Genomic DNA, 71,167 nt, shown 5'->3' with positions numbered 1-71,167 from the left:
CGTACGGCGCCCGCGTGCGCCTGCCCCCGTGCGTGCCGCGCCGCTCGCTGCTGCCGCGTCCTGCCCGCGCGCGCGCCGCCGCTTCCTGCCCTGTGCTGCACAGCGCCGCCCCGAGCCACGCCACGTCGCGACGGCCGCGTGCGGCCGGAGCGCCATTAATGGCGCCCGCACCGCCCGCCGGCCACCCCGTCCCAACCCCCTCCGCCCCGCCGTTCCCCGCCTATAAATAGGCCCTCGCGCAGCCCCTCACTCCCCCACAACTCCCACCGCCGCCGCCTGCCTCCTCCCCTGTCCCTAGCGCCGCCGCCGCCTGTGGCCTTGCCGCCGCCCGCCCCCCACCGTGGGCCCACTCCCTCACCGCGCCCCAAGCCGAGGTGAGGCCGGGAACCGGTTCCCCGCGCCCCCCTCCCTCTTTCCCTCCTCCACCCCGAGCCGCCCGGGCCCTAGGCCGCCGGATTGGCCGGACGCCGGCGCCCCACCTCCCCTCCTCTGCTCTATGCGGGAGGAAGGAGGAAGAAAAGGGCATTTTGCCCGTAACCCCTGCGCTTTCCTGTTTTCTCCAAGAAAACCCCCCCCTCTCTCTAAGAGTACCCTTATCCATTCCCTTTTTACAAAAGAAACCTCGCCTGTTTTGTATTTCAATTTAAACCCTCCAATGCATACATCTAGATATACTTGACAACCTTTTAGCATGCCTAGAATATTTCTAAGATTCGCAAATAAATCCCTACTCTTTTCTGATAGTTACGAATAAGCCCCTGGACCCCCGTTTGAGCCCTGAAACCACCTTCAGCGCGTCATTTTATGTGCGAAACGACCTCCGATCGACCCGAAACTTTACCACGCTCTTTCTAGTATGGTTCTAGCCATGCCATTAAGAAACCACCCAGAGATATTGCCCCGACCTCCGTAACCAAATTATTTCCGATTCAAGCTCGACGATAAAAGCTTTTACTTCTTGTGCTTGATTGTGTGCCTGTTTGAATGCGTCGTAGGACACGGAGTGAACGAGGAAGGACCCGAGCGTGACCAAGCAAATGAGGATCAGTACTGCGACCCCGAACCCGAGGGACAGTGCTTCGACCAGGACTTCTCGCAAGAGTTTGACGATGGCAAGTTCAATTCCGCCCTTTGATGCATATTTTTGTCCTAATTTTTATAAACACAACCCAGTGGCCTGTTTTATAAAAATTGCATGGTTTTGCGTGCTGAAAACATGGTAGGATAGTCACCGGACTTGTGATAACCATAACTTGACTATCGGGCTTTGCAAAGAAAGTGTGTGTGCGGGTAAAATGTGGTTTTGAAAAGTGAGTCAGACGGGATGGATGGCATTTCTGTGTGAATTGCCGTCGGTGTGCTCGTACCTGTGTGGTAGGGCAAGGGAGGGAGATGTCCGTCCTGTCACCCCTAAGGACCGAGTTGTTGTGACATCTCACCTAGCTTCCTGTCGTGCAAACCACTTGACCGTTGTATGGGCAACGGCTTGGCCTAACCCCACTAGTTAGTCTGATAGCCATCAGGAGAGCTGGGAGCAACGGGTGATCAAGGAGACGGGATAAGCTCTGTGTGACTTATGCCCCGGTTAAACCTCGGTGTTAGGTCGAATGACCCCTTGATAGATCCCGTGGTGGCTAGTCAGGTCTAGCTAAGGTGGGTAAGGGCTTCGATGGGATCTGCACCGGCACTAAGGTGTTCGTACTGTGGTACCCCACCTGTGGGTAAAGTTGCACACCTCTGCAGAGTTAAAACCTATTCGAATAGCCGTGCCCACGGTATTGGGCAAGTTATGGTGTGGTCACATAACTAGTGATTCTCTCTGGGAATGAATGGGCTGGCGTGAGTTGTTTGGAAAGTGTCCGGCAGTTGTGCCGTGTGCTACGGCGGACGGGGAGTCCGGTAGCAGTTTAAAACTTGGATCCTGTATGGATCAAAATCGTGTGCTCCTTGGTATTAGAAAACTCGTTTTGGAAATCGTTTTTAAACGAACCCTTGCATACAGTTGAGTTTTTCACAAATGAACCATAACCTATCCTTGGATTATCCTGTGCATATGATTACTGTTATACCCCCTCCGTGGGTGTGATTGGACTTGCTGAGTACGTTTGTACTCACCCCTCTCTTACTTTTACAGTGGAAGACCCAGACTACATCCCCGAAGACAACGAGTAGGGTTTCGTCCTGCACCCAGTCTTGCCTGTGGTTGAGGCCACCGTTGGATTCCGCATGGCGCAAGACTCTGATGACCCTTTGTTCGTAGCTAGTGTAGTTGTGTGGGTTCTGGTTGTAATCCTCGCGATAGTGGCGCTTCACTGCCCATTACCGCGTAGAGTTGTACGGTGATGTACCATCTGATGTAATAAAAGTGTTATCAGCCTCCTGGGACTGATAAATCAACACTTTTAAGTCTTCCCTGATGGGGGACGCTTCATAGATTCTGCCTTATATATACGAATTAAACAACTTAAACATCACATAATCGTAACCCTAGTTTACCCAATCAACAGGTGACCCCCCGGAACGTCGCAAGGGCCTCCCGTGGCCGGAATCCCGTAGCCGCTAGTGTCGGAGCCCATCCCGTTGAACAAGATCTTCCCCAAGGAGAACAAGAAGTAAGCCAGAACCGAGGGGGAAGTCAAGAAGGAGAACAACTACCACCACCTCCACCCCTCGGAGACCTGGCGCAGATCATCCATAACCAGACCCTCATACTGGAGACTCTGGCGAATGCCCTCATTAACCGGCAGCCACGAGGGCAGAATATGAACGACAAGCTGACGGCCTTTCTAAGGACCAAGCCACCTACCTTCGCCGGATCCTGCAACCCGTTGGATGCTGACGACTGGTTGCGAGTAATTCAGAGGAAGCTCGAACCATTCGAATGCCAGGACCGGGATAAAGTCCTTCAATCAGCCCACCAGCTCACCGGAACAGCATTATCCTGGTGGGAAAACTATTGTGCTGCAGCCGAAGATGCCTCTACCATCACCTGGGGAGAATTCGTATGGGAGTTCCGCCGCTACCACATCCCTTCAGCCACTATGAAGCGCAAGGCGGATGAATTCCGCGCACTACAACAGGGAAGCATGACGATGGAAGAATACACCCACCGGTTCATAGAATTGGCCCGGTACGCGCCGGAAGAAGTAAACGACGACGATAAGAAGCAAGACATGTTCAAGAAAGGGTTAAGCCCAGAACTCCGGACCTTGCTTACTCCCCAGATCTATCCGGACTTTAACACCCTGATGAACAAGGCTATCCTCACAGAAAGGGCCAAAGCTGAAGAGAGAAAGGATAATAAACGCAAATTCCTGGAAAGTAAGGCCCGCCAACAGGACCGCTTCCAAAAGCCGAGGAACTCCAGCTATACTGCACCGAGATCTCAGGCCCCGATGCAGTATAGAACTCAGTCTCAAGTGACAGGATCACAGGCCCCGCCTAGAAGCCAGAATACCACGAGGGCCCCGCTGAGCAATGCAAGCCAGGCCGCCCCTGACAACAACAATGTTAGGGCCTGTTTCAACTGCCGTGAAATAGGGCATTACATTGCCAATTGCCCTTATGCCAAGAATAAGCCGGCCACATCAGCCTTCTCCAACACAGTGAATGGACCCAGACCAGCCCTGACTGGTGCCAACCGTGTGCCCGTCCGCAACAATGACAATAGTCAGCAGACGAAGCAGCCCCAGCAGTCGTTTGGATGAGCCCGCGTCAATCACATCGATGCGCAGGAGGCTCAAGAAGCTCAGGGTGTAGTGCTCGGTGAGTACCTAGTCAACTCAGCTCTGGCAACAGTACTATTTGATTCTGGGGCATCGCACTCGTTTATATCCTCAAGTTTTGTGGAAAAACACAAAATACCTACAGTACTACTAGCTACACCCCTATTAACCCGGACGCCTGGAGGCGACATCAATTGTCAATTAGGTTGTCCACGGGTAAGGATCAATTTAAGTGGGGTAGAATTTCTAGCAGATTTGGTAGTGCTTAAGTCTGGGGGAATAGACGTGATTCTTGGGATGGACTGGTTAAGCCGACACAATGGTCTCATAGGCTGTAATGACAAGGTAGTACACCTAACAAACCCTGAAGGAGTACAAGTGATCTGCCATACCCGGGATAGTAAGTTTGACCCAATGATGTTTAGCATGGAAGCCAAGCCCTTAGAAGGAGTCCCGGTAGTAAATGAATACCCAGATGTTTTTCCCGAGGAACTTCCCGGTATGCCACCAGACAGGGATATAGAATTCGTCATCGACCTTATTCCTGGAACCTCCCCCATAGCTAAGAGACCCTATAGGATGGCAGCCTCTGAGTTAACAGAATTAAAGAAGCAACTAGAAGAACTGCAACGAATTGGCTTCATTAGACCAAGCTCATCGCCATGGGGAGCCCCAGTCCTATTTGTCAAGAAGAAAGATGGGAGTATGAGGTTGTGTGTAGATTACCGGGCACTTAACGAGGTCACCATTAAGAACAAGTACCCCCTCCCCAGGATTGATGACCTGTTCGACCAGCTAAAAGGAGCCAAGTACTTTTCCAAGATCGATCTAAGGTCAGGATATTTTCAGCTCAAGATTAGAGAAAGTGACATCCCTAAGACAGCTTTTGTCACCCGCTACGGGCAGTTCGAGTTCACCGTAATGTCCTTCGGACTAACCAATGCCCCTGCCTATTTTATGAACCTCATGAACAAAGTATTTATGGACGAGCTAGATAAGTTTGTCGTAGTCTTTATTGACGACATACTTATCTACTCCAAGAGTATTCAGGAACATGAGCAACATCTGCGGGTAGTATTGGAAAAGCTGAGGACACATAGATTATATGCCAAGTTCAGCAAGTGTGAATTCTGGCTGGAGAGAGTAGCTTTCCTTGGTCACATCCTGACCGCGGAAGGCGTAGCTGTGGACCCAGAGAAGGTCGAAGCAGTTTGCAACTGGCGGCGGCCGACCAACGTTAGTGAAATCAGAAGTTTTCTTGGATTAGCCGGGTACTACCGGAGATTTATTGAGGGATTCTCCAAGATAGCCCGACCCATGACGGAACTTCTTAAGAAGGAGAAGAAGTTCGCCTGGACAGAATCCTGTGAGAGAAGTTTTCAAGAATTGAAGCAAAGACTGACAACCGCCCCAGTGCTGACCCTACCAGACATTCATCGGGACTTTGTCATTTATTGTGACGCATCCCGACAAGGATTAGGGTGTGTACTGATGCAAGACGGGAAAGTCGTCGCATATGCTTCCCGCCAACTCAGGACTCATGAGCAGAATTATCCGACCCATGATTTGGAATTAGCAGCCGTAGTGCATGCCCTCAAGATTTGGAGGCATTACTTGATTGGGAATAAGTGTGAGATTTACACTGACCATAAGAGCCTGAAGTATATCTTCACCCAGCCAGATTTGAACTTAAGACAAAGGAGATGGTTAGAGTTAGTCAAGGACTATAATTTGGAAATCCATTATCACCCCGGAAAAGCGAATGTGGTAGCCGACGCCTTAAGCCGGAAATCCTATGGACCCAAGGATGACAATCTGCGCGAGGAAATGGCCCGATTAAACGTGCACATTGTTCCTCGAGGTTCCAGCCAAGTGCTAAATGTTCAAACGACACTAGAGGATAGGATTAGAGAAGCCCAAAGCTCGGATCAGGAGTTAATGAAGATCCGCAAACAAACTGGAGAAAACAAAGCACCGGGCTTCAGAGTGGACGGTAAGGGACGTTGTGGTACGAGGATAGGATTTGTGTACCCCAGGATGGAGATTTCCGGCAATTAATCATGGACGAAGCCCATAACTCGGCTTACTCCATCCACCCAGGATCCACCAAAATGTATATGGACATAAGGCAAAAATACTGGTGGAATGGAATGAAAGCGGATATTGCACGATTTGTGGCACATTGTGATACCTGCCAAAGGATCAAGGCCGAACATCAAAAGCCGGCAGGATTATTGCAACCCTTGCCCATTCCGGTCTGGAAATGGGATGAGGTAGGAATGGACTTTGTAGTGGGTCTACCCCGAACACAGAAGGGACATGATTCCATATGGGTAATAGTGGATCGACTCACTAAGTCGGCTCACTTTATACCCGTACGAACCACTTACGGTGGAGAAAAGCTGGCAAAGCTTTATGTGGAAAACATAGTAAGGTTACATGGAGTGCCTAGCAGAATTGTCTCAGACAGAGGAACCCAATTCACCTCTAGATTTTGGAAAAGCCTGCATAAAGCCATGGGCACTAAGTTGGATTTTAGCTCCGCATACCACCCGCAGACGGATGGTCAGACTGAAAGGGTAAATCAGGTCATGGAGGACATGCTGAGAGCATGCGTCCTAACCTATGGAAATGATTGGGAGCAGAGCCTACCCTATGCAGAATTCTCGTATAACAATAGTTACCAAGCCAGCTTGGGCATGTCGCCATTCGAAGCTCTCTATGGAAGGAAGTGCAAAACTCCCCTGATGTGGTCAGAAGTTGGAGAACGTGCCCTAGTAGGACCCGCACTTATAAAAGAGGCAGAAGAAAAAGTAGCGGAGATCCGCGAGAAACTGAAAGCAGCTCAGTCCCGACAAAAGAGCCATGCAGACAAGAAGAGGCGGGAAATAAGTTTTGACACAGGCGATTTTGTTTATCTCAAGGTCTCACCCATTCGAGGAACACGAAGGTTTCAAGTCCAAGGAAAATTGGCCCCTCGATACATTGGACCGTATCGAGTTTTGAAGAGAGTCGGAGCCGTGGCATACCGACTAGAGTTACCAGAAGAAATGTCAGATATACACCCATTGTTCCATGTTTCGCAATTGAGAAGGTGTTTAAGAGTACCCGAGGGAGAATATGTGCCAGTGGAAATAGTAGACCTACAGCCGGATTTGCGATACCAGGAAGTGCCGGTCAGGATTCTAGACACTATCACCAGAAGGACAAGGAACTCCGAAGTGCGGATTTGCAGAGTTCAGTGGAGCAGGCATGGAGTGGAGGAAGCGACATGGGAACGCGAAGATGCTCTGAAGAAGGAGTTTCCCCATTTGTTTAGGAGCTAGCCGAATCTCGGGGACGAGATTCGTTTTAAGTGGGGTAGGTTTGTAACATCCTGAAAATTTTACCCAGAAATCACGCGCTAAGATTTTCGTTTTCGAGAACCGTCCACCAAAACCCTAAATTTCCCGGCACCCGAATCCAATCGCAGTCACGCCATCTTTTCCCCCTCATGCAGCGTGCGAACGCCGCGCGCGCGTAACCGACCAGCCGCGGTCACCGCCGTGAAATTCGCCGCGCGGCCGCCGCCGCGAATCCCGCCGGCGCGCGTCACTTCTCCCCTTTTTCCATTATTTCTTTCCCCTTTTTCCTTTTCTCTCTTTTCCCTTTTTCCTTTTTCCCATTTTCCTTTTCCCTTTTTCCTTTTTCTTCCCTCCCTTTTTCCTTTCTCCTTCTTGTTTCTTCCTCCCTGCTCCTCTGCTCCCGAGCGCCACCCCGCACACCGCTCCGGCCCCTGGCGCCCCTGCCCTGGCGCGCACGCCACCCCGCCCTCGCGCGCACGCCGCCGTACGCGCGCGCGCCGCCGACCCTCGCGCGCACGCGCTTCACGCGCACGCACACGGCCGAGCCGCGACGCGCTCGCGCACGCGCCGCCCGCACAGCCGCCGCGCCGCCCGCCGCTGCCGCGTTCCGCCCCGCCGCGCGCGCCGTCGTTCCCTTGCTCCTGTGACGGCACAGTCCCGCGTACGGCACCTCGGCACCCCCGCTGCACGCCGCGTCGCGACGAAAGCCCGCGGCCGAGCGTCATTAGTGCCGCCCCGCGCCGCTCGCCGGCTTCCACCTACCCCCGGCCTCTCCGTTGCTTTCCCCGGCCTATAAATCGGCCCCGCGCCACCCCTCGTCCCCCCCCCACAGCTCCCACCGCCGCCTCCTGCCTCTCCCCGCGCCCCCATCGCCGGCCGCCCGAGCCGCACCACCCGCCGCCGCAGGCCACCGTCGCCCGGCCCCCTCGCTCCACCTCGGCTCAAGGTGAGGCCGGGGATGGGTTCCCCGTGCCCTCCTCCTTCTTTTCCCCCACCCCCGGACCGCCGCCGTGCCCTGGCCGGCCGGGATTTGGCCGCCGGCGCCCCCCCCCCCCCAACCCCTCCTCTGTTTCAGTCACGGGGGAGGAGAGGAGGAAGAAAGCGTTTTTGCCCAAAACCCCCTCCCCCTTCCTGTATTCCTCCAAAGGGAACCCCTCCCCTTAATTACTTCTTTTCGCTAAAGAGACCTTGCCCTTTTTAATATTTCAAACCAAGTCCCCCCCCCACCACGTAAACTTAATTACACTCGACACCCGTTAGCATGCCCTAAATACCCCTAGCATTCGCAAATAAGTCCCTACCCTTTTTAGATAATTGTGAATAGGCCCCTGGACCCCCGTTTAAGCCCTGAAACCACCTTTGGCGCGTCATTTTATGTGCGAAACGACCTCCAATCAACCCGAAACTTTACCACACCCTTTATAGTATAGTTTTAGCCATGCCATTAAGAAACCACCCAGAGATACCACCCCTAACTCCGTAACTAAATTATTTCCGATTCAAGCTTAACGATGAAAGCTTTTAGTTCTTTCGCTTGATGGTATGTCTGTTTGTTTGCGTCGTAGGACACGGAGTGAACGAAGGAGTTCCCGACTGCGACCAAGCACCCGAGGACCAGTTTTGCAAACCCGAGGGACAGTGCTTCGATCAGGACCTCCCGCAAGGGTTTGACGATGGCAAGTTCAATTCCGCCCTTTGATGCATGTTTTTGTCCTAGTTTTTATAAACACAACCCGATGGCCTGTTTTATAAAATTGCATGGTTTTGTGTGCCGTAACCATGGTAGGATAGCCACCCTTGTTGTGACAACCATACCTTGACCACCTGATTTTATAAAGAAAATGCGTGTGTGTGGGAAAGGGTAAAATGTGGATTTGAGAAACGAGTCGGACGGGATGGATGGCATTTCTGTGTGAATTGCCGTTGGTGTGCTCGTACCTGTGTGGTTGAGCGTGGAGGGGAGATATCCATCTTGTCACCCCTAAGGACCGAGTTGATGTGTCGTCTCACCTAGCTTCCTGTCGTGCAAACCACTTGACCGTTGTATGGGCAACGGCTTGGCCTAACCCCACTAGTTAGTCTGATAGCCATCAGGAGAGCTGGGAGCAACGGGTGATCAAGGAGACGGGATAAGCTCTGTGTGACTTATGCCCCGGTTAAACCTCGGTGGTAGGTCGAATGACCCCTTGATAAATCCCGTGGTGGCTAGTCAGGTCTAGCTAAGGTGGGTAAGGGCTTTGATGGGATCTGCACCGGCACTAAGGTGTTCGTGCTGTGGTACCCCGCCTGTGGGTAAAGTTGCACACCTCTGCAGAGTTGAAAATCTATTCGAATAGCCGTGCCCACGGTATTGGGCAAGTTATGGTGTGGTCACATAACTAGTGTTTCTCTTTGGGAATGGCTGAGCTGGTGTGAGTTGTTTGGAAAGTATCCGGCGGTTGTGCCGCGTGCTACGGCGGACGGGGAGTCCGGTAGCGATTTAAAACGTGAATCCTGTGTGGATCCACATCGTGTGTTCTTTGATACTTGAAAACTCATTTTGAAAATGTTTTCCAAAACGAACCCTTGCATATAACCGAGCTTTCCGTAAATAAACCCTAACTACTATCTTGAATATTTCCTGTGCATTTGATTCTGTTGTATTCCCCCCCCCCCCCCCGTGGGTGTGATTGGACTTGCTGAGTACGTTTGTACTCACCCCGTTCTTACTTTACAGTGGAGGATCCCGACTACATTCCCGAGAACGACGAGTAGGGTCCCGTCCTGCACCCAGTCTTGCCTGTGGGTGAGGTCACCGTTGGAGCTCCGCATGGCGCAAGACTCTGATGATCCCCTGTTCGTAGTTAGTGTAGTAGTATGGGCTTTTGTTGTAATCCTCGCGATAGTGGCGCTTCACTACCCATTACCGCGAAGAGTTGTACGGTGATGTACCATCTGATGTAATAAAAGTGTTATCAGCCTCCTGGGACTGATAAAGTAACACTTTTAAGTCTTCCCTGATGGGGGGGACGCTTCAGAAGTGCTAGGGTTTGGAGAAGACAAAAGGTAATGAAAAGTAGTAGATTGATATATTTTTGATCGATTGGATACCCTCAACTAGCCGTGTGTAACGCCCTAAGAATTTCAAGCCTAAGCTACGCGTTAAAGGTTCCGATTAAAAACGGATTCACCGTAACACCCTGACCCCCTTTGCCACACGTGCGCGTTACGTCCCCCGCCCTGTGCCACACAACGCACGGCTTCCCCCACGCGCACCGCCTCGACCCTCGCCATCGTGTCACGACGACCACGCGCAACCGCTTCCCACAATTTGCGCCGGCATAAGACCTTTCTCGCGCGGCGCGCGAATCCCGCACGCGTGGCCGACCGGCCGCGACCGCTGCCGCAATTAGCGCCGGCGCTCCTCGTACAGCACGCGAAATCCGCGTGCGCGTGGCCGACCGGCCGCGGTCGCCGCCACGACCGGCGCCGACGCCCCCTCCTCCCTCCCTCTCTCCTTTTCTTTCCCTCTCTCCTTTCCCTTCCTCTCTCACATTTTTTTTCTTTTCCCAATCTCTTTTCTCTTCTCCTTTTTCCTTTCTTCCTTTTTCCTTCTTTCTTTTCCCCTCCTCTCTTCTCCTTCTTTCCCTGTTTTCTCCTGCCGTGCGCCCGCATGCCGGCCGGCCGCACGCCCGCGCTACCCCGGCCGTGCCGCGTGCACGCGCCCGCCCGCGTGCCCGCGTAGACGAACGCCGTGCCGCGCCGTCCGCGCGACGCGCCGCGCCCCTGACCCGCGCCACACCGCCCCGCACGTGCACGCAGCCGCGCCGCCCGACGTTCACCGCGCCGCCCGTCGCTGCGCTGCCCCGGCCCCGTACCCGCGCGTGCACCACGTGCCGCGCCGCCCGCCGTGCCGCCCGTCGCTGGCGCACGCGCGTGGCCGCACGGCCGCCGTGGCGCACACGCCGCCGCCCCGCCCCGCCGCTGTGCCGCCTCGCCCACCGTACCTCCCCTGTGCCCGCACACCGCCGCCCGGCCCCCCCCCACGTGCACGGCTGTGCACGGCCGCGCCCCGCCGCAAGCCACGGGCGCCATTAATGGCCGCCCGTGGAGCAGCTCCGCCGGCCACCCCTTCCCCCACCGCCGGCCGCCTATAAATAGGCCCGGCCGCAGCCCCTCGCTCCCCGCAAGCTGTGCCGCCCCTGCCTACCTCCTCTCCCGCGCCCAGACCGCCGCCACCCGAGCCGCACGGCCGCCGCCGCCTGCCCCACGCCGGCCCGCCGCCTCGCGCAGCCCCCGCCCGAGGTGAGCCCCAGAATGGAGCCTCCTCTTCCCCTCTCCCTTTCCCCCACACGCCCGAGTCGATTAGGCCCTAGGGCCGCCGGATTTGAGGCCGGCCCGAGCTCCCCCTCCCTCCTCTGTTTCACGGGTGAGGGGAGGAAGAAGAAGGGGCAATTTTGCCCTTAGCCCCCCCCTTCCTTTCCATTTAGTTAAGAGCCCCTTCACCCTTGTATGCATTGCAGAAAAGCCCCTGTTATTTTATTTCTTTCAAACTAAGTCCCCCCACTATGTAATTTTATTTCCAAATAGGCCCCTCACACTTTTCACTGCCCCCTAACATTTCTAGGATTTACGAATAAGCCCTTCCCTTTTTAGGGAAACTTACGAATAAGCCCCGGTAACCCTGTTTAACCCATAGACCTTCCTTTACCTCGTCATTTTATGTGCGAAGCGATCTCCGATCGACCCGAAACTTTACCACGCCCTTTCTAGTATAGTTTTAGTCATGCCATTAAGAAACCACCCAAAGATATCACCCCTAACTCTGTAACTAAATTATTTCCGATTCAAGCTCGACGATAAAAGCTTTTAGTTCTTGTGCTTGATTGTGTGCCTGTTTGTTTGCGTCGTAGGACACGGAGTGAACGAGGAAGGTCCCGACTGTGACCAAGCGAACGAGGACCAGTTCCGCGACCCCGAGCCCGAGGGACAGTGCTTCGATCAGGACCTCTCGCAAGAGTTTGACGATGGCAAGTTCAATTCCGCCCTTTGATGCATGTTCTTGTCCTAGTTTTTATAAACACAACCCGATGGCCTGTTTTATAAAATTGCATGGTTTTGCGTGCCGTAACCATGGTAGGATAGCCACCCTTGTTGTGACAACCATACCTTGACCACCTGATTTTATAAAGAAAATGTGTGTGTGAGGGAAGGGATAAAATGTGGTTTTGAAAAGTGAGTTAGACGGGATGGATGGCAATTCGGTGTGAATTGCCGTTGGTGTGCTCGTACCTGTGTGGTTGAGCTAGGAAGGGAGATATCCATCTTGTCACCTCTAAGGACCGAGTTGATGTGACATCTCACCTAGCTTCTTGTCGTGCGAACCACTTGACCGTTGTATGGGCAACGGCTTAGCATAAATCCCACTAGTTAGTCTGATAGCCACCAGGAGAGCTGAGAGCAACGGGTGATCAAGGAGAAGGGATAAGATCTGTGTGACTTATGCCCCGTTTAAACCTCGGAGATAGGTCGAATGACCCCTTGATGGATCCCGTGGTGGCTAGTCAGGTCTAGCTAAGGTGGGTAATGGCTTTGTTGGGATCTGCACCGGCACTAAGGTGTTCGTGCTGTGGTACCCCACCTGTGGGTAAAGTTGCACACCTCTGCAGAGTTAAAATCTATTCGAATAGCCGTGCCCACGGTATTGGGCAAGTTATGGTGTGGTCACATAACTAGTGTTTATCTCTGGGAATGGATGGGCTGGTGTGAGTTGTTTGGAAAGTGTCCGGCAGTTGTGCCGTGTGCTACGGCGGACGGGGAGTCCGGTAGCATTTTCAAACCTGGATCCTGTGTGGATTAACACTGTGTGCTTCTTGGTATAAGAACACCTGTTTTGAAAAGTGTTTTTAAACGAACCCTTGCATACAGTTGAGTTTTTCACAAATGAACCATAACCTATCCTTGGATTGTCCTGTGCATATGATTACTGTTATACCCCCCTCCGTGGGTGTGATTGGACTTGCTGAGTACGTTTGTACTCACCCCTCTCTTACTTTTACAGTGGAAGACCCAGACTACATCCCCGAAGACAACGAGTAGGGTTTCGTCCTGCACCCAGTCTTGCCTGTGGTTGAGGCCACCGTTGGATTCCGCATGGCGCAAGACTCTGATGACCCTTTGTTCGTAGCTAGTGTAGTTGTGTGGGTTCTGGTTGTGATCCTCGCGATAGTGGCGCTTCACTGCCCATTACCGCGTAGAGTTGTACGGTGATGTACCATCTGATGTAATAAAAGTGTTATCAGCCTCCTGGGACTGATAAATCAACACTTTTAAGTCTTCCCTGATGGGGGAGACGCTTCAGGTGGTATCAGAGCCATAGGCTGGCCGTAGGACGTGACCCTATGAGCGAGACCCCTTTTCAGGCCCTAGGAATTGTCCCGATTTAAAAATTTTCTGCACAAACACTCACCACTGGTTTTTGCCTTGTTCCAGATGGCTGGCAATGGATGGGTTAGCGGAATCTGCCACGCAGAGCCCGGCCTCCCCAAGTTGCTATTGCTCAGCCTGGAACGCGTTGGGATTATGGAACCACCGGAGTATGCCTACCGTGAGTACATCGCAGGAGGCACCCTTCGGTGCGACATAATGGTTTTTGTGGAGAGAAGCACCCGCTACCCTGATGTGGACCCTTGGTTCATCTCCACCACTGGTTTCCGCTTCCCCGACACCTATCGAAAGGCCTCCCGTAAAGCCCTGCGCTGGCTGCGTGTGCTCTTTAGGCACCACCTCCAGCGGACTCCTATGGGATTTTTCCCACCCGCTGGGGGAAGAGGACGCACTTGGATTGCCCGAATGAGGGGACTTGGACGAGAAGAAGAAGACCTAGAAGATACGGTCTCCCACCTATCCATCTACCTTACTGGCTTGGATGCACTCTGCCGCGAACAGTCGGCGCAACTGAAGCAGCTAATCCATGGGATTGAAAAGATAACCCAGGAGCTGGAGGAGCAACGAACAAGAGCTGCAAACGCTGAGTATTCCGTAGCCGCCCTCCAAGTCCAGATACAAGAATACGAGAACCGCAACGGAATAGGTGGATGGATAGAGGAAGAAGAAGAAGAACCCATGGAAACCCATTGGGATAAGGGTACACAGACCGAAAACGAGATGGATCGGTTCCTTCCAATAAAGAAGCGCTCTATCAGAACCGAGGAAGAATCCCCATGATAGGATTAGCACCCCGAGCTGGAACCCTACCCTAATGATCACGTATCCATGAAAACTGTACCACCCTTGTTGTAATAACAAATATCATCTACTCGCTTTTGCACCTGTACCAGGTTGTTTACCCTACTTCTGTTTCAGATGGCTGAGGAAGGATGGACCCAGGGCGATTGCCAAGCTGCACCTGGATTCCCCAGCCTTTTGATCAACACCCTGGAAGACCTTGGCGTTACGGAGCGCCCAAGGTACTACAGCCGAGAGTACGAGCACCATGGTACCCTCCGCTGCAGGGTGATCCTGGTCATCGCCAGGAGCAACCGCTACCCCGACATCCAACCTTGGCGAGTGACCGCCACAGGGTTTAGACACCAAGACACCTACCCCTTGGCCATCAGAAAGACACTCCGTTATTTGTGCCGGATCTTTGAAGAACACCTCGCCCCACACCAGCAAAGTTCTTCCCGCCGGCCATCAGAACCCCAGTTTGGGAAGCACGCATGAGAAACCTGGAACGACGCCGCCACGAAGAAAGCCCCCTGTACCAAGTGGCTACTTACCTAGCCGCCCTGGACCAACTCTTTGATGAGCAAGCCAACCTTCTGAGGGAGCAGACCCATCGAGCCGAGCAAGCAGAGCTCGCAGTGAGACTGCAGCAGATCCGAGCCGCCCATGCTGAGGCAAGAGCCGCAGCCGCGGTTAGCAGCGAAGCAGTAGCCCAAGAGAGCCTCAGGCAAGCACGAGACCGGCGTATGCAAGATTGGACCCGAAGTGGAACCCCAGTCCCGGCGATTGGGGAAGACCATGTTTTACTCGGGACACCCGTCATAGGGTGGGGATCACTCTTTGGGAGCACACGAGCCCCACCCGAGAATCCTGAAAGTTCTGCTGCCGCCGACGAAGGGGATGCTGCAATGCAGCCCCTGACCGATGGGAACCCAGCGGACGGCGAGCAAGGATCACTCGCGCTCTCCGCCCCAGAAGAAGGCCTGCCCTGCGAGTAAAATGACCGGCGCCACCCTAGTGATGTGTCCCCAGCCACTTTTGTTGTTGTGCCTGATCTCAGACGAGTAGTACGAGACCTAGCCTTACCCTAAGTTGTACCTCCCTTGCAGTAATAAAATGGTTTGTGCTTGTTGTTTGTGATGTTGTGTGCTGGTTTGTTGTGTGCTGATTATTTGAGTACCGGCAGGAGGTAGATTCTGCCTTATATATATACGAATTAAACAACTTAAACATCACATAATCGTAACCCTAGTTTACCCAATCAACAGGTGACCCCCCGGAACGTCGCGAGGGCCTCTCGTGGCCGGAACCCCGTAGCCGCTAGTGTCGGAGCACATCCCGTTGAACAAGATCTTCCCCAAGGAGAACAAGAAGTAAGCCAGAACCGAGGGGGAAGTCAAGAAGGAGAACAACTACCACCACCCCCACCCCTCGGAGACCTGGCGCAGATCATCCATAACCAGACCCTCATACTGGAGACTCTGGCGAATGCCCTCATTAACCGGCAGCCACGAGGGCAGAATATGAACGACAAGCTGACGGCCTTTCTAAGGACCAAGCCACCTACCTTCGCCGGATCCTGCAACCCGTTGGATGCTGACGACTGGTTGCGAGTAATTCAGAGGAAGCTCGAACCATTCGAATGCCAAGACCGGGATAAAGTCCTTCTGGCAGCCCACCAGCTCACCGGAACGGCATTATCATGGTGGGAAAACTATTGTGCCGCAGCCGAAGATGCCTCTACCATCACCTGGGGAGAATTTGTAAGGGAGTTCCGCCGCTACCACATCCCTTCGGCCACTATGAAGCGCAAGGCGGATGAGTTCCGCGCACTACAACAAGGAAGCATGACGGTGGAAGAATACACCCACCGGTTCATAGAATTGGCCCGGTACGCGCCGGAAGAAGTGAACGACGACGATAAAAAGCAAGACATGTTCAAGAAAGGGTTAAGCCCAGAACTCCGGACCTTGCTTACCCCACAAATCTATCCAGACTTCAACACCCTGATGAACAAAGCTATCCTCACGGAAAGGGCCAAAGCCGAAGAGCGGAAGGACAACAAGCGGAAATTCCTGGAGAGCAAGGCCCGCCAGCAGGACCGCTTCCAAAAGCCGAGGAACTCCAACTACACAGCACCAAGATCTCAGGCTCCGATGCAGTATAGGACTCAGTCGCAAGTGACAGGACCACAGGCCCCGCCCAGGAGCCAGAATACCACGAGGGCCCCACAGAGCAATACAAGCCAGGTCACTCCCGACAACAACAATGTTAGGGCCTGCTTCAACTGCCGTGAGATAGGGCATTATATTGCCAATTGCCCTTATGCCAAGAACAAGCCGGCCACATCAGCCTTCTCCAACTCGGTGAATGGACCCAGACCAGCCCTGACCGGTGCCAACAGAGTGCCTGTCCGCAACAACGACAACAGCCAGCAGACAAAGCAGCCCCAGCAATCCTTTGGACGAGCCCGCGTCAATCACATCGATGCGCAGGAGGCTCAAGAAGCTCAGGGCGTAGTGCTCGGTGAGTACTTAGTCAACTCAGCTCTGGCGACAGTATTATTTGATTCTGGAGCATCACACTCGTTTATATCCTCGAGCTATGTGGAGAAACACAAAATACCTACAGTACTACTAAAAACGCCCCTATTAACCCGGACGCCTGGAGGCGACATCAATTGTCAATTAGGTTGTCCACGGGTAAGGATCAATTTAAGTGGGGTAGACTTTCTAGCAGATTTGGTAGTACTTAAGCCTGGGGGAATAGACGTAATCCTTGGAATGGACTGGTTAAGCCGACACAATGGTCTCATAGGATGTACCGACAAGGTGGTACACCTAACAAACCCCGAAGGAATACAAGTGATCTGTCATACCCGAGATAGTAAGTTTGACCTAATGGTGTTTAGCATGGAAGCCAAGCCCTTAGAAGAAGTCCCGGTAGTAAACGAATACCCAGACGTATTCCCCGAAGAGCTTCCCGGTATGCCACCGGATAGGGATATAGAATTCGTCATTGACCTCATCCCTGGAACCTCCCCTATAGCCAAAAGACCCTACAGGATGGCAGCCTCGGAATTGACAGAATTAAAGAAGCAACTAGAAGAACTACAACGGATCGGCTTCATCAGACCAAGCTCGTCGCCGTGGGGAGCCCCGATTCTGTTTGTCAGAAAGAAAGATGGATCTATGAGGTTGTGTGTAGATTACCGGGCACTGAATGAGGTTACCATTAAGAATAAGTACCCTCTTCCCAGGATTGATGACCTGTTCGATCAGCTAAAGGGAGCCAAGTACTTTTCCAAGATCGATCTAAGGTCAGGGTATTTCCAGCTCAAGATTAGAGAAAGTGACATCCCCAAAACGGCTTTTGTCACCCGCTACGGGCAGTTTGAGTTCACTGTAATGTCCTTCGGACTAACCAATGCCCCTGCCTATTTTATGAACCTCATGAACAAAGTATTTATGGACGAGCTGGATAAGTTTGTCGTAGTCTTTATCGACGACATACTTATCTACTCTAAGAGTATTCAGGAACATGAGCAACATCTGCGGGTAGTATTGGAAAAGCTGAGGGCACATAGGTTATATGCCAAGTTCAGCAAGTGTGAATTTTGGCTGGAGAGAGTAGCTTTCCTTGGTCACATTTTAACCGCGGAAGGTGTAGCAGTGGACCCAGAAAAGGTCGAAGCAGTCTCCAACTGGCAGCGACCGACTAACGTTAGTGAAATTAGAAGCTTTCTGGGATTAGCTGGGTACTATCGGAGATTTATTGAGGGATTCTCTAAGATAGCCCGACCCATGACGGAACTTCTTAAGAAGGAGAAAAGGTTCGCTTGGACAGAGTCCTGTGAGAGAAGTTTTCAAGAATTGAAGCAAAGGTTGACAACCGCCCCAGTGCTGACCCTACCGGACATCCATCGGGACTTTGTCATTTATTGTGACGCATCCCGGCAAGGATTAGGGTGTGTACTGATGCAAGACGGGAAAGTCGTTGCATATGCCTCTCGCCAACTCAGGACTCATGAGCAAAATTATCCGACTCATGACTTGGAATTAGCAGCCGTAGTGCATGCCCTTAAGATCTGGAGACACTATTTAATTGGAAATAAGTGTGAAATTTACACTGACCATAAGAGTTTGAAATATATCTTCACCCAGCCAGACTTGAACTTAAGACAGAGGAGATGGTTAGAGTTAGTCAAGGACTATAATTTGGAAATCCATTATCACCCCGGAAAAGCGAATGTCGTGGCCGATGCCCTAAGCCGGAAGACTTACGGACCCAAGGATGACAACCTGTGCGAGGAAATGGCACGATTAAATGTGCACATTGTTCCTCGAGGCTCCAGTCATGTGCTGAGCGTCCAATCAACACTAGAGGATAGAATTAAAGAGGCTCAAAGCTCGGATCAGGAGCTAGTAAAGATCTGCAAGCAAACTGGAGAAAACAAAGCACCAGGCTTCAGAGTAGATGAAAAAGGAACGTTATGGTATGAGGATAGAATTTGTGTACCCCAGGAAGGAGACTTCCGGCAGATGATCATGGACGAAGCCCATAACTCGGCCTACTCCATCCACCCAGGATCCACCAAAATGTATATAGACATAAGGCAAAAGTATTGGTGGAATGGGATGAAAGCGGATATTGCACGATTTGTGGCACATTGTGATACCTGCCAAAGGATCAAGGCCGAACATCAAAAGCCGGCAGGATTATTGCAACCCTTGCCTATCCCGGTTTGGAAATGGGATGAGATAGGAATGGACTTTGTAGTGGGTCTACCCCGAACCCAGAAAGGACACGATTCCATATGGGTAATAGTAGATCGACTCACTAAATCGGCCCATTTCATACCCGTACGAACCACTTATGGTGGAGAAAAGCTGGCAAAGCTTTACGTGGAGAACATAGTAAAGTTACATGGAGTGCCTAGCAGAATTGTCTCTGATAGAGGAACTCAATTCACCTCTAGGTTTTGGAAAAGCCTGCATAAAGCCATGGGCACTAAGTTGGATTTCAGCTCCGCATACCACCCACAGACGGATGGTCAGACCGAAAGGGTAAACCAGGTCATGGAAGATATGCTGAGAGCATGTGTTCTGACCTATGGAAATGATTGGGAGCAGAGTCTGCCTTATGCAGAATTTTCGTACAACAATAGTTACCAAGCCAGCTTGGGCATGTCGCCATTCGAAGCCCTCTATGGGAGGAAGTGCAAAACTCCCTTAATGTGGTCGGAAGTTGGAGAACGTACCCTAGTTGGACCCGCGCTCATAAAAGAAGCAGAAGAAAAAGTAGCGGAAATCCGCGAGAAATTGAGAGCGGCTCAGTCCCGACAAAAGAGCTACGCAGATAAGAAGAGGCGGGAAATAAGTTTCGACCCAGGTGATTTTGTCTATCTCAAGGTCTCACCCATTCGAGGAACGCGAAGGTTTCAAGTACAAGGAAAATTGGCCCCTCGATACATCGGACCATATCGAGTTCTGAAGAGAGTAGGAGCCGTGGCATATCAACTGGAGTTACCGGAAGAAATGTCAGATATACACCCAGTGTTCCATGTTTCGCAATTACGAAGGTGTTTGAGAGTACCCGAGGGAGAACACGTGCCGGTGGAAACGATAGACCTGCAGCCGGATTTGCGATACCAAGAAGTGCCGGTCAAGATTCTAGACACTGTCACTAAGAGGACAAGAAATTCTGAAGTTCGGATATGCAGGGTTCAATGGAGCAGACACGGAGTAGAGGAAGCAACCTGGGAGCGCGAGGAGGCCCTAAAGAAAGAATTTCCCCATCTGTTTAGAAGCCAGCCGAATCTCGAGGACGAGATTCATTTAAGTGGGGTAGGTTTGTAACGCCCTAAGAATTTCAAGCCTAAGCTACGCGTTAAAGGTTCCGATTAAAAACGGATTCACCGTAACACCCTGACCCCCTTTGCCACACGTGCGCGTTACATCCCCCGCCCTGTGCCACACAACGCACGGCTTCCCCCACGCGCACCGCCTCGACCCTCGCCATCGTGTCACGACGACCACGCGCAACCGCTTCCCACAATTTGCGCCGGCATAAGACCTTTCTCGCGCGGCGCGCGAATCCCGCACGCGTGGCCGACCGGCCGCGACCGCTGCCGCAATTAGCGCCGGCGCTCCTCGTACAGCACGCGAAATCCGCGTGCGCGTGGCCGACCGGCCGCGGTCGCCGCCACGACCGGCGCCGACGCCCCCTCCTCCCTCCCTCTCTCCTTTTCTTTCCCTCTCTCCTTTCCCTTCCTCTCTCACATTTTTTTTCTTTTCCCAATCTCTTTTCTCTTCTCCTTTTTCCTTTCTTCCTTTTTCCTTCTTTCTTTTCCCCTCCTCTCTTCTCCTTCTTTCCCTGTTTTCTCCTGCCGTGCGCCCGCATGCCGGCCGGCCGCACGCCCGCGCTACCCCGGCCGTGCCGCGTGCACGCGCCCGCCCGCGTGCCCGCGTAGACGAACGCCGTGCCGCGCCGTCCGCGCGACGCGCCGCGCCCCTGACCCGCGCCACACCGCCCCGCACGTGCACGCCGCCGCGCCGCCCGACGTTCACCGCGCCGCCCGTCGCTGCGCTGCCCCGGCCCCGTACCCGCGCGTGCACCACGTGCCGCGCCGCCCGCCGTGCCGCCCGTCGCTGGCGCACGCGCGTGGCCGCACGGCCGCCGTGGCGCACACGCCGCCGCCCCGCCCCGCCGCTGTGCCGCCTCGCCCACCGTACCTCCCCTGTGCCCGCACACCGCCGCCCGGCCCCCCCCCCACGTGCACGGCTGTGCACGGCCGCGCCCCGCCGCAAGCCACGGGCGCCATTAATGGCCGCCCGTGGAGCAGCTCCGCCGGCCACCCCTTCCCCCACCGCCGGCCGCCTATAAATAGGCCCGGCCGCAGCCCCTCGCTCCCCGCAAGCTATGCCGCCCCTGCCTACCTCCTCTCCCGCGCCCAGACCGCCGCCACCCGAGCCGCACGGCCGCCGCCGCCTGCCCCACGCCGGCCCGCCGCCTCGCGCAGCCCCCGCCCGAGGTGAGCCCCAGAATGGAGCCTCCTCTTCCCCCTCTCCCTTTCCCCCCACACGCCCGAGTCGATTAGGCCCTAGGGCCGCCGGATTTGAGGCCGGCCCGAGCTCCCCCTCCCTCCTCTGTTTCACGGGTGAGGGGAGGAAGAAGAAGGGGCAATTTTGCCCTTAGCCCCCCCCTTCCTTTCCATTTAGTTAAGAGCCCCTTCACCCTTGTATGCATTGCAGAAAAGCCCCTGTTATTTTATTTCTTTCAAACTAAGTCCCCCCACTATGTAATTTTATTTCCAAATAGGCCCCTCACACTTTTCACTGCCCCCTAACATTTCTAGGATTTACGAATAAGCCCTTCCCTTTTTAGGGAAACTTACGAATAAGCCCCGGTAACCCTGTTTAACCCATAGACCTTCCTTTACCTCGTCATTTTATGTGCGAAGCGACCTCCGATCGACCCGAAACTTTACCACGCCCTTTCTAGTATAGTTTTAGTCATGCCATTAAGAAACCACCCAAAGATATCACCCCTAACTCCGTAACTAAATTATTTCCGATTCAAGCTCGACGATAAAAGCTTTTAGTTCTTGTGCTTGATTGTGTGCCTGTTTGTTTGCGTCGTAGGACACGGAGTGAACGAGGAAGGTCCCGACTGTGACCAAGCGAACGAGGACCAAATCCGCGACCCCGAGCCCGAGGGACAGTGCTTCGATCAGGACCTCTCGCAAGAGTTTGACGATGGCAAGTTCAATTCCGCCCTTTGATGCATGTTCTTGTCCTAGTTTTTATAAACACAACCCGATGGCCTGTTTTATAAAATTGTATGGTTTTGCGTGCCGTAACCATGGTAGGATAGCCACCCTTGTTGTGACAACCATACCTTGACCACCTGATTTTATAAAGAAAATGTGTGTGTGAGGGAAGGGATAAAATGTGGTTTTGAAAAGTGAGTTAGACGGGATGGATGGCAATTCGGTGTGAATTGCCGTTGGTGTGCTCGTACCTGTGTGATTGAGCTAGGAAGGGAGATATCCATCTTGTCACCTCTAAGGACCGAGTTGATGTGACATCTCACCTAGCTTCTTGTCGTGCGAACCACTTGACCGTTGTATGGGCAACGGCTTAGCATAAATCCCACTAGTTAGTCTGATAGCCACCAGGAGAGCTGAGAGCAACGGGTGATCAAGGAGAAGGGATAAGATCTGTGTGACTTATGCCCCGGTTAAACCTCGGAGATAGGTCGAATGACCCCTTGATGGATCCCGTGGTGGCTAGTCAGGTCTAGCTAAGGTGGGTAATGGCTTTGTTGGGATCTGCACCGGCACTAAGGTGTTCGTGCTGTGGTACCCCACCTGTGGGTAAAGTTGCACACCTCTGCAGAGTTAAAATCTATTCGAATAGCCGTGCCCACGGTATTGGGCAAGTTATGGTGTGGTCACATAACTAGTGTTTATCTCTGGGAATGGATGGGCTGGTGTGAGTTGTTTGGAAAGTGTCCGGCAGTTGTGCCGTGTGCTACGGCGGACGGGGAGTCCGGTAGCATTTTCAAACCTGGATCCTGTGTGGATTAACACTGTGTGCTTCTTGGTATAAGAACACCTGTTTTGAAAAGTGTTTTTAAACGAACCCTTGCATACAGTTGAGTTTTTCACAAATGAACCATAACCTATCCTTGGATTGTCCTGTGCATATGATTACTGTTATACCCCCCTCCGTGGGTGTGATTGGACTTGCTGAGTACGTTTGTACTCACCCCTCTCTTACTTTTACAGTGGAAGACCCAGACTACATCCCCGAAGACAACGAGTAGGGTTTCGTCCTGCACCCAGTCTTGCCTGTGGTTGAGGCCACCGTTGGATTCCGCATGGCGCAAGACTCTGATGACCCTTTGTTCGTAGCTAGTGTAGTTGTGTGGGTTCTGGTTGTGATCCTCGCGATAGTGGCGCTTCACTGCCCATTACCGCGTAGAGTTGTACGGTGATGTACCATCTGATGTAATAAAAGTGTTATCAGCCTCCTGGGACTGATAAATCAACACTTTTAAGTCTTCCCTGATGGGGGGGACGCTTCACCGTGGCCCTTTATATTTATAGGGATGGGAGGTCTTACCCCATTAGAATTCAAAACCCTAGTACATCTAGTGTCAAAATACAATTTCTAACTCGGATTGTACAGCAAAAACTGGTCTGACCACCCTACTCAACCGGTCTGACCGGTCCGATCTGGGTCAAGTCCCGAAGTCATAACTCCCTCATCTAAACTTCAAATCGGATGTTCTATATATGAATTTTGATCGTCTCGTCGAGAGCTACACAATGGTGAAGTCAAATCTGCATTTTGACAAAGTCACCCAAATCAGTCTGACCGATTTATGCACACCAGTCTGACCGGTTTGTACAGCCATGCCAATTTTGGTCGTCAACGCATGCCCCCCTATTTTTGGCAAAGCTTGCATGCCAAAAAATAAGCTTCAGGACCAAAATTGCCTAAGGACGATGATGAACAATACAATCGGCCATATATTACTTCTAAGGGCGATAGATATTATCGGCCATGACTTGCTCTAATTCAAGGTGATGATGAAACAACCCGCTTCGGCTTCCATACCTGCTTGGTAGTTGCTGACCTTGCTGGTACTACCTCCACTGTTGCTCCATTGATTCTTGCTTGCGCATCCGTTGTAACCTCCTCTTTTGAGTGTGAGATAAGCCTGAGGGGCACCACCTCATCTGTAAACACTTGTTATCTTGCTTCCTGTTTTTCTCACATGCTTCATCATTAATGAGTACACTTCTGACCAGATTATTATTAGCTATAATCGGTCTTTGTGATGAGCCACCATTTGAATACGTAGAAGGATATTGTATGATATATGATTGCATATGCATTCTACTGTAATCCAAAGGTGTATAATAGCAAGGATACGACTAAACCATGGAGCAATCAGCCCATCAAATGAATATGGTGCAGCAGCATGATTATCTTGACGTGGACAAGAATCCAGTCGCTCTTGATATCCCGGCGATAGCTTTGTATCCTTAGCTTTACTTAACCGCCTCTTCTGCTCCTAAGCGGCTCCTTTCTTTTTGTACTTGGCCAAGAGTTCTTCAAAACTCGGCCTTGTTTTATTCTTGGACTTGGTCCTATGCTCAGAACGCCCAGTATGACCGGTCAGATCGGTCAGTGCAGAACCGACACATTTGCCTTGTTGTTGCCCCCCCAAACGAAACTTTAGGGGTCTTCTTCAGTGAAGCTATCTCACCTTTCTATAGAGACTCAGATCTCTCTTCACCAACAATTACATTTTTCCCCTTTTTTTGTTTCGGCTTGATTTGGCCGAACTAACACGTTGGGATTCTCAATTCAAGAGTGTGTACGGGAAAAGGTTTATGATCAACCTGCATTGCCTGAAGAGCCAATCGTCCTTCATTTATGGCCGATTAAATTTGCCTATAGAAAACAGTGCAATCGTTAGTAGCATGAGAGAACGAGTTATGCCACTTGCAAAAGGCTCGCCGCTTTATCTCCTCAAGCGGCGGTAAAGTATGTGACATCTTAATGCATCCATTCTTATATGGTTCATCAAATATCCTATCACACTTGGATGCATCGAAAGTGAACTTCTCTTCTTGCTGATTTTTGTGATTTGGCTTAAGAGTAGAACAAGCATATGATTTATATTTGGATGGCCACGCATACTCAGCAGTATAAACTTCTTCAGATTCATCATCCGGACTATCTGAATTGCACTTAAGAGCATGCATATTAGGACGATGATGCTTATGTCTTTCTTGAGACTCTTTACTTCGGCTTTCTGCAGCCAAAGCTCTTTGATGCACTTGAGTAATGGTAAAGAAGTCATAGCCCTCTAATCTTTCTTTAATATGAGAGCGCAAACCACTAAAAGAGAAATCTGCTAAATCTTTTTCAGCAATATATACACCAATGCATCGGTTTTTTATCACAGAATCTGCTAATGTAATCATTAATAGATTCATCACGCATCTGTTTGACCGATGTTAAATGGGACAACTTAAGCTCATTATTTCCACAAAAGAAATGATCATGAAATTTCTGCTCTAGTTGTTCCCATGAGCTAATAGAATTAGGTGCAAATGAAGTAAACCATAAAAAAGCGGTTCCAGTTAAAGATAAAGAAAATAAGTGCACTTTCAATTCACTTATAGAACCAACTTCTCCTAGTTGGGCAATATATTGACTAATATGCTCAAAAGTACTTTTTTTATCTTCCCCATTAAATTTAATAAAATCAGGCAACCTAAAACCAGGATACTGAACCGAATCAAAGTAAATAGGATACAATTTTTGGTAAGTGCGAGTTTTACCTCTAACATCTACTCCAAGATTTTCTTTAAGCATGTTAGACAAATCATTCTTATACTCAGTGAGCACTTTATCAAAATTATTTGAAGAATCTGAGAGAACCAGTCAGACCGGTTCCTGAGACCGGTCGGACCGATTGGGCTATACTGGTTACACTAGATTGAGGAATCGGTTCGACCGGTCTTTGCCTGTTTTGCCATCTTTGCAAATATCGGTCAAACATCTCATCTGAGATAGGAACGATAGGTGCTATAGTACCTCTAGGGGGTATAGGTGGTGTGCTATGCGCAAAAGTACAATACGGAGGTACAAAATTGGCAAGCTCATTTGTTCGGCGAATATCGGCCGAATTAGGGATGCTTGTAATAGGTTTAGGGTATGAAGGCTGAGCCACCATTGCATTAGTAGGTGTTACTGTCGGACCACTGAAATAATTCAACGGCATTCCGAACTTTGGTTGGTCCATAGAGGATGCTGCCGATGGTTTAGAAATAGGAATCTCAGAAGTAACACTAGAAACAACAGGTGGGGGATCATTGGTTATTGCTGGCTGTTTATTAGCTGTTTCCCATTCTATAGAACTAAGCCAGTTAACCAAATAAACATCCCGCTTAGCTAACATACTCTTAACTTGTTCAAAGGTAACACCACAAGATGAATCACTCACATTAGGTGTTACCTCAGTAGATGCATCCGTGGAGGTAGAGGTGAAGGCGATGTCCTTGACCTTGGTGATGTTGCCCTGTCGGTCGACTTTAAAGCTTGCAAGCACTGCCTGCATATCCTCTTCATCACGCTTCTTCTTGCGCTCCTCCAGCATTTGATGAACATCTTCAGAAAGATGGTCGATCGTCGGCTCGACGATGTTCCCGGTGTTGACCTCAGCGAAATCTTCACCCGCCATTGCAGCCGATGTAGACTTCTTCTTCCCAGCAGAGTTGCCAAAAAGTATGTTAACGTGAAAATGTGCCGCGCCAAATACAGAGCACTGAACGTGCAGCGTGCAGCGGTGCACCTTGCAACGCCGCTATGCCAACCGGTCAGACCGGTATGGTGGACTAGTCTCGCCAGGGCAGCCCGACGAGGATCCAACGAACGCCCGCCCGGGATCCAACAAATGCTCGCCCGGGAGGGACCCCGTTGAGGCAGGCGTACCTTGGGTTGCTCTAGGGTCGGCAGGCTATCTAGAGCGTCCTCAAACGCTGTAGAGATGAAGGAAGAACAGCAAGTATGGGGTTGGAAGAGCTAGGGTTTGGAGAAGACAAAAAGTAATGAAAAGTAGTAGATTGATATATTTTTGATCGATTGGATACCCTCAATCGGCCGTGGCCCTTTATATTTATAGGGAGGGAAGGTCTTACCCCATTAGAAGTCGAAACCCTGGTACATCTCATATCAAAATACAACTTCTAACTCGGCATGTACAGGAAAAACCGGTCTGACCAGTCCGATTTGGGTCAAGTCTTCCCAAAGTCATAACTCCCTCATCCGAACTCCAATCGGACGTTCTATATACGAATTTTGATCGTTTCAACGAGAGCTGCACAATGGTGAAGTCAAATCTGCATTTTGGCAAAATCATCCAAACCGGTCAGACCGGTTTGTGCATACCGGTCTGACCGGTCTGCATAGCCGTGCCAATTTTGGTCGTCAACATAGATCATACTTGAATATATTTAAACGATATTTTTGGAACATATTTTCCTAGATCATTTTATTTTTGTTCTTGGAACAGTTAATTTTATTTTTAGAATATTTTTTTATTCCAAGAACAATCACTGTTTTGATGGGACACTTTTATTTATTTCATAACAACATTTTCAAAATATTTTTATTTGTTTTTGAATAATTGGAACAATAAAATTTGTTTCGACTAGAAAAACCATCTAAATCTACTTTAGTATAATATTATTCTGAAATCTTATCATAATGAATATAGTGGTGTGACTAGAATTTAGTTGGGTCACTTAATATGTGAATTACGATTTTCTATTATCGAATTTGGAATTGTATGTACTCCTTCCTGTACACGTGGGCAACAGCCAACAGCGCAGTGGTGGGCCTGCCTTCTGCTACGAAGGCGCATCCAGTCGCACGCTATTACAGATGCGCCCATAAACTAGACCTATTAACTTGCTTGTAGGAGTAAATTGAACAAAAAATAACTTATCCGGACTTTAGACATGAAGGGAGTAATTTGTATTTTTTTCCTTTTTTGAAACGGACAAGTGTAATAGTTAAAATCTAATTAACCCAAACGGAAAAATAATATATAATTATGGCAATGAGTAATATTCCCCAAACAATCTATTATTTTGCCTGATATCACCATAATTATATTAAACTAATAAAATTACATTTTTAGCGCATTAGCAATCATCCAATCTCATATGGATGGCTCGGTGTGCGTAGCTTAGTTCGCAACGTTCCTTGTGTTACTCGGGTTCGAGTTCTCGATTCGATACGAGTGCTCGTATTTTTCTAAATTTATTATAGGATTTAACTAGCTCTAATTTTTTCAGCTCTATTTTTTCAGTGGTAGGTGACGTGCATATCGACAACGAGATATTTTTAATATATAGTGATTTCTCAATCTTAAGATTTGCCAGCCGTGGTAGACAACGTGCCTGTCGATAGTAAGTATATCTAGTGACTTTGTCAATTTTGAGATTTGCCGGCTCAGTCTCTTAAACGTTCTCATAAGACTAGAGTTGCGTGCGTGTATTTATGAGCTGTGTGTGCATATTGTGAGCGTGTGCGTCTATATTGTATTTTTTTTAAGAAAATAGTCCTTCCTAAAAAGAAGAAGACTCTTGCAAGTCTGCAAATAGTCAGACAATAAAAAATATTTCTATGATCTGTTATGCCCATTCGAAAAAACAAGAAAACACAAAATATCAGCAATATAGAATTGTAAACAACTGCTGTAAGTAGGTTAATGGGGCAAACGAATGAAGGGAAAAAAGTGTTACAACGGAGGAGTCATTGTTGGTTTTCCTTCCGACTTTAAACTCCTTAGGTCTGGTAACATCGTGTCTGCTAATCTTACGAAAATAATTGAATGAATCAATGAACAACATTTCGAAAATTATGGAAGAAAAACTGTGTCCTTGTGTGCACCACTATAGATATTTTTTTTATTGTATATGCAGCTACATATACTAAAAAAGAAAAAAAATATAAAACTACGACAGTACAAGTGCATAGTCAAAGTACATATAAAGCAATCAGTGCTAGCCAACCAATTCCAAACAATCATTGTAGACCAACGGGAACAAATACGTCCTGAAGTTCAGAAGTTTCAATTTGGGCACCAATTCATACAAGGGAACAATTCAGCAACCACCCTTGCTGAGTGCTGACACTTCCACGATGCCACATAGGCAACTTATTTCACTTGCTATCTCTACTGAAGCCAACGAGCATTTCGGATCTCGAGAAAAATTACAGCACTGCGACTGCAACTGCAACTGCGATGGCAGGAGTTATCTGAGGTACATCAGCATTCAGGCCTCGTTGAACTTGAAGACACAATCATAAAGTCTTCCTCCTAAAAATTGGGCGACTTCAGGATGCTTAACCTGAAACATAAGGCAACATTGTTTGCAAACTCCTATCATAATCTGCAACTAGTTGGCATTGTCCTGTAAATAACATGACGCGGGGGGGGGGGGGGGGGGGGGGGGGGGCGGGGGACAACGCACCATTCCAATCTTGATCGAGTCACATTTCATTTGTGCATATAGGTTAGTTTCGATTGCTCTTCCCTGCAACACAAACGGCCAGAAATTCAGCGAGTCTGTTCAACAAAGACATTCAAACGCACAAGGACGTCAATAGCTTACCATGCCTTCTAGGACAACCAGATCAGCATCATTTGCCATAAAGGCAAGTTCTGGTGACACACTAGACAAATCAATAACCTGAATCAACAGTAATTATTTAGTATTTTAAGATAATGCCAGAGCGAGGCCACCACAATGGAAGGTCTAGCAAGGTTTGATAGATTCTTACAGGAAGATCGTTACCAGAGTTGGCAACAAGCAGGTCGGATGCATCCACACCTGCAAGCTTTCCATCCGCATCCTTGAGCTTAAAAACAATTGCAAAGACAAGAGTCAGATGCTTGCATCAGAGATTATTTACAACCTTTCTCCTGCTCACCTTGTTTATAATCTCAATCAGCTCTGGATAGGTGACATCATTGATTGAAGGCATGTCGTTAGCAGCAAGTATCACCTGCACAAACATAGATGGTTTTAAGCTGATAGTCATACATAGATGGCTTTGTTTGGATGGTACAACTAAAATTTTGTCTCCAGTGCCCACTCGCTTAGCTGCACAAACATCATCCTTCTCTTTTCTTTTTTTTCATGCTCGCTCTGATTGGTTTCTCAGGTCCCTAATGAGGATATGTATGATTATTGGTTCTACTAGGATCATCTCTGATCGACAATGAGTTTTTCTAACGCACAAGAAGCAGAAAACACTACCGCTGTCTTCTGTAAGGTACCAGAAACAGTTTAGTTAAAAACTGCTGTACTCACTTTTATTAAAACACAGATTTTTGCTTTTATGAAAACAAGTTTTAATTACACATGAATTAGTTGGAGGGTGCAAATGTTTAAGTGGTTGTTAGAGTGAAACTGGTATTTGAAAATCAGGCTTTTCTAAAAGTTAAGATCCAAAAACCATGTAGTTTTTCATGTTGTGCAACTGCAATACAGCTACTTTTTGAGAACAGTGCTCCTAAAGTTAAAGTATCCAAGCAGGTCCTAAGACTTAAAATATGACGATATGAAAAACTTGCCAGGTTACATAATTCATGCAAGTTATTGGACAGCTTAAAAGTAGCCCTACAGTACCAGTCGATTCACAATGTGATTTCAAAAAAAGGTGATGTGCTTTCATTACAGTTAAGGGGCCACAGGCTCATAGCTGGAGTTCAATATGATTTGTTTTACAATTTTTAATTTCAACACTATTAAAGGTTGTAAAGTTAGTAATGTGTTCTAAAGTGAAGGATTCAGATTGAAACAGAAAGGTAATAGGCCAAACCTTATCCAGGACTTCCAGGGATCAGTCCTAACTCTAAGATTATAACAAAAGCAGAATGAAAGAGTTAATACAAACCTTTGCACCATGTCGGAGCAACTCCCTCGCAAATGGTAATATTCCCAAGATAACATCAGCACCAGAGTTATCGACAAAGATAACTGCCTACAACATTTGATAGAAAAGGAATCAGATACATATATACTTATGTTGTAAAATATTTCATAGCTATTACGATGATGTACAGAGTCTAAAAGTTGCTGTTTATTGTAGAAATATAAAATTATAATATATGAAACGCTGTGCTCCAAATGGGCTTCACCCAGAGTTCATGTGTTGTTGATCCAGAATTTCTACCAAATACTATCAATACTAGATATATAAATTGCAAATCACTAACATCTCTGCAATGTGCAGAAAAATAAAATCCCATTGGGGAAATTAGTTACTAGAAGCTTTGTTGAATGTTAAATTTCACAGGAAACAATTCAATTCGCAAATCAAGGGAGCTTTTCCTTCACTTGAAATGGACCTTAATAACTCAAGTGTCAACTGTTAAACAGTACTCACTATGCTTTGCTATGTTTATCCATGGCATCAGGAGAATATGTTTCATAATGTTTGTCCATTGAGAATAACAGGAGTGTAGACATTGCACTGTTTCCACATTCTAACCCTCATTTGATACTTCCAAAGAAGAGAATTAGTTGTACTGTGTTAGCTAATAGGGTATGGATGGCTTTTTGCATTGATTTTTTTTTTGGGGGAACTCATATTTCCTTGGTTAATGCACATTGTGTACTCTAGAGTCTAGACAAACATAGTGAAAGGTGGGAGTAATAACTAGGCCAGTAACAGTTATCAACCTTAAGATTGCCATGGAACCAGAACGGCAGTGGCTTATATGGTTGTAAGCTTCAAATATTTTCGTAAAGATGAAGCATAAGCTGATAGTATGTTAAAAAGGAGCCAAACAATACACAATCATATTTACTGTTTACATGTATATTGTACATCTGTGCATAAACAGTGATGCTGAGCCTATAACAAATTAAGCAATTACACATGAACATTGATGACATGAATAAAACAGATCTTGTATACATCCAGCTGTATGTGGCATCCAGGTTGACATGTAGCAATAAAATTACAGTGCAATAAAAGAATACCTTTTCCCATGATTTCTTGGTCCATTTGCTCTTAAATGCATCAAGGTCATCAATAACCCAAGGTCGAGATACAAGATTTTGACAACTTGCCAAGAACGACATGCCATCTTTAGCAAAAACTTCTGCAAGCTTCAAAATACAAGAAAAAAAGAGTTATTAGAAGTCCATGCATGTAATAGTTTCGTGGAATACAGAAGAAAGAGCATTTGTTCAACAATAGAAATGTTATTATTTAAAGAGAACTAGAAAGGAATAATATCAAGATGGCTTTGTTGATTCTACATATGAGATACGACATAATGCTGCTTGAGCTTCCACATAACAACAATGACAGAAAACCAACAGTGGAAGTTCCACAACAAGTGAAGCCCAACAAGAAACTCAACACACCTGTGCAGATCCTAGATCAAAAATATTTCCTGCTAAGATTCCCCGGATCAAGTTCTCAACTCTTTTTCCATCATCTTCAATTTCGTCATTCCGCTGAACGACTCCCTCAAACAGTGACATAGCCTTGGCATTCTCCTCATCCTACTTATGATAAAACATTAAAGGAGCATAGAAAATTACAATTTCACCAAAAGAAGTAAGAACTACAACAGGAATTTGACATAGATTACCTTAACCTTCTTGAATATATCCCTAAACCCCAGCTCTCTAAGTACTAGCTCACGAAGCCTACAAAGAAGCTTGAGATACATTTTAAAAGGTAAGTACAAGTAATCCCCATTTCTATTATTTCTCAAAGAACTCATCTATCAATGCCATACTATGCAGTCTGGTGGTCCCCCATGGCTCTCTGGATTCTTCTTCATCTCTTCAAGCATTGCTGTGTACCTGCACCACACAACATGTCCATAACTAAATTATAGATCTCTATGTGATGAATAGTTCCATATAATCTGGGGGAGGGAGCACCATTTTTGTCCAAACATTTTTTAGATTTCAGTGCATTTCAGTCCTAGAAATCTTTTTCTACACCATATACTGTTCAACAAGCCCCTACTCCCAAAATAATCCATTAGTGGTCAATCGATAAAATGGTAATCTTGGTTACAACTAACAGAATTTAGTATTTGTGCTGTTCACATAAATTTTCGGCTAGCTAATCTGATGGATGCACATTTGGACAAATTTTGCCGCAAACTGTGAAAACCATACACCATATATTTTGCCAACATTATCAGGCTGATCTGCCTTCTAAGTTCTAAGTCAAGTGGATATCATGACTCTTGCCACATGTCTCAATCTTTGCCCCATACCAAAACAATATTTCAGTAGCACCATCATGTTGGTATATAAGCATTCACTCATTCCCTATTGGAATACCAAACCAGCTTGCAATTCTAATTTCAGTTACGGCCAATGCCCAACGGAAATTAGCTTTAGTTGGTACATTCTACTTTCTAAACCATGACACATGTTTTCCAAGCGCTAATACTGGCAGTGTACCCTCCTCTCTCCACACGAAGTCTGACCTGTCTCTTGCAAATAATTATTATCCAATGAATTTGGTAGGTTTTTTATTTCTCAAATAAGAGAAACTTTGGTAGCAGCAAAAAGGCTGGCTATGCAGACAGTTCACAATGCTTGTTCATATCCTTTGTCTTCAGAGAATAGTAGGCTACCATGCAAACCATTGCATGGACACATGTGTCAAAAATGATACAGAATCAGACACCCAAAAAAGTTAGATTCCGACACCCGTCACCCATGTGCATGCCCATGTAACATTTTCACTGTTCTTACAAACTGTGTTTGTGTCCAAGTAACACTGCATGGAAACCGCTGGTAGATCAAGGCATTGGCATGGCAAAAACTTGTCTGATCACAAGCAGTCACATGTGAATTCCATGCGGCGTCAAAATGTTTTGCAAGCAACTGAGAGCCACATGCCAGAGAGAGCAAAAGCAGGGCGTTTTCCAAATCTTAGCATCTACAAGTAGAGCAATGAGTTGACAATGCAGCTACTGCAGACTAGCCAATTCTACCTGAGATGGCGGTTTGCATCCAAAACACAGACGCAAACACCATTGACTAGCATCTCAGTTCTCAGGCTACTAACTACACTAACATGCCCGCCAAACAAACAACTACCCTGACCAAGGTATAAAGGAGCAGCATGAGCAATAATCCGTACTGATCACTGATCCAGTGCACAGAAGAGGAAAGTCAAAGCGGCGCACACACAAACACACGGACACACCTCTGCGCGAACTTCTCCGCCTTGGCCGGCGCGTCGGGCACGGTGGGGTCGTTCTCGGCGCGCTGCCTGCAAGTGCCAACCGAAAGGGGACGGTGGTGAGCCCGAACCGCCGCGACAACCGAAAGGGGACGGAGACCGGATCGAATCAAGCGCTGGGCCTTACTTGAAGGACGGGACGGAGTTGAGGAAGAGGTCGATCCACTGGATCTCGACGGGCGTGGCCTTGCGCGGGTTGTCGGAGGGGAATCGGTAGGGGATGGTGCAGGCGCGGTAGGTGCTCTCCACCGGCGCCTGCAGCAGCGGGAACGGCACCGACGGCGACGAGCTCTCCATGGCGCCCACAGCCGCCGCGAGCCGAGCGGCTGACAGCCCCCCTCGTCCGCGGATCGGGTTCCTTCGGATCCTCCGGCGGCCGCTGGAGGCGAAGATCGGAAGATGTTTTGATGCCTCTGGTCGGGTTGGAACTTTTTGGTGCGAGCAGAGGAAGAACTGAAGAAGAGAGCGCCGCCCGCCCGCCACAGATGCTGCTGCCGCGGAAAGGGATGCTGATGCGGTGATGCCCACGTCTGAAGTGGGCTGCTGGGCCTATGTGTGATAGTCAGGATGCGCTTTTCCTTTTTGAAATGCAACCTAGCCCAAACAAATTTGTCTCATCATCTGCCTACTGGAACGTGTGGCCTTTCAGCCAAGTGGTTTAAATTAGCCACATGAAAATTGCTTGTTAATTTTTCAAAAAAAATTGCTTGTTGCTGCGTGATGATCGAAGTTGCAAACATCATGTATATTCTCTATGAGCACATGCAACTTTGTGCAACGTATCCATGAAACTGGCAACCCAGAGCCTTTTCAACATTAATTTTCGGCTGCTTTATACGGGGTGGTAACGGATAATGGTTCTAGGGGTCTCTTTACGATCCAACTTAATTCTTATATATTTTATTTTAGTTTAAAATTTATAAGATTAGAGTTCGATCCTTTTAGATCCGGCTCTAATCTAGACCAAATTTTAAAATATTTTACCACCCCTATTTATACCAATAAACTAATGAAACTTGCATTCGTGTATACAAATGTAGAGCACTATATGGCAGCAGGCTTCAGACAGAGAACCGGTGTGGATGGATCGGTGACGTGCTGACGTGCGAGCTGACCACGGACGTCGGGCTCTTTGGCAGCTCACTACTAACAAGTTCCTGCTGGCCGGCATCGCCTTCGCCGGTGGCGTGGCTCCGGCTGTCGTCGTTCTCGCTCTCGTTCTCCTCCAGCGACCGCCCCATGGTCTCCGGCGTGAACGCGTAGGTGACGGCGAGCCCGAGCAGGCAGATCCCGCCGAGGATGATGAGCGCGTACTTCATGCCGATGCCGGGCTCGTACCCCGCCAGCACCTTCCTCCTGTCCCGGTCCTGCGACGCCCAGAGGAACCCGATGGCGCCGACGAGCGCGCCGAGCTTCCCCGCCGCGCCGGAGATCCCGTGGCACGTGGACCGGAACCGCGCGGGGAAGAGCTCCGCCGGCAGGATGAAGGTGGTGGTGTTGGGCCCGAGGTTGGCGGAGAAGAAGGTGAGCGCGTAGAGCACGATGTACCAGGCGTCCGCGCCGTGGCCGCGCCAGTACCGGTCGTAGGGCCCCGCGAGCGCGAAGAGGAAGACGGCCATGAGGAGGAACCCGGCCATCTGGAGCCCGCGCCGGCCGACGCGGTCGATGAGCAGGACGGCGGCGAAGTAGCCCGGGATGGTGGAGGCCACGGCGATGATGGCCTGGAACTTGGCCACGTTGAACGCCTCCTGGAACGCGCTCACGCGCCCCGCCGGCGGGAACCACGGGTGGTAGATCTGCGACTGGAACAGCGTGCTGCTGTAGTAGGGAATGTCCAGGAGGAACCACGCCGACGCGCACGCGAACAGGTCGCGCCCGTGGCGCCGGAGGAAGCGCCGCGAGAAGAGGCCGTAGGACGCCGCCGCCGGCGGTGAAGCAGCGCGCCCGAGCTGCGGCGGCGCGGGGGCGGCGCGGCGGAAGGCGGCGGCCTCCTCCTCGGTGACCGCGCCCAGGTTGAGCTCGGTGAGGAGGCGGCCGATGTCGTTGGTCGCCTTCACCACGTTGTGCTCCACCAGCGCCGTGTACCTGCACCAAGGACATGTCCAGCACCAGCCATGACGATCACTTTTGGGTGAGCAAGACTGTCACACGTACGCTGCAAAAAATAATAAAGGCATGAAGCTAATTGATACATCTAACATTATCTCCAGCTGTCTCTATTTTCCCAATAAACTGGTAATATTCCCAATATTGGGAAGAGGATATACTTCAGAAGTTCCCTACAATCTCCCCTCTTTCCTTAATATTATTGGATTGTCCAAATATTTCATCCCAATTTCTCTCAAATCCCTTTCCTTAATATTATTGGATTGTCCAAATATTTCATCTCAATTGCCCTCAAATAAAACGAGAATTTTGACTCTCCCAATATGTTAGTTGTATTGGGATAAGCTTATTGGGGAACTATAAAAACATCTCTCCCAATAATCTATGAAAGTGGTATTGGAACATCCCAATACTATATGGAGAACTGCTGGAGATATTCTAAGAGCATCACCAACGGTCTTCCGTTCCCCAATAAAAAAAGATATGCTCCAACAGTTTTCCAATGCCGTTATTGGGTTGTTTCAATATTTCACCACAACTTCCCTCAAATAAAGGAAGAATTTTGGCTCTCCCAATATGTTACTCACTCCGTTCTGAAATATAAAGCATTTTGGTTTGTCCTAAGTTAAAGTAGTTTAAGTTTGACTATATTTATAGAGAACAATATTAACACCTAACATAGCAAATGAGTAAATTATGCAAACATAGTTCATAATGGATCTAATTATTCTCATTTGATATTTAAAATATTATTATTCTTTTTTATAAACTTGGTCAAACTTAGAGAAGTTTGACTTAAAACAAACCAAAATGCTTTATATTTCATAATAGAGGGAGTAGTTTTATTGGGATGAGATTATTGGGCACCTATAAAAGTATCTCCCTAAATAACCTATGAAAGTGGTACGGGATGTCCCAATAATACGTTATTGGGAGATATTTATTGGAAGGACTGCTGGAGATGTTGTAATAAAGTAGTCTTGTACATATGACATTAAAGGATACTACCCATGCCCACGGGTTCTAAATATTCTTCATATTCGAAATAAATGTCGTTTAGGATATCGGTGTGGTTTACAAGGTGGAATTTTGACCAGCAATTTGACACTAATCTATTGAGAGATCCGGAGTAATCAGCACATCATCCAGGATATGAATAAAATTTGTTATATTATGATCAAGCTGCAGGCTTTATTAATTTGATTGGTTCTAGAAGCTCGTGGGTCAGAGGAAAGTTGATGATAGTATGTGCTACCCTAGCTAGAAAAAAAAATACTATAACCAATCCTGTGAGGCTGTGATCGTGATTTGAGGCCTGAGCCAAGAGAGTTAATAAGCGTTTAGCTTAAACAAAATGCTAGATGATTCAAAATCACCATCACACGAGCTAAGCGCTTATTTAGATCCTTAAACTTTAAACTTGTCATATAGTGTCACCTAGGTCCCTAAACTCCCGAAATGCATATTTAGATCCTCAAACTTGCTAATTGTGTCACGTAAAGTTCTAATCACTATTTTTAAGTTATAAGATGGAAGTATTTTAAACATGTGGCCTTAATCTTATTTTTAAGTTTTGCACTCAACTCGTGTATTTTTGAAATTTTCTCCAAAATTTTATTTTAAAACTTTATGTCCGAAATGTTTTCTAATGTTTCCTCCAAAATTTATCTTTTCTTATTTTCTCTTTTTACAAATTTTGTCATATAATTTTTATTTTCATATAAATTTTTATACAAATCTTTTGTATTGGAACATATTTGTATAGGTAAACTTGTTATGATTTTTCTTATGTATATGTTTTGTATATAATTTCTTAGTTGAATAAATTATACAACTTCATGTTTAGCTTAAAAAACTATAATTTGGACCTCACATAATACGATTAGCATATTTAAGGGAATGTTTGGTTCCCCGAGGGTTTATTTTAAGCCTGTTACATCGATGTGACATGGTCTAAACCCCAGGGAACCAAACATCTTCTAAAAATTTAAATGCGTATTTTGAAAGTTTGAGAATCTGGATGACACCTCAAACCAAATTTAAAGTCCGATTGTATATTTTACTTTAAAAAAACCAGCAGCTGCCGACGACTAAGGAAGCAGTCCTGGTTCCTGCGTAGGTGGCACACGGCAGTTGTTGGGTGATCTGCAGCAACGGTTTATGCTCGGGATAGATCCCAGGTATCGCACCGTATATTCTTCAACTCAGACATTTGTTTATTAGTAGTAACACCAAAGCATATAGTTATAATTATCTGCTAATACAGTGATCGATATTTGGTACTTTAATTAAGGTCGTAGTTCGACTAAGAAAAGTTCAATCACTTTCTGTATACTTTTTCCCTCCCGACATCATCCGAACCTATTTGAATGGTCGGGAACCTCCGCTGATGGTGCCCTCCAACCCCTACCGTTCATCTCCTACTTCGCTCCAAGTCAAGGAGAACACTAACAGAACCCTTTACTAGCTGTCCTATAAAGGCTAAATCAAATCACAATGCACCTTTTAATCAATCCAAATCACAGTGCGGCGTAACGTACCTGGCGGTCTCGGGCATGGCCATCCTCCAGTAGAAGGTGACCGCGGCGGGGAGGGCCCCGATCATGAGTATGACGCGCCAGGCGAGGTCGGCGGCCTCCGGCGTGTCGAGCGGGGCGCGCCGGCCCGTGCAGCGGTCGAAGGCGGCGGCGACGGCCATGGTGGCCGCGGAGCTGGCGAGGATCCCGAACCCCTGCATGGAGAAGACGGCGGCGATGAAGGCGCCCCTGGTGCGGCGGTTGGCGAACTCGGACATGATGGTGGCGGAGAGCGGGTAGTCCCCGCCGATGGCGACGCCGAGGAGGAAGCGGAAGAGGCAGAGGCTGGCGAGCGCGCACCCGCGCGTGCGGCACACGGAGAAGCCGCTGCCGACGGAGGAGCAGACCATGAGGAGGAGGGACGCGCCGTAGACGCGGCGCCGGCCCGCGCGGTCGCCCAGCGCGCCGAAGGCGAGGTTCCCCGCCACGGCGCCCAGCAGCGCGACGCCGACGGTGGCGGACACCACGGCGGGCGGCGTCACCCCGGGGCCGCCGCTGCCGTCCGGGGGCTCGTAGTAGACGCGGCCGATGAGCTTCATGACGGGCGCGATGCAGAAGAGATCGTACGAGTCGGTGAAGAGGCCCATGCCGGCGATGACGATGGCCTTGAAGTGGTAGTACTGCGTCCGCGCCTGGTCCAGCGCCGTCAGCACCCGGATCGCTGGCATGGCGTCGCCGACCGGAGAGGACTACGCAGCAGCAGCAGCAGCAGCAGCTAGAGATGCAGGCTCTCCATGAACGGAATGAATGCGTGGCTTTATCGGGCGCGACCGGCGAGCCAGTGATGGCGGCCGTACTGGTGACGGCTGCGTGCGGTTGGCGGGGGTTTAAACAACGCGGCCGTGCGCGTTGACATCACGCGGCGCGGCGGAGCTCATGAGATGCCGGGGAAGATGCCGCTCCGACTCTCCCTCGGCCTCTGACTCTCTCTCGCTCTCTCTCTCTCACGAGAGAGAGGGAGAGATTAGATTATTGCCGAGGTGGAAGGCGACGGCTGTACGGCCAGGGGTTCCGAGGAAACTTGATCGAGGGGTGCGAGGTAGCCTAGCTAGTTGTCGCGCCAGGCGCAGCACTTTACCAGCATGATCTCCAGCGCTCCAGCGTTTCCGTTTTGCCAGCAAGGCAGGATCAACACTGGTGCGTGCAGCAGCACCAGCACAGCGATTTGTCGAGCCGGAGAGGCAGGCGTACTCGAGGTCTCCAGTGAAGGAGACTGGCCTTTGCAATCTGCATACCTGGCGTGCTGGGGCCCACAGACTTGGGTGTTGTGGACACCCGTTGGCAGCGGGCGGAGCAAATAATATAGACATGAATTAGCTAGGAATTCACCAGCGGTAAGGAACTAGCAGAGCATCTCAAATTCTCAAGATTATCCCAACTGATGACTAGTATTACCCATCAAATGGTCCCCTCCGCTCTCCATCATCCCGAGTCCCCAGCACATTTTTATTTTTTAGGGGAACTCATCAGCACTTGAAGGCAAGCTGCTGTTCCTGTGGTTTGGATTTTGGAAGCATGAAAGAAGTAGTGGCAAATGAACAACTTGTTTCCCTGCGCGCGCACACACAAAAACAAGCAGTAACCAGGCATATAAGTGTCGGATTATCACGTGAGATCTATCATGCAGGAGCTGCGTTCCGTTCTGTACAGGGTTACATGCATGCTGTTAGGCTCGAGCAGCAGAACAGGATATCAGTAGAATTGGGGTTGCCGTCGACTGTGCAATGTAGATAAAAAAGGTTTCATCTTGACTAAAGACAGAAATGGTCCTATGGTCTAGTGGTCAGGACATTGGACTCTGAATCCAGTAACCCGAGTTCAAATCTCGGTAGGACCTTTGTTTTAAGCAAGGTTTTTTTGTACTTTTTCCCAACCTTTTCAGCTACTGCGACACTTGCCCTTGCTTGGTGAATGTTTTCTACAGTGGATGCCATAAAAAGCATCGCAATTTGGATTTGAGGAACATCAAGTATAACATTTCAATTTGCCGGAAATTACAAAATGTTTAAATTTTATTGGTTTATGTGATAAGTTTGTCTTTGATTAAAAGTACAAAAAATATTTCAATAGTTTGATAATTGGTATGTCTTTGTATGGCTATCTCTCATTTTTTTTCTATGTAATGAAGCTAGAATTGATGCCGTATAGGGTATACCTGAGCGCATATAATTCACCAAATGGTTAGAGCACAATGTAATTAGAATTTGTACTTCTAGAGTGGCCAAACGATTAGAGCATGCTTGATGCTTGATGTATATGGTTATTGTTTTCACTCGATGTCAAATAAATATTCATGACCAACTAACGTTTTGTCGATAGTCGACCTGTCTAGTATTTGATACACATTCATTTATAATCGTAGCTAAGACAATCCTCATCTCTATCATGACTTCGTAGCTGAGACAATCCTCATCTATATCGTAAATTCATAACTGAGACAACCCTCATATCTATCGTGAATTCTTCACACAACCCTCTTCTGTATCTATGTCCGAACACTATACATGTTCGATTCCAACTCGAGAGAAAAAAAATGAAATAATCAATGATATCTATGTATTAATTGTATATGTTTTGGTTACACTGCACTACTGGAGAAATGACCTTCGCTAGTTATATACTGACCAAAAAGTTGGTAATGGATTTAACGGCCGTCGTCCTTGGAGGCCTTTTAGTACCACTTGGTCACAACTTATCCTGGGTTAGAATTCCACATCACAATTTGGTCACCAGGAAAGCATCTCTTATCTAGGTTAGGTGTGCTATAGGTGAGAGGATAAGAAAACTATTACGGGAATCCTAGGCACGTATGCATGCATATTTGCCCATACACAAATGGAGACATATGCATGCTCAAACAAGATAACCAGACAAGATGAGATCCTTCATTTTTGCTTAGCCTCTCGTGCACGTGTACATGCACATTTTGTTCATGTGCTGTTTAAAAGCATCGATCTTTCACTTTTACGCTGACAACTTTTGGAAAAACTCTCACAATTTTGAAAATGGGAACAAATTATTGCATACCACAGTTGTATTCACAAATTATCCTACTTCTTTTGTACAGTTTTAATTAATTTCAACTCCACATGTGTCCAAAATACAAAGTTCACGGTCTCGATCAACTTCCATGAAACGCACAGTGTTAGTCGTCAGTTCCAAAAAGGAGTAGAAACTGAACTCTTGACTGAAAATAGTTGGATGCAATGCAGGGAGGCACATACATGCGTTACTTGGCTCACAACTCGTCCTCCACGCGTACACGCACCTAGGCAATGTCCTCCGGACCACGCTTATGGCCGGCCACATAGTACAAAAACATGATATCAGATGACTCATCATCCATGCCCTCCTCGTTGTCTCGTCCGCCTATATACAATCCGTCTCCTAGGATCGACAACCCACAATACAATCTTGGCAGCCAGCGCTGATCGGCCAACACTCCTCGCCGCCGACGAACATGTCCGCACGGGATGGCTGCTCCGGGAGGCGCCTTCTCGTCGTCCCTGCTGGTGCGACGGTACCATCACCGCCGGGGCATTCCTCGGGCCCAAGCGGCACCTCGCACTTGCAGCCTGCGGGGGCGAGGTCTCCTCGCATGCCGAAGCGCACCTCCTTCCCGTGCGTGGCGTGCGGCAAGAATTTCCCGACCCAGCAAGCCATGGCCGGTCACTGCAGCGCCCACGCACGCACCAGGCTCGCCGGTCAGTTGCTCCCGGCCGGCCAGGTTGTTGAGCTGGCGGCTGGCGGTGGCGGTGGCAGCCAGAGTTCCATGGGTGACACAGGCTTCGGTCACCATGGCCTGCCATTAGTGCAAGGCTCGAGCTCGAGCGCCACCAACCATAGTCTGGCGGTAGCTGCACCTTACCCCTCTTTCTTGCCATTTATCCACCCCTTGAGTAACCAGGTGATAGGGGGACCGTCTTGCCTTGACCTCCATGGTCCAACTCCAACCATGGCGATCTGGTCGGCAGTGCCCAAAATTCAGGCAGCGCAGGTGCCTGCGGCGCAGCTTTGCTGGGGAATGGCGCCGTTTCATCCCTGCACTTTCATGCCATTGCCGTGCAACGCGACGGTGGGTGTTGCGCCGGGCCTGCGCGTTGCGGCCTGCTCGGTGAATCAGCTGGGGCCTGTGCGAGCTGATCTGACGACGCTCCAGCTTGGCTCTGGTGGTGGTAATGGCGCACAGAAGAGGACACTGCTGCCGCTGCTTGAAGATGGACGACGCCAAAGGAAGAGGGCGGCGGCGGTGCTGGATGGTGGCGATGAAGGTGGCCTGCAGGAGGGGCAGGATATGGACGGCTTGGATCTGGAGCTGCGTCTGTGACACTTAGGGGTGATAAAACAGCCTAAATATTTAGATTAAATAATTTAAGGATCGAGCTTATATTTAAATAATTTTGAGTTACGAATAATTAAGAATCGAATTGGATTGTGAGAAGTGTATTAGGGTAATGATTCATTAAAGCTAAATATTTATCAATCTCTCGCTATCTCAAGTTAAAAATAATTAAAAGGTTGTTCAGTATAAATGAGACAAAAATACATCCAACATTAGCAAATTTAACTTATTTTTCTTACTTTGAAAATCAACGTTCGGAATTTGTAACTTCAACGTTTTGAAAATATGTGTTCAATATTTTGGATATAATGTTTCAATGTCTCCACATAAAATGAAATGTGCTGGACTAGTTTATCTGAAATATTTACTTAGGTTCCACATATTGTTAAATCAAGTTTTAAAAAAATATTAAGGTACATTCAAAATTGTAATCCAATAAACGTTATTCATTATATGGATAGGAATAAGAAAAGAAAAATAGCTTGCATGTATGTGTGAGCCTATTATTGGTGGGCTGGAACATAGGCCTAATAGGCTAAAATTAATCCTCATATCTTGTGAAAGACATATAAGAATCATGTTAGACTATAAGACCCTCTTTGGGAGGGCTCCAGCTTCAGCTCCTTCACCGGCTTCTGCTGAAGCCCTACCAAACGGGGCGGAGCAAAACGACTCCGATGATAAAGCCCTCGAAATCCCGCTCTCTAGAGCTATTTGGTGGAGGAGGAGCCTAAAAAATTAGCTCTCCAATGCTTCTCCTCCTCGCTTACCGTTTTTAACCTCCGGAAAGACTCGCGGGTGGTGTGGGTGAAGGCCGGCTGTGCGAGTGTAGGCGGCTGGCGGCATGAGCCCGAGGCGGGGCGGCGAGCCAGGCGGCTCGTCTGGGTGAGCCCAAGGCAGAGGCAAGTGAGGGAAGCAGCTGCCTTAGAGGCGGCTCGCAGTAGGCATAGAGGAACACGGCCGACGGCGGGCATGGAGGCTGGCAGCGGCGAGTGCGGGAGGCAGGGGTACAGAGGAATCGGGAGGTGATCCTGTGGAGAAGGATAAGGTGGAGAGGGAAGGGAAGGAGAAAAATAAGGAAAAAATAGAAAAAAGAAAAATAAGGGTATTTTGGTCATTTGATCTTTTCTACCTCTTTTAAACCTTTAGAAGGAGCTGTTTTGCCCAATACTTTTCAAAATGAAAATAGCTCCACCAGAAAAGCTGCTCAATTGAAGAAGTCAGAGCCGGAGCTCGGAGCTATTTCAGCAAGAGCCGGAGCCTACCAAACAAATTCTAATTGTAGAGGTGTCGTCCTTTGGTGTGGCGGTAAAGGTAGGTGGCGATGGATCTGGCAAAGGAGGGTGGGGGCATGGGACGTAGAGTTGAAGGCCTGTTTGGAGGGCCACCGCACCTGCCACACCGCGCCTAACTTTTTCTGCCGCGGGTGCGGCGGCCGTTTTGGCCGCCACAAGTTAGGCGCGGTGTGGCGTTCTAGGCGCCACACCAAACAGGCCTTGAATCTCACATAGAGTTAAAATAATATTATGGTGGAGACGTGGGTTACGGTTCCGATTGCGCGGGAGGGATCGCTGGCGGTTGCGTGCGACGCGCATGCTATGATAAGCAATGGGGCACTAGAGTTATTTGAGTCGGGGTGTGTGAGCTGGGGCATTGGTCTGTTGGAGGACGGGCTAGAAATCCGACACTGGCTAGGCACTAGAGTTATACGATGGGTTCTACGACAAGGTGCAATACATTGGATTGACTTTTGCCATTTGACTTTTGCCACAACACATGGCGTTGCCTTAGCACTTCTAAACACTAAAATTAAATTTCCTTAATTATTAGGAACAAATCAAGTCTCTCATGGAAGGAATGCACAATAAATTAAAACTCGCCGTGAACTGAATCATGGAAGCCCTCACACATGAAGCTGGTAATGGTTTGGATCAAAACCGGCTTTAATGGTCTGGTTTTCCTCTCGGGCCGTTTTGGTTTGGTGGTAAACGGGCTGAGAAGCCTGCTGGGCTGGTTTAGTTGGGGTTAGCAGTTAGAGTGGACTGGTTCGGCTCAGTCTGATCTTCTAGCACAAGACGTCGTTAGCACGTCAAGCCAAGTCCAGGAGCGGTAGAGAAGTCACAAGGTATCATTTGTACGAGTCCTGAAGCAGATTTCCCTCCTGATATCCCTCCTGATAGATTAACTAACACTTAATTTAACTAACCCTCATAATTGGCTCTATAGATGGCCAAATGGGCCGCACGGCATGGCACTACACTAACATGCCCGAACACAACACGACTCGGCACGATACGATTCGGCACTAAACCTTAGTCGCGTTGTGCCGTCCCGGCACTGCGTGCAAGCTCCTTGGCCCAGGCACGCCACGACTAGAGTTTAGTTGTGCCGTGCCGGCCCGTCGCCCGGCTGCCTCCATCGCCGATGCGTCGCAGTCGGTGAAGGTCATGGCGCGCGCCCGCGGCCCTAGCAGCCGTAGCCGAGGAGAGGCCACGGCGGCGGTGACCAGGATGACAAGGGGCGGGGAAGGCCACGGCGGCCCTGGTCGGGACGATGACGGCGCGGGGAAGGCCACGATGGCCACGGCCAGGATGATGGAGGCGCACGACTCGGGGATGAGGCAGGTCACCAGCCAGGGAGGGAAGGGCGGGTAGGGGGGGAGGCGCGACACGCTCGAGAGAGGGGAGGAGAGCGTGGCGGCTGGCTGTAGGAAAGGGAGGAAGGAAGATTAGGGTTTAAGAGAGAGCCGGAGAGTATATATATGTATATATATACACACACAAGGTTGTGGAATGGGCCGTGCCTACCATGTCAGGCCCATTAGTCGTGTTGTGCCTGTGCCGGCACTGCGTGCCGGGTTTTTAGCCCATGCACAACACTACGCCTGTACCGTGCCGGCACTAGCACTATATCCACCACGTCGGACCGTGTTTGTATAATGTTTTTTAGTGTTGTGTCCTGTGCGGCCATCAGACCCAGCCCATTTGGCCATCTATCATTCTCAGTTCCATTTGGTTTGAAGACAAGGTAAATTGGATTGGTTTGGTTATTCACGCAGGCAAACTGGTCCGGTGAGGTTTCATCCGTGGGCATAATCAGGCCCGTCCTAAGGCACGTGCGGGCTGTGCGAGTGTTACAATATCATCCCCAAACTGTATCAGGCGGCCGTTCATCTGATGATTCGTTCCTCGACGTTCCGTTTCCCAATCTGCCGATCGACTCTCGCGTAGACGCGATGGCGCGTACGTTGTGGCACCGGCGACGCAGCTTCCCTTGCGGTTGCGGCCTTGCCCTTCCAGTTCTGTTCGGCTTCCAATTCCAAATCCAACCGTAGTGTGCTAGCAAGCAAGTAGAGGATGGCAGCACCAATCACCAACGCCCAGCCCGTGCCTCTGCTACCCTGTTCGGCCATGCAATGTTGGCTCTTGCCATCTCGCAGGTCCAACCGCCCAAGCCATGTCATGCATTTTCTTTTCTTTCATGCTTTTTGTTTAGTTATTGAATATTGATTAGTGTATCATTTACTTTTGTTAATCTAGTGTTTTAATTTCAAGGAACACTAAAAAATGCTGTTTTTTCAAGTGAAGAGTATGCATGCATATGATGCTTTTTCAAGTAAAAATTATCAACGCATTCGAGCAATGGTATAATTCTTGTTATGTTGCTGTAAACTTATAGTATGAAGAGGCGGTGCACGACGTGCGTGTCGGCGATGTTGTGGAAGGCGCTGTTGAGGACGGCGCCGTAGTCGCGGTCCACCGTCGCCAGCGCGCCGCGGAGCCAGTCCCACTCGCCGCCGCCGTAGCGCGGCACCGCCGGGTCCGTGTACTGCAGGTACGTCACCAGCACCAGCCACGAGTTCACCACGAGCAGCCGCGCGCCGTACGCGCGCGCCACCACCGCCCAGGACCTGGCCGCCGCGGCCAGCCGCCATAGGGCCAGCGAGGCGGCCAGGACGCCGGCGTCCGAGAGGAGCACCTGGGCGCGCTCGCGGGTGCCGGAGAAGATCGGAGAGCAGGGGTCGTAGTGGCTGGCGAAGCGAGGGTACGACCTGCCCGTGGCGTTGCACGCCAGGTAGAGCCGCCACCCGAGGGCGAGGTGCGCGAGGCGCCCGGCGGCGCTACCCTGGACGCACCGCGCGTACGAGGACAGCACGAACCTTCGCCGCGGCACGAACACCTCGTCGCGGCCGAGCGAGCCGGAGTTGGCGTGGTGCCGCCGGTGGCTGTGCTTCCAGGAGAAGTAGGCCACGAGCAGCGCAGTGTGGACGGCGAAGCCCACGGCGTCGTCCAGGAGCGCGTGCTCCGAGAAGGCGTGGTGGCCGCACTCGTGCGCCATCACCCACGCGCCGCCCAGTAGGCCAGCCACGCCACGAGCCGGAGAGGACCAGGGAGGGTGGGGATCACGGCCACCGCCAACAGGAGCACGGCGGCGGAGGCGATGTCGCGGAGGAGGTAGGAGGAGGATCTGACCACGGATCGCTGGAAACAGTGTGGCGGGATGGCTCTCTTGATATCAGCGAGCATGAACGGCGGCTTCTCGGTAGGGGGACGCTTGTGCTCAGGCACGGCAGCATCACCGGCGGGCCGCTCATCAGCGGCCGCCCGGGTCCAGCACTACCGGAAAAAAAGATCTTTGCCGAGCGTTAAATATTTTGCCGAGTGTTTTTTTTCGGGCACTCGGTAAAGAGCTTCTTTGCCGAGTGCTGGAAACACTCGGCAAAGAAGCTCTTTGACGAGTGCCTTGTTTAGACACTCGGCAAAGAAGCTCTTTGCCGAGTGCCTTTTTTAGACACTCGACAAAGATAATTTTCAAATTATATTTTGAAGTAGTAAATTAATTCAAATAAAAATATTTTCAACTACATTGTATAACTCATCAAGATGCACAATTCTTATTTTGGATATTTCTTTATTTGACAAAATAAATGTACATTTGTTCACAAAACATATATATCTCTCGCGTAGTTTACGAAACTAGAAGAGAGATATATAAGATTTGTGAATAATATTAGAATTATCATGTCAGATGAAAAAATAATAAAACAACCAAAATAAATTTTGTAGATCTTGAGAAGTTATAAGATTTTACAGTTGGCAACATTTAAATTTGAAGTCATCTTGTCAACAAAAACTACATCTGAATATAGAAAATTTAAAATTCGAATTTTGCAAATGACCTCGAATGGAAAAACCATCAAAATTAAAGTTGTAGATCTCAAAAAGTTATGAAAGTTTGTAGTTGACAACTTTTTGATTTGAAATCATTGTGTCATATTAAAATACGTTTGAAGTTTTCAAATTTGAAATTCAAATTTTGTAAACGATCTCGGATGAAGAAACTACCAAAATAAAAGTTGTAGATCCCGAAAAGTTATGCCACTTTATAGTTCATAACTTTTTTATTTGAATTTATTTACTATCTCAAATAAATAATTTACACTCGGTTAATTATAATATGTGGAGAATAAAAACGTAATATTGACATATGTGGTCCAATGGTGCAGTGGTAGAGAGAGTTGTTTGTGTGCAGGAGGTCGTGAGTTCGAAACCTATCATCGACAAATTATGAAATTGGACGTGCATGCCTCCCCCAATAAATTCTTTTTTTTTCTGTTTTATTATTTGGATTTTTTTCGATTTATATTTTGCCGAGTGCTTCTCTTTGCCGAGTGTTTTTTGGCACTCGGCAAAGGACAAAAGGCACTCGGCAAAGACGTCTTTGCCGACGAAATCGCTGCCGAGTGCCCTTTACTGAGTGTTACACTCGGCAAAGCCTTTGCCGAGTGTAATCGGAGCTTTGCCGAGTGTCCCGGACACTCGGCAAAGCCCCTGATTCCGGTAGTGCAGCCCCTACACGCAGGAGTGGCAGAATTGTCAGAGTCAGGGCGAGCAGCCAAGGAAAATCACAAAAGGGAAAGGATAATTGTGAAGCTATTCCACCGCAACTCGAAGTACTGGCATCTATAAGTCGTCCGAAAAAATCCGATTTACGCTATCGAACTATCATTCAACCTTCAACTATAAAACCGGATAACTATTTAAATCTTCTTTATTAAAAAATAATAGGCATAACTACAAGCAACCAAATACTATGAATATAAAAAAGATCCAATAACTGACAAGTGGTATTTTTATAAAACCGGATAACTTAATATAGCAAAGCATGGATAATTAAATAGATCATTGATGATTATTCAAGGATTCAATCAAGTATATAACTATCTAGTGATCTGATGATTGTATAGTTATACACTTACACTATGCAATTTTTTAGATTTTCGGGTTTTATGTGTGAATCTGGAGTAGTTAGCACCGCATATCCCATTAGAGTAAGTCCAACAATAATTTCTAAATCAGGATCCCTACTTTCTTAGTATAGGCTTCTCTTGCTTTCTGGGATGCTGTATTTTACCCTTATTAACTCTAGCAATACCCTGACCTTACTCGACAGGGTGGGACCCACCTATCATTGTCTCATTCTTTTTTCCTATTTCTTTTCTTCTTTTTTAATTCCTCACACCGTCTTATCTTAGCATTTCTCCCTATGCTCGCGACGTGCTCGGCACCACCACCACCCCCCTCCAGCCAAAAATGAGCAGACCACCCCTCTTCCTCCGAGCTATCCGGCTCGGATTGGTTGCCCGGCAACCTCACATGCACTCATGTGCGTCAGGATGGGAAGGTAGGGGATGGAGGGGAGGGCCTGGGCAGCGTTGGAGTAGGCAGAGAAGGGCGAGGAGAAGCTGAAGCGACCTCCCCGACATCTTCATCTCTCCATATCTCCTTCTCTCTCTCCTTGGCCTTGGCCTGGAGCTCCGGTAGATCCGATGAACCCCTTGGCCTCAAGTTCAATTTGACGTTGCGTTGCTCCAGCCACTTCCTCTTGGCTCAATTTTGTAGTGAGGTGACCATTCTTTCCATCTTCCCTCTTCCTTTTGCTCCTCTATCGCGGAGTCCAGCGGATTTGGTCCCATTTCACTAGTGAGGGAGAAGAAAGAGCTAGAGGGGTGGAATTGAGATCCTTGTTACTTTAGGAACCCGGTTGGAGGTCCTGTTGGAGTGGTTTTTTCCCTAGGACCGCTTAGGTGTGGTGTCCGATTTGATTTGATTATAAACCCCAAAATCAGTTTGAGGCCAATGGGGGAACTAATGTGAGGTTTCTTATTATTTATTTCCTAAAGTATCTATATGTATTAATTAAGAACTTAGCTATGTGCATTCATATTTCTAAAAAAACTATTAATTAAGAACTAAGTTTAAATGAAGTACTAACTTCACTAATATTATTAAATAAATTGTGTATATATTCATAAGATTTTATAAAAAATGTGTCGCGTCATAATGTGGTGTACCTAGGTGTCCATGAGACACTAACTATTTAGATTTGCCTACATCGATCCGACTTGGGGTATATTGCTAATGTGCAAGTTAGAGCATAGTTGTGTTTCTCTTTGCATTGTATAGTTCAAGTTTGGACTTAGTTCGCTAAAGGTTGAATGGTTACTAGAACACCGGTGATATATATGGTTCATGACCACATTGCCCGTCCAGTTTTGACTTTCGGTACACATTTATTTGTACTCATAGCCGAGACAATCCATACTTTTATCTATATCACAGCACTATCAATGTCCTACTCAAATTCCGATCAAATATGTTGCAGGCCAAATAGCATCCAAGACATGCACAAGCTGTGGTGTTTTGTTGATGTTCTTCAGTCATACCTCTATTGATGTTTGTACAAAAACCATAGGCTCAAGCTTTGCGCGATACATGTAAAAATGGTCATATTACGGTATTTAGGTGAAAAGATCATGTTGGTATTCAGAAAAGTCTATTACTAGTCAAACGATAAAAATGCCAACAATATACTATAGTTTAAGAAAACATCATACATATGGTACATATATATTCTTAATCTCCTTTGGCAGTAGCCTGCTATATGTCTATAGAGATATGTTTCCCTCCCTCCTTAAACTCGGTGCCCTTGTATATGACGGCAAATGCCACAAAAAGAATGAAGTCCAGAATCGACAGACCAACCAGGAGCAGGAAGAACAGTTCAAGGTGGCCATAGTTCAGGTTCTTCGTGATCCAGCCTCTCCTGTTTCGCCGAGTGGTGATGCCGGTGACCGCGCTGACCGCCAGCATGCTCGCAAAGTTTCCAAGCGAGATGGAAGCCATGCACAGCGAGCTGCCGAAGCACTTGAGGCCATCCGGCATCTGCCCGCTGAAGAAATCTAGCTGGCCTATGTACATGAAGACCTCCGAGGCACCGATCAGCACGTACTGCGGCGCCTGCCACAGGACACTCATGGGGCTCGGCTGGTCCATGGCCACGACACGTCGCCGGCGGTTTATCTCGACGACCGCCGCGGCGAGCATGCCGAACAGCGCGATGATCAGCCCGGAGCCCATGCGCTGGAGGTCGGTGATGCCGTCGGGGTTCTTGGTGAGCCTCGACGCCACGGGTGCGACGACGAAGCGGTAGGCGAGGACGGAGAGGAGCACGCTGGTGATGTCGAACACCGACATGCTCGCGGCGGGGACGCGGAACCTGCCGAAGAGGTTGGTGTCCATGGCCGTGCCTTGCTCCACGAACGTGGACGCCATTTGGGTGAACTCGACAGAGTAGACGATGGTGCAGATCCATATGGGCATCATGCCCAGGATGCACTTCACCTCCTCCACCTGCGTCACCGTGCACAGCCTCCATGGGTTCTTGGTGTTCCCAGCGTGGTAGTCCTCCTCAGTCACAATGGCTGCCTTGTCAAGACACCTACAAATGCCAGGTACAAGTTCATCATCCATTGAATGCTAAATAATATTTTTCACACAGCTCGATCGAACAGTATAGTTAGTACATACCTGAGTTGATCCCTGTGCAAGAGTTTGCGAATCCCTGATTCCTCATCATCTTCAACCTCATGAAGGTCCTCACCGGGGGGCATCTGGATGTGCCTCTTGTGGAATGCAGCACTGAACACCTGGACCATGCGCGTGACCCGGTTGCCAGTGGGCTTGAAGTGGCGGTAGTACGGCGTGCCCAGGAGGAAGACGAGAAGCCCAAGCGCAACAGCCACCGTGGAGACCCAGAAGCCCCTGATCCACATGCCCTTGTCCTCGTAGAACGCCAGGAAGGAGTTGGAGAAGAGGGAGCCGACGTTGAGCGCCACGTAGAAGTAGCTGAAGAAGGCAAGCTTCGAGCGCCGCTCCGTGGCGTCCGACTCGTCGAACTGGTCCGCCCCGAACGTCGCCACCGACGGCTGGTACCCGCCGATCCCGAATGCGGTTGTGTAGGTTGACACGTAGAATAACGCGATGCCGAGCTGCGACGGTGGCCGGCAGGGCCTCAGCCCTACGCCATCGCCGCACTTGGAGGGCACCACCAGGAAGAACAAAGATGACAGGGACAGCATCACCAACCCCTTCATGGCACAAAACGAAGTTAGTATTCACCAATTAATGGGCCGGGTATCTAAGTGTAATTAAAATGTAAGTGTTCTTATGCCAATTAGTAGCAACCAGTGAATTCAGTTCTTACCACGAGATAGATGACCTGAAACACGATGCAGGTGATGTAGCGCCCCAGGCACGGAAGAGCGAGAAGATGTAGACAGTACCAGTCCACTTGCTGATGTTGTTGGCAGCCTCGGCGTTCTCCTGATGAAGCACCCTCCTTAGGAACACGACCAGGTCTACAGCAACTCCACCGAATGCCAAGTTCATAAGAGCATAGTTCACTGATCACGAAAACAGTTACATGGAACGAAGGGAGTGATAGATTTTCAAAAAAATCGAAGTAGCAAAAGGATAGCATGGATTGTCATACTGTAGTCTTTCAGCGACAAATAAAGAGTGCCGGAAATTTAAAAAACTTTTACCAAGCAGTATGGCAGTGGTTTTCTTTCCCCCTGTGGTGGCTCTAACTGCAGGGTTTCCCCTGAAGTCAACGGTGCCATCTTCAGTGTATAAAGATGGTGTTGTATTTTCAGTCTCGTTGTTCAAAGAACTTGATATTGAGAATTCACTTTGCAGGGGCTTCACAAATAGTTCATGAAATAAGTGAGACAATACGCTAAATCTACAGAATAACTAATGACGAAAGATTTGAAGGCATTGTGTACTGTCTTCAGATTTATGTCTAGTCAGAAAAAGATAAATGGTTCTTGGAGGTTACCCTACATGTGGCATGTATTATTTGAAGCTTGCTGGAGTGGAAAATATGTCAGAACTGATGAGAAAAAGTATTGTAATCTCTTATTGTGGTTTTAATGAAAATAATTACTCATAAAAGGAAAATTAGCAAGTCTGATTCCACTCGTATAAGAAAAACAATGGTTGGATACTTGGATATGTCATTCTTACTGTCTTGGGTATGCTACTAGTCTTTGGAGACTCCATCATGTTGGGAACCTTTAGTAAAAAAGACAGCATCAGCAGGGAAAAAGGTTAGCAACTAATCTGATTGATAGTCTTACTTTCATATATTGATGCTTTGAAATACATAAATATTTCCAAGACTACCATACGCGTTTTGTTCAGAAAAATAAAAAGTAGTTCTAAATTGACTGATTAGTATCCTCTCCATGAAAATATGTAGCAGGTGTCATGAAATTGGGTCATGAACTACGAAATCATATATTAAAATTTTGTTTAAAAAACTAAGTAAAAAGTTTCCAGTGTGCTGTTAGCATACAACTTAATTTCATCAGATGAAGAGAAATTTCGTCCTAATAGTAGCATGGAGGTTTACATAAGTACATTAAAGACAAAGAAGTAAGATACTTCCTCAGGTAACAAATATTATTCCTTCTACATTTGTCTAAGTCAAATTTTTTAACTTTGACCATTAATATCTAGAGTATTATATATGATTGACATTACTTTCACTGAGAAAAAATCTCATAGTATATTGTTTTCTTTGCATTTAAGCTAACACAATTCTTATAGATATGGCTAGTCAAAATGTCATATTAGAGACCATGTCCATATCCTAGTGACTTATATTTGTGACTGAAGGAAAGTATTCAAATTAATCCATCAGGAACAGTAACATCCTAGGAATTGAACACTATCTGACAAGTGGCTGAAAACAGGATTTCCGTTCTCCCTAAAATAAGTAATTGTTACATACTTCTTTTGATCACAAATATATGTCCGTTAGGACATTGGTACGGCCTCCATTATGAAACTTTCACTAACAATGTCTACAAAAATATATTTTCTTAAATATAAAGAGCTATATATTCTGAAAGTAATTTTATAATTCATTAATAATCTAGTAGTGGCAATCTTCGATCTACACAAAATTTTAGATGCACAAAATAAATTGAATTAGGAATTGCATTTATCGTTGGAGGAAGTAAAAAATTAGGACAGTTAGTTCTTACAGGCATAGCAGTTGTGACAATCTCAATCTCCAAAGTGTCCATCTTGTTAAAATGTGCCAACAAAAAAAAATTACATGAGAACATGAGAAAATTTGACCAATGACCCTCACTTTAGTATTATAACTGCAAAGATAATGCGATGGTGTACAAGTTGTATACTCCCTCCACTCCTGTACAAAAATATATTATCTTAAATGAAAGAGCTATATGTTTCGCAAAAAAATATAAAGAGCTATATATTATGAAAGTAACTTTTATAACTGGTAGTGGAAATCTTGTATTGTCAAACTACAAAAAAATTGAGATGTCAATGATCACAGGTAATAAAAGTTGGAAGTAGGATTTGCATTCATGGTTGGAGGAAGTTAAAAAAAAAATTGAGGCAGTTCTTACAGGCATGGGAGTCATGGGGATCTCAATATCCGAAGTGTCCATCTTGTTAAAATACGCCAACTAAAAATAACGTGATAAGGGCGTGTACAACGCCCTTAAATGGGTCGTCTCTACAGGGGGCGCTAGGATGTTTTTTGCAAAAAAACACTGGAGCCGTCGCCTGATGGGGAGACGTCGCTGGCTCTTCACCCAAGTTGGAACCGATGATCTCTCCTCCGACTGTATGTGTTCGTCCGTCTCTTGCAGATCCAGTGCGCCAGCCCTCCTTCGATTCTTCATTAGCGCCAAATCCAGGTGCAAAATCGGTTCCCCTCCCAATTCCCCGCCATCTTCTCTCCCAAATCTCACTTCTCTGGCTCTGTTTCGGCGGTGACGATGCAGAACAAATCGGGATCGACCGGCCGTCGGTCGTCTGCTGCGCTGCGCTCGACCACCGGCCGTCGGCCCTTTGTGGCCCCATCTGCAGCCGCCGCCGCCCGGTTTCCATCTGCTGGCGGACTGCACTTGGGCACTGGCGTTCAAGGATCCTCACCCGGCGGCGGCAACATATCCTCTCCCGGCGCAGCTGGAGTCCCATCATCTACAGCCTTTCAGGGCTCCACTCCCATCGCAGCTTCCTCGGCTGCAACTCACCCCAGCGACCCTGGATTTCCCTTGGGCAAAGGCGTCCATGGCTCATCCCCTGGAGGTCGCCCCTCCCCTGGATTCCCCTTGGGTGCAGGTTCGACTGCTGGCTTCACTTCGTCCATGTCCCCAGCACCACAACCTTCTTCCTCCTTTTCTGATTTATTTGAAAGGTAATCAATACTTGTTCAATATGGCTGCTTGCTTGTTCAGTATTAAGCATGTTTGCTTGCTTTCATGTGTTGAGTATGATTGATTGCTTGCATGTGTTGAGCAGAACTAGTTCTGCTTCATCCCCTGGCAGCGCTGCTTTTGCTTCATCCCTTGGCGGAGCACCACCCTCCTTTTCAGACTTGCTGCAAAGGTACCTTCTCAGCCATGGCATGCTCTGTATGAAATGGTACTGCAATGACATGGTTCATGAAGTTCTGAACTAAGTATAATCTGGGCATTTATTTAGTAGAAGCAAGTATTGTGGCAAGTATAGTTGTTCAACTTAACAGAATGCCATGCATAATAGGTTCTGTTTCTTTTCATTTTTCAGTTCTGATGGGCTTATGAACTACATGATGATGGGCCAACAGCGTAATCTACCTAAGAATTCTCATTTTGTTGGAGAAACATCACATTGCACACAAGTGGAGGAAGCTAATGACAACCCTGTTGACATCAAGGGCAACGATGGAGACGAAGAAGTCAGGACTGAGGCAAGACTAATATGGAAACCAGAGGAAGATGGGAGAGTGGTATGTTCATAACTTAGCTTGTTCTTGTTCTATCAATTTCAATTTGTACTTACAAATTCTCTTTGTATGCAGATGAGTGCTTGGCTCAAACACTCCATCGACCCACTTCGTGGAAATAATACGAAGTCCGATAAATATTGTATGGAAGTCCAGAAGGAGTACAATCAAGCTACTGTAAAAAATAGATGGAGAACCACAAAGCAGGTTAAAGACAGATGGCATAAAATCAATAAATTGACAAGCTTGTTCAATGATTGTTGGTTGAAAGCTAAGAGGGTTTACACCAGTGGATACTCGGATGAAATGTGGTTAGAGAAAAGCACATAAATTCTTTGAGGAAGAGAACAAAGGATTACGTTTTCAGCTTACGAATGTTTGGTACATGGTTCGTAATGAGGCGAAGTGGATGAGTTATAATGATCATAGTCAAGGCAAGAGGAAGGAGATGGAGAAGGGCAGCACACAAGAAGGAGGACTGGAAGATGTTGACCTTCCTCGACCAATTGGACAAAAGGCAGCTAAAAGAGCTGCACTTGAAGGAAAAGGAAAATCTAAAACGAGTGCGATAAATGTAGAAGAGCTTGATAGGTTTGAGAAAATTTAGAACAATATCGCAACCAATCGTATGAAGGCTCTTGAAATGCAAGGAAAGATTCATAGTGACAAGATTGAGGCGTCTAAAATTGCTTTGCAAATAGCAAAGGAAGAGAAGGAGGCCAAAATGCTGGAAACTTGTTCAAGCCTACTCAAACAAGATACTTCGGGAATGCCGGATGATATTAGAGCTGAGCATGTTGTTGCTCTAAAATATTTGAGGAGTAAGTTGTTTCCAGAACTATCGTAGCTAAGCACAAGAGGAGGAGTATTGAACTATGTTTAAGTTGAACTTTCTTTTAGCTGATCTATATGCTACCTTATATGTATTGAACTATGTTTAAGTTGAACTTTCTTTTAGCTCATCTATATGCTACCTTATATGTACTGATCTGTGAACTGAAATGAACTGAACACATGCTGCCATGCTGCCGTGTGAACTGAAACAAGCCGTGTGAACTGAAACACGCTGGTTCAGTTGCTGCCGTGTGAACAAATCCATGGTGGCCTGTATATATACGGACTGCAGGAGGCCTCTCACACCATGCCACTGAAATGGATGATCCAAGGTCACTGCAAGTGCAGGAGGATGATGCCAACTGACATGCACGCCGAAGATGAAGATGTATACACTCTAGATGACATGCTCGCCGAAGATGAGTTCATAGAAGACTATATTGATCATATCGGTGACAATATCCTAGCCAATTTGCAAGACCAACCGAAACGACGTCAGTTTTTCCGTAGAAGGTATATTCCAAGGCCCCGTGAAATAGCACATCTTGATCTATATGCTTGCTATTTCTCTGAGTCTCCAATCTACACCGATGAGATGTTTCGCCGGAGGTACAGGATGAAATGAAGTCTCTTTCTGCGGATCATTGAAAAACTTGGTGAATGGTCACCTTATTTCAATATTGCAACCGACTGTGTTGGAAGAGACGGCTTGTCACCTCTACAGAAATGTACTGCTGCCATTCACATGCTAGCTTATGGTACTCCGGCTGACGAACTTGATGAAAATTTGAAGATCGCAGCAAGCACAGCTTTGGAGTGTCTAGGAAATTTTGCTAAAGGAGTTATTGAGATGTTTGGTGAAGAATACTTACGGCCTCCAACAGCCGAAGAAGTGGAAAAAATTCTTCAATACGGTGAATCTTGTGGTTTTCCTGGTATGCTTGGAAGCATAGATTGTATGCATTGGCAGTGGGAGAAATGCCCTGTAGCATGGAGAGGCCAATTCACACGTGGAGATAAAGGTGTGCCCACTATGATCCTTGAGGCGGTAGCATCAAAAGATCTTAGGATATGGCATGCTTTCTTTGGAACTGAAGGGTCCAACAATGACATCAATGTCTTAAATAAATCACCGTTGTTCATCCAAAAATTGAGAGGTGAAGCTCCTCGAGTCCAATACGTTGTAAATGGAAAGCAATACAATACGGGATACTATCTTGCTGATGGAATATATCCAGATTGGGCTGCAATTATGAAATCAATACCAAGTCCTCTAAACGATAAAGACAAGTGTTTTGCAAGATGTCAAGAAAGTGAAAGAAAGGTTGTGGAGTGCTCCTTTGGCGTGCTACAATCTCGGTTTAATATCGTTCATCATCCAGCAAAAATGTGGAAAAGAAGGGACGTGGTGAACATAATGCAAGTATGTATTATCTTGCACAACATGATAGTTGAAGATGAAAAACAGGAGGTTCAAATCCCGATCGACTTGAACATGAATCCTGGAGCTTCCATCGCCCTACCCCCTGAAGTGAGCACCCAAGCTAATCCATGCTTTGCGGATGTACTTCTAAGGAATAACGAAATACGGGATAGGTCAAAGCATATCGAGCTCAAGAATGATTTAGTTGAACATATATGACAACGATATGGTCATCAATTTCGAGATGAACAAGATTAGTTGAAAAATTAACTTCTATATGATATATTATATGATACATTTAATGTAAGTATTATGATTTTGGAAGATAACATATATATGGATACAAAATGTGTATGCACATTTGATCAAGGGTGTTTTTAGTTCTACTATACATATGCATTTATTAACAGATTGTACTTATAGACACTCCATTGTACAATAGAGTCTCTTAGCTGTCTGTTATGCTTGGAGAACCATTTTGGTGTCTAAGCATTGTACATGCCCTTAGATGAGAAAATTTGATCAATGGACCCTAACTTTGTGGTATAGTAAATGCAGAGAATGCAACACTAGTATACAAGTGGTATAATCTCACCATCCCTGTATATAAATATTTGAAGCGTTCAATAATTATCCAAGCATTTCTGGGAAGTAATTAAACACAAGCCCACCCCACCCCACCCCACCAAGTAACTAATTGATCCTATATGGGGCCTACATTATCTTTCCATTCCTGATTGGAGGTAATTTATTGTATTTGTAAAACCTGACTAAAATCAGCCATTATAATATCAAGTGTGGTTCCAGCTGTTTAATTAGGGGCCATTATCATGTTACATGTACCAAACGAAATTTAGTTAATATTTATGGAGAAGTTAGCGAACTGAAATAACAACAAGATTATTCATCAACAAGGGTGAAATTCTTCAAAATTCCTAACTGTACCAATAACCATATGCAAACATACCCCAATTAACGATCCGAGTAGCTAAAAGCCCAAAATAAGGTAAAAGACATTTTATTTTTATCAGTAGGTGGAAGAATCTGATACGAGGTTCTTACAGCGGTATCAACATTCTGAATCTCTGGAGAATCCATCTTGGTGGCAAACTTGAAAAGGAATAAGAACAAATGAAAACTCAGAGTGTAAGAGTATAAGTTTATGTTTCTTTTATTTTGAGCAGGAAATTAAAATACGTAGACTCAGAGAATCTGCAGGGAGCATCTGATGAGATGGTAGGACACACACCTGCTGCTCCCTGACTCTGCCGGAGCTGGCAAGCCTTCACTCTTACTCACTGCTAGTACGTGCAGGCAATGGTGGCGTCCACTGCCTGGACAATCGATGATGGATGAGGCTATGATCTCTGGTCAGAATAACCTCCTATTTAACCTGCAACACCGGCCACTAACGTCCACAGGTGACACGCCAGACACTGCCGGGGGAGACACAGGCAGCCCAAAAGGCGATGGCGCGCCTGCCGCACGGCACGCAACAACAACGACGCCCCCAGAGCACGCAATGGGTCCGGCCGAGCAGCTCCAGGGTATTCTGTTGCGGCCATCAGGCAGACGCCCTTATCTCACCGCCGGCGGGACACGCAAGTTCCTCTGCGCAAACCACGGCGGTGGTGTGGTGCCGTCGTGCAAGGATCCGGGCATTTACAGAGGAAGAGAACAAAATTAAAGAAGGCACTTAGCTTCCGCGAACACGGCATGCAAGCAATGTGCAAACCTTTTGCAACAACCTTTGCGCTTTGTAGTTAGTGTGCTGCTGATCACTTGATCTTTTGTTCTCGACAGGAGCTTTTGGGGTTGGGGAGGATTATTTTGTAGGATCGATACGCAGCGCTGGCATGCCTGCAGGTGTCTATGAGTCTATCATCTCGTTGATCGCCAGCACGCCGTGCATTTCGAGCAACTGTGTGCAGTGGAGAGAGCACTTTGCAGATCTATCCAGTGTCACTATGACGTGGTGTCCTCATGTGCTAGTGGCTGTTTGCCGGGACCAGCTGTGTTCTTGAACATCAGCTAGGCACCAATCCTCACAAATAAGCAGCGGGCGACGACAGTTACCTCTGGATCACCGCGAAATGGCCCAGAGATTCATTATTTCGGATTACGAATAATGCATTATGATAGTTAGTGTTTCATAGTAAAATCGATAGTTTTACCTTACATAGAACCTGCCCGGCTTTTGTAATGGAGCACCACTCCACGGCGTCCGATCTTGACGCCCCAACTGCCATTCGCAATGATGGCATGACCTAGCCTCGTCCATCTCGGGACCAATTTCTGACAAACGAACAAAAAATATATAACCCTTGGAAAAAAAAAGAAGACACGGTGCATAGCTAACTTCAAAAGAACATAAAGGTGGACCAAAATATAGTAAATAAATTAATGTTGACATGAGAATGAAAATAAATATGTTGCAAGCTTCCCGAGAATGTTGCATTTACTGACTATTGCAGACTTGAGAGTACCATATTGCACAAATAAAGGCTCATAACAAACTGAAATAACATTGTCTCAACATATAGAATGACCTATTTCAACAGAAATAGTCAAAATACTAACGTAGCTTACCGTTTGTACCAGTGGTGTATTGGTGTTGGAGCTGCATGAGCTTGGACCGGAAGTGGGAGGTACCTTGCAGGTGCTTGTTGTTATAGTGCCCCATATGGGAGGGACCGTACCAAACATGACAAAATTGCTCTATCCAACCTTACCTCATATCACATTCCATAGAGTTCCATGATCATAAATATCAGAATCAGTATGAATAGAGATTCAGGTGTGATGGTGTTACCTTTTTATTTTGCAGCTCTACCGCTGGATATGGATCTATGGAAGAGTAAGAGGAGATAGGGATGGATTCACAGCTTTGTGGTGGACGAGAAGGAGGAAGGTGGGCGAGGGGAAGGATGCCGGTGATGATGAGGGAGATATAGAGTGAATGCAGTAGGATGCTGGTTTCAAAAGAAAAGCAAAAGAGGTAAGTCGCACAACCGTGCACGGAATATCGATTATCTCAAGGAAGGAACAACAATTCACACCTCCAGTGCACTGGAAGCGACAAACCGGTTTGTCGGATTGTTTTTCTCTAGTGGCCTCATTGCCCATAGGTAGCATTAAAATTTGTGAAGAGATAAATTTTACACAATTTTCTAGTTAATGTCATGATTCCTTCATGTGTTTCCATTCCCTATATAGGGCTAAGTGATTTTATAATTTGGACCCCTTTTGCCTATGTCACAGTAGGATTTTCCACTTTATGCCTTATAGAGTGATTAGCCCAACCTTGATACTGATACAGTTGAAAAATCTATTTTTCCCCTTAAACTTTGGTAGTCACTCGATATGATTCAGGATTAGCCCAACCTTCTAGTTGATTGTCTTAGACTTGTGCACAAGGATTAAGGAGGCAAATCAATGTACCTGGTTGCCTTTTATTTACACCACATCAGGAAAGATGATTAATTCATTTGTTAAAGTGGTAGCAGTAATTGACCGTGGCAGGGATGAAGTACAAGGAAAAAAATGTGCATAAACTTCTAGAGGATGACATATTTATAAAAAATAGTCGAGAAAGTGTTAAAGTCATCTGCATACGCAATAGAGTGTGTATTTACAAATCTTCTGATATATCGTTATCTTGCATCCTTCTTATACATACAAATACTGGTGTGTCTCATTCTAACATACCTGGAAACATGTAGTAGGTGATGCAGCATAGGTGATGAGCACATGGCACTTGGCAGCCGGCTGCCAAGCCAAATCCACCAAGAAAATTCGATAAACCTAGCAGCTAGCGGAAAAATATCCCAACCACCAAACAAATTAGTTTCCCTGGCGGCCAATAGCCTCAAGCAAATTAGTTTTCTTGGCAGCAAGTAGATGTCAAGAAAATCATAAATCTTGGCTGCCCTCACCCACTACGGTAATCCTTGGCCGTCCTTAACCGGCAAGGAATTTGTGTATTCTTTCGATCCCAACTATCAGGAAGACAAATACCGCCAAAATAATATATAATGCAATTTAATATAATTGAATCATATCCAAAATAAAGTAAAAATCAATTCTTAATTCAACCAGCATTAATAAAATTGAGTGCTACACATAGAAGTCAGATTTGCCCATAAAAATTGTCTAGTTTCCAGATTTCTTACAAATATAGTATGTACACCTGCTGTCAACACTACTTACAAAGATAAGAAATTGTTATACAATATCAAGTATAGACTAATAACAAGCTCTTTAACACATTGCAAGTGTCATTGATCTCACGATTCTTCTTAACTTGCCTTCTCCACTGATTATTGATGAACTAACCAACATGTTGTCATTGTACAATTTATCAGCTATAAATATTGTTAGTGCCACTTAAAGACACTCGAATCAATGCAACTTTTCCCTTAAATTATTTCCCAAGATTTATCAATCCATGAAACAAACAGTTTGTGATTTAGCTATCGTGTTAATTCTACTAACTGAAAAAAAGATTGTGTATAAAGTCAAAGTTAACAAGTCAAAAGCTTTCGGTTGTGAATAGATATAACTGAAATATCCCAGCAAGGATCTAGGATTACTTCCATAAGCTTTCACCACACAAATGGTATGATCTAGCATTACCAAAAGATTGCATAAGAACTAGACCTTTTTCCTCCCGCATACTGTCACTAAACAGGGCTAACCAACCATCTAAAAATAAGCACACTATAATGATATACAAAGAATAAGCAACCAACAAAGGATTACTGCAACCCTCCTGATATTGTTGGCCAAGCACAATGAAGCATTTATTAACATAGCTATCTGATAATATAATGATCTCAAACAAAAAGAGTAGCACTTCATATCAAGATCCCTTTTTGATCCTTGGGGACTTTACCCCAGACATCTTGATGCACAAATAGGATAGTATAAAGACCATGGAGAGTAGCTAGATCAAAGATTGCAGCGAGATGAAGCGAGACGGGCCAGGCCGATCGTCATAGGGTGTTCGTTCGCCATCTCGTGGTTTCCTGAAACACTCGGCATGATGATACAATCTATTCTCTGGTCCTATACAATCTACAATCATCTCTCCGGCAGGGGCGCGGGCGCGCGTGGGGGCGCACGGGCGCACGCGGGCAGGGGCGGGCGGCTGGGCGGCGGGCCGCGGGGGGCGGCAGCCGAGCGCAGGGGCGCACGCGGGGCGGCGGGCAGCGGGCTGGGAGAGCGGCGGGTTGGGAGAGCAACGGGCGGCGGGGCGGCAGGCGGCGGGGCGGCGGGTGGGGGGGTGGCGGGGCGGTGACGGCGCAACGGGCGGGAGTGAAACGAAGTGAAAGCAATGGGCGGCGGCGGGGTGGAAGGTGAGCTGCTGAAGAGATAGGATAAGTTCAATTTCGTCGGCCAAGTTAGGCCGACGAAAATAAGTTTATTTTCGTCGGGTCAAGCCGATGAAACTACTGAAGAGATAGGACCAACTACAATTTTATAGGCTTAGCCGGCCGACGAAAATATAATTAATTTTGTCGGCTTAGATCAAGCCGACGAAAATAGGTCATTAGTTTCGTCGGCCACTGCCAGGTCGATGAAAATAATGTGTAATTTTGTTGGCCCTCCAAAGCCGACGAAAGTATATATTTATTTTCGTCGGTTTGCTGTGGACCGACAAAAATAAATGTGACTGACAAAAATAAACTTTTTTGTGTAGCGAATGGTGTCATAATTGAGCGCCAACAGGTATCAAACTAAATCCTTGTATAGAACATCAATTTTTCCATTCCAGGCAACACATAAACGAAAACCCACATAGAAGACAATGTGTTGTATGTATGTATACGAAAGAAAAGATATAGTCAAAGGTATAGTGCAGCCCCAATTGATGCATCAAAAGTATTCATTTCTATACAAAATCTCTACCTAAAGAGAGGACCGTTTCCTGGTCCGTCGTTGAATTTAGTTGATTATATTTGCTAGTTATAATATATTTGTATACAAATTCTTCTGAAGAAAACTATTTGTATACAAATGAAATGCACTATTTTCTTTGCTGCTAATGAAACGGTCCAAGTAAATTTGTTGGAGAGGTACAGTGAAGTCACCAAAGGAAAAGCGCCATGTTCTTGGCAGATGTCGTAACCCAGCAAGGAACTTATATTCCTTTTCGGTTAACTAGCATAGCTAAACAAACTATATTTTCTTTCGTTGCAGTTTCACTTCAGCTGCCGAAAAAATTCTAGATCATTAAAATATTTCTAGTTTGGTGTAGTGCCATCTTACAAACGGCTTCAATTTTCAAGGGAGTTGGGCTAGTATGTTCATCCAACAAGTTGACAAATTCTCTATAGTCTAGGTTGCCATTTTATCCGTAGGAATTTGATGCGTTAAGGATGAGCAAGATACTCATAGATTGCTAATACCATCAGATGTCCAACAAAGTAGTTCGATATATGCGTGGCAAACTATTCTTCTAGTTTTTAGAAAGCAAAGCACCTCAGGCTTACACGTGTCCCCCCACGCGTCGAATTGCCGTGCTATCAACTGCACACGTAGCTTCCTAGCGAGCGATTCTGGTGCCACGTTGGCAAATTAAACGGTGCCGTGTGACAAAAGGAGTGTCGTGCGTGTCCACACTTGGAAACCAGCACTGAGCTTTTACATTGTATATATACTGGTCCCCTTTCAGCTGCAGCATTTCACTGACTGAGCGCGAATTCCACCGACGACCGATCCAACCAGCAAGGCATCAGGACATGTCCGCGATTAAAGCCAAGGTCGAGGACGCCGCCTCGTCCGCCAAGGCCGGCACGGAGAAGGCCAAGGCCGCCGCCGGCGAGAAGGTGGAGAAGGCGACGACGAGAGACCCGGTGAGGAAGCGGGAGGCCGAGGAGCGGAAGGAGGACCGGAAGCTGGAGATCGAATCCGACGAGAGGGTCGAGAAGGCCGGCCATGGCCCCGAGAAGCACAAGGTGGAGGAGTAGACCGTAGGCGCCTACGGGTGAACGCGAGCAGCCAGCAGGGCGGCACGCCGGCGCTGCCGCGAGTGGAACGAGCACGGAGCACCATACGACTTGTGCGCCATAGCCATACGAGCTGTGTTAATCTTATGTAACGTCGATTGAGTTTATTATAAGAAAACACAGGCATCTACCGTTATTCATGTTACTATATTCATCATGAGTACATCCCCATAGTATGTCTAATTTATGTGGTATATTTGTTGATACGGCAGATGTTCATATATTTTTTATATAAATTTGATGAAAGTTGGAAAGGTTAATTGAGATAAAAACGTAAAAACACATCATACACGGCGTTCCATCTATAGTCGTCGGTCGTTCAATCACTTTGCTGACTTCTTTCAACTTTCAAACATCCCACCAGTTTTCTCTAGAAAACATTTCATCACCTATGCGATACCATCCGCACCCTATAGCGGCAAGACTCGCGGTGGAGTAGGAGGTCGCGGGCATGATGGGTGAGCCTCAGGTAGGTCAAACCCGCGGCTTCCGCTGGGGGCGCGGTTGACCGCCATTCGAGGATCTTCTCAGCATGGCGACGCTCGATCCCCTGCTAGCTCCGACCTCCATGCTACTCCTCTGTTTCACACTGTCGCCCGGGTGAAGCAACCGGACGGCCAAAGGAAGAAGGCCTTCTGCAAAAAAATAAAAAATCACATATAACCCTATAACTTTTTCTATCTTTCCTGTGTCTACACACTTTCGCAAATAACCCCCACCTCAAAATGTCTTTTAAGTTAGAGCATTCCTTTCGAGAAGTTTCACTGTTAGCTTTTAAGATTTAGTTTTATTTACATTTAAGCCCTCGCGGCCTCCAAAGTTTTATATCTTTCACATTTTAGTGCTGCTTTAAACAATTTTTATGCTCATGCGATCATAGCAACGAGTGCTACATTTTGGTATGATTTTTTAATATTTTCTGACCAATGTATTTCTCTTACATATAATTTTCTGACTATTTATATGTTTGCTTTGGTTGCTTATCATGAGTAGAATGGACAAAGATCTTGGTATATTAATCACGAATTGATTCATCCATACAATATTTTAATATAAAATCAAATTAAACTTGCTACTCTTCTAGTTGTCTAAATGCACATTTTAGACCTCATATATTTTGTTAATCCTGCTACGGACGTATGGAGCATGTTTGCTAGTCTTAGAATTTTTGACCAAGACATGCACGAAGGGCGTACGTGGCCCCACTTAGAGCTGTGGGCCTCCACGTCCAGCAATCCACAACGATCCGGAAGCTAGGGCGTGCAAATGTTGACAATTTTGCTCCGATCCATACAGGAAAAGTCCAATGAGTAAAATCCTAAAATTTCTTACCAAACCCTCTTCTTTTCCACTACGGCATGGGAGAATATACGCTTCTAAACTAGAAAAGAATTTATCTCATCCTTGGACAAAAAAAAAGACCTGATCATCTATTTTACACCCATTTTTACTTTGTGCTTAGTGAGCTGGCTTCCATCAGAGCGATAAACAGGTCACTTTCCTGGTGTACGCGGAGCATCTAACTGAACCTGATACCTTCAGTTTGGCCCGGGAGCTCCATCACTGGATAAGCACTTGTTTGTTAAAAATAGAATCGGGTTCTAGTAGGCGTGTTGGAATATTATTTTTTTTAGATAAGGCGTGTTGAAATGTTAGGGAATTTATGTTCAATGAAACTGCATCAGCGCTTTGTGAACTGCTTATAATTTTAATCTATGTTCCAGACAAATATGTTTCAAATTATACAATAATGTCAGAGAGACAACTGTTATGTTCCATTCATTTCACAGATAAACTGTAGTTTATGTATAATGTATTTGTGATTGCATAAAAACTGTGTTGGGTAGCTCTAATCTTCGGTTGTAGCTCATTCTTGTCGATGTTTGTCTGCATTAGTTCATTTCTTATCTTCCCTCGGACCGCCTTTGTCTCTTGGGTCCCAACCTTCTTTACATGCAATTTTTTATGTGTCGGCAGCAAATATATTTTTATATACAAATCGGTACAGCTGGGGTTTTTAGAACAGTGTACAAATGCAAAACGCTGGCACACATGCGCCCACATAATTATATCGTCTAATGAATGCTTACAGGAGACTGAACGGCCAATCTTGATATTTACAGAGTTACAAATAGCCAAGATTGGGAGTTCCTACGTGTCTGGGACTTACTAAGCCCCAAGTGGATAGATTTTCCACCACAAAGAACCTAACAAACAGAGCTTCTCCCAGTTCTCTCGATGAAGTTAATAACTTTCGCAATTTGTAGGACAAAAAATTACACATATAAATGCAGAATATTTTCTAGAAAGTATACGGTATAACACCGGAGACTAGTTCACACGTTTTGGCATAAATTTACAGCAAGAAAGTTCGCTCTACATATTTCTACTAATTCCTTCAAGCATAAGAATTGACTAAAAGAAAGGTGCCACGAAGAAGGAAGGACGGCGAGGCATCACCCTTGGAGAAAATGAAACGGGGAAGAAGATGTTGTGATCAGATTCTTTCTCATCCATGAACTGACTGTCTAGCACGCACCCATACAGGTGGCCTCTTGACTTGACGAGCATAATTCCCTGGGTCCTCCATGCGTGCAACAAAGATCAGGAAGGACTGGCCATGTTTAATTATATGACCTCCATGTGTGCAGTTCAATTGTGAATGCGTGGTCACATTTATTTGTCTGCAACCTGACGGGGATGAAATTAAACTGAGAAAATACAAGCAAAGCCGACGAACTAATTTGAAGCAGATGTCATATGTGTACAATCGGAATCATATATGCAGATTTCGTTTCAAAAAGAAATCTTATATGCAGATCCAACTATGGTTCTGAGACAATCACACAATGTCATATAGCCGATCACACCCCAGCAACATAATTGACAGGTAGCCTAGATGCACAGCACACAGCAGCAGCAACAACAACAATAGCATCTTCACTTGACGAGCATAAGAACACAACAGCAGCAGCAGCAGCACAACAGCAACACAGTGCAATCTTGGTTGTTGCTCACCTCAGCGGCGCCATGATTTGCCCGGCGGCCTGCGATCATCCTTGCCACCATATGCGTGGTGATCGTCATGGCCGCGATCGCCGAGGCTGTTGCTGGCGGCCGGCGCCGGCACGGTGGGAGAGTAGTCGTCTTCCCGGGCACGACGAGCGACCTGCGGTGAGGGTGGTGTCCTCAGGGTACCCGTGGGCACATCTTTTGGCTGCGGTGCTGCCACTGGGCCTTGGTGGCGAGGACCATGCTCCGATTGCTTGGGACCTTTGGTGGCCGGAGTAGACTTCGTGAAAATCTGATCCTTATGCTCAGGAGACTCCACCACCATCTTCTGATCCCCATGCTTAGAAGCTTGCACGGCGGGAGGTGGCGAGGGTATTGTCTTCTGCGTACCCCTATGCTCTGCCAAATCTTCAGGAAACTGCGGTGCCAGAGTAGGCGGTGGCGTAGGCGGCGGCGAGTCCGTATTGCCACCATTGAAATCTCCTCCGTTCTTGTTCTGACTCGCACCATTGCCCTCCTGTGATCCCTTTCCATTCCTAGTGGGCGACGGGATGGCTTGCTCAGTCCGGCCGTTCCTATGACCTGGATGATCAGGGGTCGTCTTCATCCTGGTGCCTGCACCCTGAGACGGTGACCCATGATCATCGTGGCCGCAGCAGAAGGGGAGACACATAGCGGTGGAGCTGGCGCCGAGGAATAGCTAGCCGGAGGCTATGCAATTATTCAGTGAGGGGTATGATTAGACTGAAGAAGGTAGGTAGGAAGGGTGCTTAGACGTGTGGTTAGGCGAGAGAGAATATATCGCAGCAGACATGGGGCGCCAGCAGTAAGATGAGTTCGTAGGACTTAAGCTAATGTTAACCTCAATGAACATACGTCCACACCGTATGGAGCAACAGGAAGATGCTCGTCCTCAATGATGGAGAATTTATGCCCAAGGCTTTACCAAGCCCTGCCCTCGTCTTCGCACGGGGTCCTTGGTTCGGTTATCTGAACTGAAGAATAGATAGTGTGATGCTTAATGATTCAAAAGAGAAAGGGAGAGACAGAGTGCTGCTAGCTTGCTTTGTCCTGTGATATATACTGACCCGTTTGTTAATTGCCAAATGTGGTGTCCTTGTAAAATGTTCTCGACCTCAACTTGGAATCTTTAGTCAGGGAGCTCCCATGGTCCCTTGTCTGCTCCTGCTATGTGGCGCTTTCTTATCCGTTCCAGTTTCTGCTCTACACTTGATATGTACGTGGAATCCTTCCACGTATTTCTAATATTGTTTTGAGTCAGGATGAATATGAATTCGACTGGAATGTGAATCATAATGCGGAGTTTTCAGTAAAGTTTCATTATCTGGCTTTGATCTATAATAAAATCTAAAATATCCACAAACGCATCTGACGATTAAAAGCACCTTTAAAAGTTAAATTTTGTTCTGATACCTTTGCACAGGGAGTAATTTTAACAAAGGACAACTTAGCTAAGTGAAACTGGCAGGGAGTAAACAACATTGCTTTCATAAGGACGAAACGATAAAACACATGTTTTTTAAGTGCTGGTTTATTCATATACGGTATGGATTGTTGTTTATGTAGCTTGTGGTCTCAAATATGTTTGGCACTTTGCTGCCCAAGAACAGTAAAGAATTTAAGCCATTAGTGATAATTGAAGCAGCTGCTACTTGTTAGGCTTTTATGGTTATGTAGAGTGCGTCATTAAATTTTCTAGAAACCGAAAAAATGAATATATAGGAATATGATTGTGGTGAGCATCTCTATCCACTACTACAGATTCGGTTTTTGCAAACGGGCCTTCACCGCCGGTTCCAAAGTTGGTGGCCGTAGTGGCCGTTGGAACCGGCGGAGATGTGGTGTCACCAGCCATCACTACCAGTTTCAGCCACCAACCAGCGGTGATGAGGCCCATCACCACCGGTTGGTGTTACAAACCGGTGGTGATAAGCCTGTACAATATAAAACCCCAACCCCTTCTTCCTCACACCACCTTTCTTCTCTAACCCGACGGCCACACCCACTCTCCTCCATTGTTGTGACCTTTTTTTGCCGAAATTCAATTGAAACTTCGTCATTCTTGATGTATGGACTCCACCAACTTGTTCTAAGGTTAGTAACCACCAATCCATTGGATTTCTACCCATTTTATTTAGATTAGACTTGCATTTTGTGATGAATTGATCATGGAGAGCTTTTTTCTTCATTTTAGAACTATTTCTCACCAAAAATCATCATGGGGCTCCTCTTTTTGGTGTTTGAGTGCACCAACTTGTGCTAGGTAAGTGGCTAGCAATCCATTCGATTCATACCGTTTATCTTACGATTAATCATGCATTTTGTGATAAATTGATCATGGAGAGTCTCTTTTTCTTCATTTTCTTCATTTTAGGACTATTTTTCATCAACATTCATCACGAGGGCTCCTCTTTTTTGGTGTTTGAGTGCAACAACTTGTGCTAGGTTAGTGGCTAGCAATCCATTGAATTCATACCCTTTATCGTAGGATTAATCATGCATTTTTGTGATGAATTGATCATGGAGAGTCTTTTTTTCTTCATTTTAGGATAATTTCTCATCAAGACTCATCATGTAGGCTCAT

At 47.2% G+C, this 71,167-nt stretch overlaps 4 protein-coding genes, 1 non-coding gene and 1 pseudogene across 5 annotated transcripts; 2 read left to right on the top strand and 4 right to left on the bottom strand.

The window, feature by feature from the left end:
* Positions 1–28,729: 28,729 nt before the first annotated feature.
* On the bottom strand, positions 28,730–34,610 carry LOC112890860 (uncharacterized protein At2g17340-like). Its single transcript, XM_025957727.1, has 12 exons — positions 34,232–34,610; positions 34,069–34,134; positions 32,633–32,699; positions 32,483–32,551; positions 32,253–32,393; positions 31,863–31,991; positions 30,772–30,858; positions 29,803–29,877; positions 29,653–29,730; positions 29,484–29,561; positions 29,343–29,405; positions 28,730–29,219 (listed from the first exon to the last, which is right to left on the bottom strand). Exons 1-12 carry the CDS (start codon positions 34,399–34,401, stop codon positions 29,145–29,147), a joined length of 1,098 nt encoding a protein of 365 aa, XP_025813512.1. The 5' UTR covers positions 34,402–34,610; the 3' UTR covers positions 28,730–29,144.
* Positions 34,611–34,935: 325 nt separating this feature from the next.
* LOC112890763 (probable inorganic phosphate transporter 1-10) lies at positions 34,936–39,454 on the bottom strand. The gene is made up of 2 exons (XM_025957618.1): positions 38,751–39,454; positions 34,936–36,189 (listed from the first exon to the last, which is right to left on the bottom strand). The coding sequence occupies exons 1-2, from the start codon at positions 39,452–39,454 to the stop codon at positions 35,166–35,168; spliced, it is 1,728 nt and encodes a 575-aa protein (XP_025813403.1). The 3' UTR covers positions 34,936–35,165.
* Positions 39,455–40,551: 1,097 nt separating this feature from the next.
* TRNAQ-CUG lies at positions 40,552–40,623 on the top strand. The gene has a single exon. It is a non-coding gene; the product is annotated as a tRNA-Gln (tRNA).
* Positions 40,624–46,800: 6,177 nt separating this feature from the next.
* On the bottom strand, positions 46,801–49,091 carry LOC112890512 (annotated as a pseudogene).
* A 1,936-nt stretch (positions 49,092–51,027) lies between these two features.
* LOC112889684 (protein NRT1/ PTR FAMILY 7.3-like) lies at positions 51,028–52,610 on the bottom strand. The gene is made up of 2 exons (XM_025956432.1): positions 51,999–52,610; positions 51,028–51,909 (listed from the first exon to the last, which is right to left on the bottom strand). Exons 1-2 carry the CDS (start codon positions 52,562–52,564, stop codon positions 51,069–51,071), a joined length of 1,407 nt encoding a protein of 468 aa, XP_025812217.1. The 5' UTR covers positions 52,565–52,610; the 3' UTR covers positions 51,028–51,068.
* Positions 52,611–65,239: 12,629 nt separating this feature from the next.
* On the top strand, positions 65,240–65,690 carry LOC112890667 (protein LE25-like). Its single transcript, XM_025957515.1, has one exon. The coding sequence runs from the start codon at positions 65,284–65,286 to the stop codon at positions 65,509–65,511; it is 228 nt and encodes a 75-aa protein (XP_025813300.1). The 5' UTR covers positions 65,240–65,283; the 3' UTR covers positions 65,512–65,690.
* The last annotated feature ends 5,477 nt before the right edge of the window (positions 65,691–71,167 follow it).

The sequence above is a fragment of the Panicum hallii genome, chromosome 4 (assembly GCF_002211085.1).
Source record: "Panicum hallii strain FIL2 chromosome 4, PHallii_v3.1, whole genome shotgun sequence".
Lineage (NCBI taxonomy): Eukaryota > Viridiplantae > Streptophyta > Magnoliopsida > Poales > Poaceae > Panicum > Panicum hallii.
The sequence above is the reverse complement of the archived record's forward strand: the minus strand, read 5'-3'. Positions and strand labels throughout refer to the sequence as shown.

What these genes read in the sequence shown, in the direction of transcription:
- LOC112890860 (XM_025957727.1), bottom strand. Translation starts at nt 34,401, where the DNA reads ATGGAGAGCTCGTCGCCGTCGGTGCCGTTCCCGCTGCTGCAGGCGCCG. An exon ending in GGGGACCACCAGACTGCATA is followed by an intron (nt 32,552 to 32,632) that starts GTATGGCATTGA and finishes ATGTATCTCAAG; the next exon opens with CTTCTTTGTAGGCTTCGTGA. An exon ending in TTGATCTAGGATCTGCACAG is followed by an intron (nt 31,992 to 32,252) that starts GTGTGTTGAGTT and finishes TGTATTTTGAAG; the next exon opens with CTTGCAGAAGTTTTTGCTAA.
- LOC112890763 (XM_025957618.1), bottom strand. Translation starts at nt 39,454, where the DNA reads ATGCCAGCGATCCGGGTGCTGACGGCGCTGGACCAGGCGCGGACGCAG. An exon ending in GCCATGCCCGAGACCGCCAG is followed by an intron (nt 36,190 to 38,750) that starts GTACGTTACGCC and finishes TCCTTGGTGCAG; the next exon opens with GTACACGGCGCTGGTGGAGC.
- LOC112889684 (XM_025956432.1), bottom strand. Translation starts at nt 52,564, where the DNA reads ATGAAGGGGTTGGTGATGCTGTCCCTGTCATCTTTGTTCTTCCTGGTG. An exon ending in TTGCACAGGGATCAACTCAG is followed by an intron (nt 51,910 to 51,998) that starts GTATGTACTAAC and finishes TGGCATTTGTAG; the next exon opens with GTGTCTTGACAAGGCAGCCA.
- LOC112890667 (XM_025957515.1), top strand. Translation starts at nt 65,284, where the DNA reads ATGTCCGCGATTAAAGCCAAGGTCGAGGACGCCGCCTCGTCCGCCAAG.